Raw genomic sequence first — 72,089 nt, forward strand, 5'->3', positions numbered from 1 at the left:
CTCAATCTATATTTGATGAGTATTGAATTTGTTTAAATTTTTTATGATTAGAATTTTTAATTTGTTAAATCTTTTATCGTCAAAAATAATACTTTATTCTAAATCCAAGAGATTTTCAGCCAATCATTAATTGTTTTGACTGAAATATTTATATACCACTTCATTCTTATTATATAGAACAAAAATTCTATATACACATAGAAAATCAGCAATCAAATTAGTTATCATGTATTTGTGTATAAATATATATGTTATTTAGTTTATTTTAAAAATATATTTTGTATTTTAATATATATTCTATATGAATGATTAATTTAATTTGGTAGTTGATTTTTTGTGTATACATAGGAGAATAGTTATTTATTTATTGAAAAAAAAAATTCAGGACACCAAGCATTGGGGCAACCAAGCCTTGATTGGCCAACAAGATTAAAGATAGTGAAAGGCATAGCACAAGGTCTTGAATATCTACACAAAGAGATGCCAAGGCTAATAGCAGTATATCACCACATGGACATCTAAAATCATCAAATATTCTTCTAAATGAAAACTATGAACCAATCCTAACAGATTATGGTTTAGTGCCAGTGATTAATCAAGAGCTTGCATCAGACATTATGGTAATTTACAAGTCACCAGAGTATTTGCAACAAGGCAGAGTTACAAAGAAGACTGATGTGTAGAGCCTTTGGATCTTAATCTTGGAGATCCTAACTGGAAAATTCCAAGCAAATTTCTTGCAACAAGGGAGAGAGAGTGAGTTGAGCTTAGCAAATTGAGTTGATTCAGTTGTTCCTGAAGAGTGGAGTGTGAGGTTTTTGATAAAGAAATGGGTACAAGCAAAGAAAATGAGGTTGAGATGGCAAAGCTATTAAGGATTGCATTGGCTTGTTGTGAAACTGATGTTGAAAAGAGATTGGATGTCAAAGAAGCTGTGAATAGAATCCAAAAGGTGAAGGAGAGTGGTGAAATTGATCTTAGTTAATAATAATATATAATGGGGGAGATTAATTAATATATGAATTGATCTTCTTAGTTATGATATGAATATGACGAAGCTAACAACAAAGTCTTGTTTCAAAGGCTAAGTGAGATTAGATTATGATGATGATGATGATTTGGATCAGGATGTGTTGATGATGATTACAATTGGGTTTGAGAAAAAAAGTGTGCTAGGCATGAAAGAATTGGTTGGAATGGATCATCCATGTATTTAGTATGTATGATTATTGGGTTTTCCAAATTTGTTTATTCTTTCGAAACTTTTTCTTTTCTTTTCTTGGTGTGAGAAATATGCAAAATTATGAGGAACAGAGGGTCTACAACCAATAATGATGTAATGCCATAGGTTGAAGTTGCAATTGAAGAGTATTTTGGGCAATTAACATTTTTAGTTAAAAAATTAGAAAAATACAAGACAAATACAAGAGAAAAACATTAGTCGCCTAACATTTTGAAACTGAGACATTCTTTTATTTTTTGTTATTCTTTTTTAAAAGAATTCTTTTTTAGTTATTAAAAGTTTGTTGGGATTTAGATTGCTATATATATAGTTTACACATATTAGTTGTATCTAAATTTTTAAATTATAATTCCACTCTTTATCTACATTTGTTACTGATTATTTATAATTTTATATAGACACACAACCACACTCATTGGATTTTGACTCTTTACACAGGACTAACTAAGCAATTTAAAATAAGAAATTGATTAGACAATATTTAGTGAATTATTCTTATTTTATAATTAATTTATAATACAGGTTTTATTCTTCATTGTACATAATAAATTACGGAATATAAAAATGGGAAAAGGGTTAAAAACAGTTAACAATTATTTTCTTAAACTGCGAAAATGATAGATATTGAACTGAAAAAAAAAATGAATTGCAAGTATTATAAATTGAATGGAACATATATTTTCAGTGATCAACATGAAACAAATAAATTTTCGTTACGTAAATAACTAATTATATATCATACGGAAATTAGAGTGTTGAGTATGATGGATAGACCTTGGCTAACTGGGATCGAGAGATAGAAATTAAATTAAATTTTTATATTTTATTTAGTATAAAATATATAAATTTATTTAAATATTTTTATTAGTTAAAAAAATAAAAATAAAATAAACAGAACAAAAAAAATAAAGTAGAGACTTTTACATAGGTGAAAATAAGTTAGATGGCTTATCATGACCTGCAATCTGATTGTATTTAACCTAATCTAATCTGATTTGTCATAAATTTTAGTCTCAAATTTATTTAAAAATCTAATTATGTTAATAGATCCGGTCAGACTCACAAAATAGCCTAATAAACCTATTAGGACTTGTCTGAGTCTGTTAAAATATAAATAAATATAAAAATAAATTTTTATAATTAAAACAGTTATTAAAATTTTAAATTTATTATACTTTATTATAAATATTTGTTTATATTTTAAATACTTTAAAAATTTAGATATTATTATAAGGATTGAATTTAGTATATTGCATATAAATATTTTTTAAACATTTTTTATTTTTTTGTTTTAGTAAAAAATTATATATATCAGACCTTTTATTAGACTTCAGGCCAGATCAAGTTCAATAACAGGTCATATTTAGTATTTAAAATAAGAGAAATTCTCCACATACAAGCGTTTTTTTATACAAATCTTTACAAGTGCACCTTCTTCTTCTTCTTGCGCACGTTCTTCTTCCTCTTCCTCTTCTTCTTCTTTTCTTTCGTTGCTTACCTTCTCTTTCTCCTTCTTCAACCATTACTGCACGTTTTCACTGCACATTCTTCTTCTTGCTGCACGTTCTTCTTCCTCTTCCTCTTCTTCTTTTCTTTCGTTTCTTGCCTTCTCTTTCTCCTTCTTCAACCGTTACTGCACGTTTTCACTGCACCTTCTTCTTCTTCTTGCTGCATGTTCTTCTTCCTCTTCTTCTTCTTCTTCTTCTTCTTCTTTTCTTTCGTTTCTCGCCTTCTCTTTCTCCTTCTTCATTTACATGCTTTTCTCTCTGTTTTCTTTTTTCATTATTCTCGATTTCCATTATTTTTTGACATCAAGCTCTGAAATCGTTTTTGAAGAAGAAGAAGCAGCAAAAGATGAGGAGGAGAAAGAGAAAGAGTTCTGAATTATGCATAAGGTATACTTCAAGGAATTTTGGGTGTATTTCTTAAATCCTTTGGGTGTAGTTTTTGTAATCCTTTGGGTGTATTTCTGTAATCCTTTGGGTGTATTTCTATAATCGTTTGGGTGAATTTCTGTAACCGTTTGGGTGTATTTCTGTAATCGTTTGAGTGTATTTCTAAAGTTTCATTATCTTCAAATTTGGCAAGAGACTCGTTTTCATAGAGGAAGAAGAAGAAGAGTCGTTTATAATGCATGGTGAGTAGCGCGCTTTGGAAACAGGAAGTGGTTGAATAACGTGCGTTTATTTACTCTTGAATGTGGGAATGTAATGCGTGTTTTTTGTTGGGCTTGTACCAACTTGTAAAACTTGTAAGCCAAAAAGACTTGTATGTGTAGCAGGCCTCTTAAAATAAAGTATATAATAGACTACAGGTCAAGCTTGTAACACCTTACCACACAGAATTTTACGCCTAAGACGTATATCAAAGGTGGTAAGACGCTACGACCTCTAAAAATAATATATATATATATTGACGGACCCAAAAAATTTTAATAATGGAAGCAAAAACATACTAAAATAAATTTTATTAAATATTAATATTTATATTATGTAATAGAAAATTAGAGATATAAAAATAAAAAAAATACTTTTTATTATAAACAATTTTTAAAAAATATTTTTTTGGCTATAGTCTAAAATCTGAACTCAAAATCTTAGTGAAATTATAAACAACTTATTGTTCCATGTTCTCAATCAACTACAATTTTATTATTTTTATATATTTAATAAATAAAAGAGTTAATCAATAGGCACGTTAAGTTTATTAATATACTAGTATTTATAATTTGAAGTTTAAATCATATTTAAGTACCAAAAGATTTAACTATATAGATTATCTCTCACTCAATTAAAAAGTTCATTTATTTATTATAATATTTATGAAAAGAATACTTTTTTAAATAAAAATAACGGTACAAATAAGACTGTTTCAAAGTTAAAATATATAACATTAATTAATAGATAATAAATAAATAATGTTCTTTCTTATATCAAATAATTTTTGAAGATGAAAAAAGATATTGATAATTTTATGTGTATTTAAAAAATTAATTTTTTAGTTTAGTAATTAATTAATTGGTTAGTTTAAAAAAAAGTACCTTATCACTACTTATTAAATTTTTTTTATTGAGTTGATTCATTTATTTCTAGTTTTAATACTATATCAGATTTAATAAGATAAATATTGTTCTAAACTTAATAAAATATTTTTAAAAATAAATTCTAAAATAATTATCTATAATTTATTATGGGACAAAAACATCATAATAAAAATAAAAATATATAGATATATATAATTTTTAGTTTTTCTTCAAAAAATTTCAATAGGGGCAATTGTCCCCTCTCCTCCTAAGGTAGGTCCGTGCTTTTATTTATATATATATATAACTAGGAGTTTTGAAAAAAGAGGTACGATAAAAACAAAATCGAAAATGTATCGCTCACAAAAAATAATAAGGTGGAAAGCTTATGCAGAAAACCAAAAGACAGATATATATAGAGTTCTAATGGATAAATATAATTCAAGTCCTAAACTCGACCTGCGAAACAAAGGCCGACCAGAGTATAAATACATATATACATAACCCATAAAGTATAACCCAAAAATAAGCACATATTTCTCCAAATCAACCTCTAAGAGGGACAAAATACAACATATACAAGGCAGAATATATATATATATATATATATATATATATATATATATATATATATATATATATATAAACAAAATATAAACACTAAGTCCCACAATTGTTCTTCGCTTCCAAAGAGTTTCTAGAATGCTTAAGGAGGTGCCATCCGTCGTGCATCTGAAAACAACAACATATGTATAGAATGAGAATCGGAGGTTCTTAGTATGGTAAATGTGCCCACATAGATAATATATAAGATCTCAGAAAAGTCAGAGGCATTCCTAGAACTCCAACACTTAGAATTAAACTTAAGAAGTATACTAAACCAGAGATTTGGTAAGTTATATAAGGTATTCCAGTTCTAGATCTAACTTTAACCTAACACTTTACTTTCTGTCTTCTCCAACCTTTCAAATCATCGATGGAACTACCCTCAACGTCACCTCCGCCAGCATAAGGGATCTCTTATAAAACCCCGAATAAATGAAAATTAAATAAATAATAAATTAAATATGAGCGAATATGGTTAGAAAATTTAGCAATCGAAATTTAATAATTTAAATATGATATTTAGACTCAGTGGATTTTTCTGAGTTGAAAAACATAGTTTTCAGCGTAAAAATGCGAAGTAGCATTTTTGCCGGCAGTATTGGCTTACTCCCGTCCGGTACTGCGTCTGAGAAAATTAATTTTTGAGTAAAGACAGTAAGAAGATAAAGTTAATTTGGAAAAGTAAAAATATTTAAAGTATGAATTTAAACTCTAATTTTAAAGGTTTTGGTCCACAGTTGGGCCAACGGGCTAAGCAAATGGACCTGAGCCACAATTAGTCCCAAGGCCCACTCACTCAACCCATAAAAGCACCAACATTCAGCATTTCACCCCTCATTTGAGGTGAAACACGTTGAGAGAAAGAGAGAAAAGAAGATGAACACCAAACCCTAACTCACCAATATTCAAACCACCATAACTTGAGTTACGGAGTTTCGATTGACGAGCTGTTTGTGGCCACGCATTGCTCTTTTTCTCCTCTTCGATTCTATCTAAGTTTTGTGGTGAGTATTTTAAAACTCAAAGCCCAATTTTTTTTACCCTCTTTGGATTCAAATTTGGTTAAGTGTATGTTGAGATATTGTGATTTTGGTTGTTTAGGAGTGCTCTAATATGAGCTATTGATGAGTTTCATCAACCAATTCTATGATTTAAGGTAAGAAATTTTAATACCCTAGTGATTTATCAATTTCATGAATCCTAGGTTGATTATAAGTGTGAAAATTAGTAATGTTAGAGTATTAGGTGATTTTGGTGCACAATTGGGAGATTGATATTGCTTGTGGGAATTTGGTGAGGCTTGGAGCTAAAGTTTGGTAGAGATTTCCAAAGAAAAAGTTCAATTATTTTGGCTCCAAGAGGTACGGTTTAAGTTTCATTTAAGTACCGTGTGGTGTGATGTGAATTCCTAGGTTAGATGCCCCCTAGGGATAAGCTTGAATAGTATATTTGAATGTGTTGATATGTGTAGTGAATGTATGGATGAGATTAATTAGTATGGAGAGAATTGATATGGTATTTATGAATTGATGTTGGTATAGATGATATTGAGATTGGATAATCATTGTGCACTATGAGTAATATGTATATATTGAATTGATAAATATTGGGTCGGAGGCCGTGAAATTGGGCCGGAGGCTGGAAGAAGTAAGAAAGTTAAGTGATATTTATATCATATGATGATGTGTAATATGGAATAAAATTTTGATAATGATGAGTCATGAAGATGATAGTTGAGTATATGATTGTGAATTGAGTATGAACTTTGAAGTTTAGTTGATTTAATTGTGAGTTGGAAATATTAGGCTTATTGGAGTGGTGAGTTGGGGTATTATGAAATGAATTGGGCATTGAAATAGAATTGGTATGATTAGTTATTGTCAAAAAGCTTTGAGTTTTGGTATTGAGATATGAGATTGGTGAAAATAGAGGTTTGATAAACTTTGTTAAAAACTGAATTTTTGCCGAACTTCGGCGAGCCATAACTTGGCATTCGGACTCCTAAATTCTTTCAAACTTATCTCATATGAAAATTGGGTCCGTGAAGTTTACACCGTTTGAAGAACGGATAAAAAATATTTTAAAACGAAAAAGTTATGTGCGTCGAAAGTTCTGTGTACAAAATTAGAATTCTGCAGCACTTAGCATTTTTTACCCACTCAAAAGAACTCGTGTAGCGACCACCTACACGCGATGCAACCAACTCTTTCGGGTTTGGTATCTTGCGTACGCGAGCATGATCATGCGTATGCGAGCAAGAAAAACACGTCCACGCGTATGCGTGACCCCTGAAATCAGCAAAGTGAGTTTAGTGTTTTAAAATGTAATTTTGAACCACTAAACCTCTATTTTTTCTCTCTAAGACCCTATAATTGAGTTGTAATGGTAATGAAGGGGGTTGAACTAGGAAAGGATGGTGACTTAAAGGTGAAGAAAGGTTTTGAAGTGGGGGGTTTGAATTGAAAAGTGTGGATAAAGTGAGCAACTAAGTAATGAAGTGTTGGCAATGTTGAATGAGAAGTGACTGATGATGATGATAAATAATGAACTTGAGATTGAATTGAGATATGAATTGATGAAATGTGAGTGTACGAGAGAGGGTATAAGGGTGGTAATGATAAATAGTGAGTGAGATTGGAAAGCGTGATGGGAGATATATCTCAAAAGTGTGCTGGGCACTATATCCTTGGTAGACATTGAATGTGGCTATGATTGATTACTTGAGGAAGTTCTATATAATTGATGAATTCTTGGCCATAATGATATTGAATGAATGAATATGATAATGAAAATCTGATTGAGATTGTTGATGATGAGTATGTTGAGTTTTCTCTCTATTGTAAGGTGTGTCGGGCACTATATTCCATGAGTGTGATGAGCACTATATCCCGAGAGCGTGGCAGGCGCTATATCCCAAGAGTGTGGGAGCACCTTACCTTGGAAAGTGTGTCGGACACTATATCCCATGAGTGTGACGGGCACTATATCCCGAGAGCGTGGCGGGATCTATATCCCAAGAGTGTGGGAACACTTTGTCCCAGGAAATGCGACAGACACTATATCCCGAGAGTGTGACAGACACTATATCCCAAAAGTGTGACGGGCACTATATCCCAAAAGTGTGGAGGCATGTCAGAGAGATGATATTCGGGTTAGCTACCGGGTGTGTCGGGTTCTGGCAAGGTAACCGACATGTGAGTTCACGGCCAGTAGGATAGGCATACATCATATGCATATGTTTGAATTGTTTGGGTTTGCTTAATTGTTAGGTTTGTCTAATTGTACATGTTTCATGATTACTTGCTAATTGTCTTACTTGCCATACTTGCCTTACTTGTGCATTACTTATCTGTGTTGTTTGTGTTTGTGTAAAGTTGAATTACTTGAGGGATGCTTCGGGTCTTGCATTATTCGGTTGGAAGGTAGTGAAAGTATAAAGGGTATTGGGTTAGAATTAGAATCCCCTATCATAGTTGCCAAGTTATGGATTAGTGAGAACTTAGGATGGATATGTCGAGGTAAGAAGTTTAAGATGCTTAGTGAATTTATATTATAGTGCTTTGTTTTTATTTGGAACTTTTACCGTACTGGGAACCCATGGGTCGGGGGTTCTTATTCGGTATATATTCTTTGTTTTTCAGATACAGGTCCTGGTGCTTAGTAGTGAGCTGGATTCGTCTAGAAAGCGGCGAAGTTTATTTGATTCTGTTTTGTACTATTAGAATCTCTCATGTTTATTTTGAAAAACTTTTAATATGAAGTATGTAAATGTTTATTTTACAACTTGCCTATAGAGGTGTTGAACTTTAATTGAGAGAGATAGGAAATACTGTTGTAAAACTAGTTTTAAATTCTGTACCCTAGCTGGTCTAAACTTCGCAGGTCGCGACTAATTCTTTCATTTAAACACACACACACACACATACTTACTATTATTCCACCTTGGGTCGTACCACCGTAATATCGTTGACTTATGACTCGAGCATAAGGATCTGTATATTAGGGTATTATATCTCTCAGTTGTAAAGACATAGTAATATCGTTGACTTATAACTCAAGCATAAGGATCTGTATATTAGGGTGTTATATCTCTCAATTGCAAAGACATACAAGACAATCAAGAAAAATACAATTATGGATAACAAGTACAACAGATAGGACAAGTAGCAATTAATTACAGAAAAATAATTAGGCAAGCCGAGACAAAGCATTATCAAGCAAATCACACAAATGCACATGATGCATGTCATTCCTATGCCCGATGAGTCTCATTAGCGAACCTTAGACAGAACACCAAACTCGGAGAAAGTAGGACCCAACCGCAACCCTTCCATCTTACCTGCGTACCCGGAGTAAGGGGACAACCTCATCATTGCCTCTTACCCAGACGGTGTTACAATTTTCAACCCAGAGCAAGCAACGACAAAACTCAGCCCTTGCATCTTATCCGGAGTCTCGAACTCTTATCCGGAGTAAGTGAACAACGCCACTGCATCTTATCCGACTTCTTGACTCTTATCTAGAGCAAGTGGATAACACCACTGCATCTTACCCAGAGTCTCAATTTTTACCCGAAACAAGTGGATCACGCCACTACCTCTTAGCCGGTGACATATCACAATCAGATTCAATCTCATTTTTAATATCACTTTGATTCATTCATATTCATTAAAATTCATAATTAAACTCAGTTCTCATCATTCTTCTCCCGGAGCAAGTGGACAACGCTACTGTCTCTTACCCAGTCACATATAACTCAATCATAATCTGTCATCATCATCTCATAATATCACAACCATTCTCATCATATCTCATTCATCACGTTCAACATCTCATCGAATTAATTATTCACTTCTCAACTCTCTTTTGATACAAAAACTAGCCCCATCAACATTCTTAACCCTATTTCATAACCTAAAACCTAGCTATCGGACCTTAAACAAAGTTTTCAAGGTTTGGAAAACTTAAAAAAAAGGTTGATAGTTTAAAAATAGTGTATTTTCATCAAAACAGTGGTTTCGGAGGTTTACATGCTTGCCGAAAGTTCAACGAGTGATAAATAGAGTTTTAGTGTAAAACAAGGTACTGTGCGTACGCATCATGTATGCGTGCGTACACACCACCAAATTTGCTTGAAGTGTGCGTACGCACGCAACAGAGAGACCTTCCCAACATGTGTGTACGCATCATAGTGTGCATATGAACACTTGCAAAATCCTCAGGGTGTTCGTACGCATACCTCTTGTGCATACGCACGAGCTCAACCACACGCTCTGGTCCGTGCGTGCGCACGATAGCGTGCGTAAGCACGCACACCAAAATTTTAAGTTTTCTGCAACTTAGCCAAATTTAGTTTTTTGTACCCAACTTCCAATGTCCATAACTTCTTCTACCAAACTTTGATTTCCTCAATCTTTAAATCCTTTTAAAACTCTTAAAATTATCTTTAATTTGAAATAAATTTTATTCAAATCCAAAATCCGAGACTCAAGTTATAGTCTGCCGAAGTTGGTTAAAAATTAAGTTTTACCAAAAATCACTAAACCTTTATATTTCCAAAACCTCAATTCTTATACCGTTATTTTACATCCAAAACAACTCTAATGCTCCCAAAATCATATTCACCTATTTTTCAAACACTTCTCATCATCAGTACATATAATCTCAACATCTCAACACCTAAATTTATCAACCAAAGCCCAATTTCTGTTCATAATCACTACTAACATCAACATCAAATATCAACAATTGAGAGAGCGAGAGAGAGCGTGGGTGGAAAACACGGGGAGGGGTAGAGCTAGGGAACATGACAAAGATCCGAGAATTTAGAATCGAGAAGAGTATCGACGGCTAGAGCAAGAGTCTTTTTCCGTTTTCGTGGATAACCTTCCTCAAGACATCTCTAAGAGAGAATTATTTCAGTTGTTCAACTGGACTGGACACATAAATGACATATATTTATCGCGTAAACAAAAAGGCGATAATATATACATTTTTGCGTTCATACGATATACTACGAAGGGAGGAGCATTGAAGGCAATTAGAGAAATGAATCGGTTAAGGTTGAGAGGAAGAGTTGTATTTGTAGGGAAAGCGAAGTACCGAAGGATATCAGATGTGTATGATACGAAGAGGTCACAGAAAGGAGAAGACACCCGAAACAAGACGATTCGGGGACAACAAAATGAAGAGGCTCATGATGCGCATCTGAAAATAATGGAGGTCAGGAAGGATAAAAAAGAACAAGTCCTACATGAAAATGGGTGGACCAAAAAGATTGAAGTACCGGTGGCAAAAGATAACTTGGAGTGGCTGCAGAGAAGTTTAGTAGGAGGGACGACAAAGGCCATTGAATTTAGATCTATGGAAGATAAGATCGCGAAAATTCTGCCTCAAGTTGTCTAAATACGAGAACTCGGTGCGTATAAAGCTCTTCTGACGTTCAACTGCGTGCGAAGCGCAGAAGAAACCTACACATTTAAATTGAACAGTCTGCTACAACTCTTCCATAATGTTTGGAGATGGGAGGAGGCGGAGCGAAGTGAAACTAGGAGAGTATGGTTAGAATGTTATGGAGTTCCATTACATGCCTGGTCGGTGGACACTTTCAATATCATCGGGAGTCAATGGGGTGAAGTGGTGGGCTGTGATAATTTGACAGAATCATGCAATTCTTTTAGTGTCGGACGCGTGCAAATCGATACATGTGTATTAGATGCTATCAACGAATGGATACATCTTACAATTGGGCTCAGTGGTTTTGACGTGTTGGTAAAAGAGGTGGGTGAAGAGACATATAGTTCGGAGTGTAAGCCGGAAAAGATTAACGCTGGTGAAACAAGTAGCAAGAAACGAGATAATGATGCAACAAGCCACTCTCAAATTATGGCTATAGATCCAGCAAGTCAATCAAATGAGCCGGAATGCAGGGACAGGGCAGCGGAGTTGGCAACGATGGTGATGAGGGGAAGGGAAAATGACAAGGGCAGAATAGTAAATTCAGAAGAAATTTTGAATGAGTGGAATAATGCCAATTCAAAAATTAACTTATTGAAAATGGTAACGGCTGATTCGTATCAACAAGGAGTTAAAGACAAAGCTAATTTCATGGGATACGACATGATGAGTGATGGAGAGGATTCAGAAAGAACCAGGTCTGGGCTTTGTGGAAACAATGCAAGTGAGCTGGATGAGGGAGCCATAAGGGAAAAAATAACAAGAACAAATGACAAAAAAGATGAAGATTGGGCCAGATACACAAGTTACTATAATATGGGTTTGATCTTGCAATTGGGCCAGCAATCTTCATCAGGCCCGAACCAAGGTAGCGTTGGGAATGGAGGCAAGGTCCGGAAATCTGGGCCACACCAAACTGAACCGGGTTGGTGGATGCAGGGTTTCTGGGGGGAGAAGGTTCCCGATCCTTGCGCAGCTGCTTCGAAGAAACCACATGGCGATGAGCGCGCTGCCCTGCACGGTAGCCCGCAGACCTGGCGCAATGGAGAAGGGCGAGTGGCGAACGGCGAGGCCAGCGCGTGGAGGCTCCAGCTAGGCGTCTGTCTGCAACGATCAAATGCGACGGTGGACCCGGCTGAAGATGACGCGGTTGTGGTAGACGGAGGTGCTGGTGCGTCGATGCCAGGAAGCCATGAAGCCGGGACGAACATGGCAGTTTGGGATAAGTTGAACGCAAGGAAAGTGGTGGTGGAGAAACTTGGAGGAATGGTCACAAGGTGCTCTAGGGATGATGGTGAGGACGCCGATATGCTTAGAGGGGTTGGGAATGCTAGTGAAGAAGGGGATGATACTGGAAAAACAAGTACAGAGGGCGAAAATGACGCTGGTAGTGAAAATGGAAATACGACCTCGTCAAAGCACGGTGTAGATCATGAAAGTATTGGTCTTAAACATCGAGGTGATATGATAGGCAGGAAAGATTCGGAGAAGGGTAGGGACAAAGCTGGAACGTCTATAATGAATGGCTTGGATAGTGAACATGATAGTGGATCGGAGGATAACCAGTGTTCTAAAGCAGAGGAGAAAATGACAGAGAACAAAAGGACATGGGAATTGGCGGTGGAATCTGGTGCAATCTTGTACGACCAAGAAGAGGATATTATGGCGATACTCCAAACTCAGAACGAAGAAAATGCTCAGAAAAGAAGAATGGCTAAACAAAGGGCGAAAGCAAGACGATGCAGACCCAAAAACAAAAATAAGGTGTGTAATAATTTGTTAAAATGATTTTTAGCTCATGGAATGTTAGGGGGTTGAGGGGGGATGGGAAGGTGAGAATGATAAAGGATTTGAAGATGAAAAATAACTTGAATATGCTAGGACTGGTAGAGACTAAAAGGCATGTTGTAACTAGATTTGATGTAGTCCGTCTCTGGGGGTGCGATAGTGTGGGCTGGGAATATGTTGCGTCTGAGGGTGCATCGGGTGGGCTGCTCTTAATGTGGGATGAAAGTATGTTTAAAATGCATAACTGTTATAAAGGGGAGAGGTGGATGTGCATCGAAGGTGTGTTGTTGAAGAATAACTTTAATTGCGCGTTTTTCTTGGTTTATGGTGCTCATGCTAGAGACGAGAAAATGGTTGTATGGGAGGAGTTGAGCTATATTGCTGGATTATGTTAGGTTTTCTGTTGTTTTATGGGGGACTTTTATGGGAGACTTTAATGAGATTGTTCAGGTGGAGGAAAGAAAGGGGGCGGATAGATTAACAGGAGCTGCTGAAGAATTCAAGAACTGGATACAAGATATGCACTTAGTAGACTTGCCGCTCAATGATCGCAAGTATACCTGGTTTAGAGGGAGCTCATGTAGCCAGATTGATAGAGTAATGGTTAGCCTGGAATGGTTTGAGGAGTTTCCAGAGACTCGACTAAAAGGAGGACCAAGGGGTTTGTCAGATCACTGCCCGATGATTGTGGAAGACACAAGGATGCGAGGCGGCCCAAGACCGTTCAGAAGTCTTGACTCATGGTTTACCCATGAAGGTTTCCTAAGAATGGTCAAAGAGGAATGGAGGGATTTGGAGAGGTAGATTTTACAGATAAATTGAAGGCCTTGACAATTCCTTTGAGAAGATGGCACAAGGACAACTTTGGTGACATGGATAACAAAATCTTGTAGTTTGAGAATGAGATAAAGAAGATAGATGACATGGTAAGCAGTGGAACATATGATGGAACAGTGGAGGCAAGAAGAAAGGCGTTGGTGACTTGTTGTGAGAGATGGTATGTTAGAAAAGAGCTACACTGGAAACAAATGTCACGATCGAAGCATGCGAAGGATATGGACAAGAACACCAGGTATTTCCACCAAATAGCTTCTTCAAGAAGGAGGAATAACAGAATTGATGCTTTGGTTATTAATGGAAGACTGATTAGAAACTCAGCTAGAATAAAGATTTCTATCCGAGAGTTTTATAGGCAATTGTATCATCAGGAGAAGTCTGCTAGGGTGGGATTCAGAGATGGGCTAGTGGCAAGGATATCTGAAGAGGATGCTATAGCGTTAGAGGTATTACCGTCAGTGGAAGAGATTAGAGAGGCAGTTTGGGACTGTGAATCGTCTAAAGCACCAGGCAATGATGGGTACAATATGAATTTTATAAAGAGGTGCTGGGAAGAAATTGGGACTGAGTTTACAGCTGCTGTGATTGCTTTCTTTCAGACAGCTAGGTTACCTAAAGACTCTAATATCACATGGGTTGCGTTGGCTCCTAAGTTCAGCGGGGCTAAAGAAATCAAAGACTTCCGCCCGATTAGCATGGTTGGTTGTGTTTATAAGGTGATTTCAAAGGTGCTAGTTAGGAGGATGAGAGCAGTGATGCCAGAGCTGGTCGGGGAGACACAAAGTGCGTTTGTCAAGGGTCGTAAAATACATGACGGAGCACTTATAGCGTGTGAAACTGTGCAGTGGCTCAAATTAAGGAAGAAGGCAGCGGCAATCATCAAGCTAGATTTTCAGAAGGCTTATGATAGAGTAAAGTGGAGTTTCGTGGACATTGTGTTGCAGAAGATGGGATTTGGTCGAAGATGGAGGGAGTGGGTAATGGAGTGTGTCAGTACTTCTTCTATGTCTGTGTTGGTAAATGGTTCACCGACGAAGCCATTCATGATGGAAAGGGGTTTGAGGCAAGGCGACCCACTATCCCCCTTTTTATTTGTGCTTGTGGTGGATGTACTACATAGAATGGTCGGAGAGGCAGTTAGAAATGGTCGTATATCTCCTCTGTTGGTTCGGAGAGATAATATAGAGTTGTCGCACCTTCAGTTCGCCGACGACACTATATTGTTTTGTCCGCCGGAGGAAGAGACTGTGAAGAACTATCAGAGACTACTACGTTGCTTTGAACTAATGTCAGGGTTAAGCATCAATTTCGACAAATTCAGTTTAATACCAATCAATTGAGATCAACTGTGGGTGAGACGTATGTGCAGATTGTTAGAGTGTAAGGAAGCGGCTCTGCCAGTCAGGTACCTTGGAATCCCACTAGGAGCTAATCCGAAGTTAGTTAAGACTTGGAAGCCTATAATAGACAAGGTGGAGGAAAAACTAAGCTTATGGAAGTCGAAGGTGCTTAATAAAGCAGGAAAGTTGGTGCTCATCAAAGCTGTTTTAAATAGCTTGCCAATATATTATTTAAGCTTGTACAGGATGCTGAAAGCTGTTGCTGAAAAGTTGATTTCACTACAGAGAAAATTCTTGTGGAGTAGAGAAGATGGAAGGAATGGTTTGGCATTGGTTAGATGGGAAGTGGTTCAAGCGCCAAAAAGGCTAGGTGGGCTAGGTGTTGGAGACGCGATGATACGTAACACAGCGCTATTGTTTAAATGGTGGTAGAGGTTCTCAAAGGAGGATTGTCCGCTGTGGAAGAAGGTGGTGTGTTCGTGCAATAATCTCAATCCTAACAAGCTATTATCCACTCAGATATTGCCCACTAAAGGAGGTCCTTGGAAGGATATATGTCAGCTACAGATCAAGGAACAACATGTCAGAGAGAAGATGATAAATGGGTTGTCCATGGAGGTTGGAGATGGGAGAAGAACGCGTTTCTGGGAAGATGTCTGGCTATACTGTGGTCCCCTAAAGGATAGGTTTCCAAGGCTCTTCTCGATTTCAATGCAAAAAGGATGTGTCATTGGGGTCTGCGGGTTATGGGACGGGTTAGATTGGGTTTGGAACTTTCAATGGAGGCGTGAGCCGTTCCAGTGGGAATTGGAACTTCTAAATCAGTTACATGAAACTCTGAGAGTGGTTAATTTAGCGCCAAACAGTGAGGATAGGATTGTGTGGAAGTTTGATAAACAATGTGTGTTTTCTACTAACTCTTTTGTGCAGGTATTACAGGAGGATACGCTCCCGGAGGACATAACAAGTTATAGTTTTACCAATTCTATCTGGAAAGGATTAGTTCCGCCAAGAGTGGAGCTATTTATATGGTTTGTCTTGATAGGCAGAGTGAATACAAAGGACAGATTGTGCCGGTTTGGGATAGTTGGTCATGACAACAACATGTGTGTCCTATGTAGTAAGGATGCTGAAAATGTTTATCACTTGTTTATTAGGTGTGATTTTACTTGGCGGGTATGGTGCGCATGGCTGAATCACTTTGATAGGAAGTGGTCATTTCCTGGTACTGTAAAGGAACATTTTCACAGTTGGACAGGTGTAACTATGAGAAAGAAAGAGCGAAAGAAATGGCTAATTTGCTTCTTTGCTATTGTGTGGAACGTCTGGATGGAGAGGAATAGGAGGATTTTTCAAAATGCAGGAAAAAGTGTAGAAGATACCATTACCGCATCTGTTCAGAGTTTTGAGGAGTGGAGGCATCAGAATCCCTTTTGTTGTTGATGGCAATGCCGAAGATGACAGCGGGATATGGTTTTGCTTTGTGTGGTGCTATCTAGTTGTCTTTAATTTATGTCTGTTTTCTTATTTTGCTCCACTCTTGTGTTGAGCTCCTTTGTTTCAAAAAAAATGTACATACCACCTCTAAGCAATCTAACCAACCATTTCATATTCAGAATCAATACCAAATACCTCTAACCACTTCCTCATGTCACTCAATCATTCCATCACATATCAATATACAAACCCTTTTTGTTATTCACAAATCTCATGCATAATTTTCCACCAAACTCAACATTTATATTAACAATTTCCAATCATCATCAACTCATTATATTAACAATTCAATTTCACAATACTACTGCCAATGTCATACATACATATACAAATACTCATTTACTAACCACATTACTCAATCAACTCATACCGTTCAACCTATCTTACAAACAACTAGCCTAAGTTTTCACGCAACATTATATATTAACTATGAGAAACCAAAATCATACTTAGGCCGATTCTTCCCTAAGCTCAAAACACCGAACGTCAAGCTTCCAAGACTCCAAATCAATTCCAACAAGCTCCAATTTTCCAATTCAACACCAAATTTAACACAATTCAATATATTTCCATGAAATTCACCAAATTAATAAATAGGGTTCACATAATTGAACAAACCACAAGGGTTTAGAGTTTTCTTACCTTATCCATGGATTAATTAGACAAAATTCAACAATTATCCACCACTAAGTATTCCTAAACAAACAAAATCACAGAATCTCTCAATACCAAAATCCAAATTTGCGAAATACAAAGAAGGAAAAACTAGGCACATAATTTACATTTCCTTACCACAATGTTTCATTAGAATTGAAGAGGACTCTGAGATGAACGCGTGGCCACTGACGACTCGTCAATCGAAACTCTGAATTGAAAGTTACATGAAATTGAAGTTGAGGAAGGAATGAAGGCTAGGGTTCCACGTTTTCCCTCTTCTCCTCAGCGTGATTTCAATGAATGAATGGGGAAGAAGACCAAGTGTGACTTCTTTATGTTGGGCCTTGGGTCCGGTTTAAGTGTCCAACCAAAACTTTAGACCAAATTTTTTTAAATTAGAATAGAAATTCGTGTGTTAATTATTTTTACTCTTCTAACTTATCATATTTAATTTTCTAATATCTTTGAATAATAATTAATTTATTATCTAATTATTCACTAATTTCTCAGAATTTACAAAGCTAGCCAGTTAAATACGTTACAAGCCTAGTCTGCTAAGAGTGAAGTCTAATCTGATATAATCTATTTCCACCCCTACTTCTACCCCTCTTCAACTAATCCAATCCTATTATCACTATCTTCTTTTAACGTCTTGAACAATAGCACCACTATCATCACTGCCTTTATGAACACCACTAAAAATAACAACTGAATTATCTTTCCACAACAACAATGAGCACCCCCAACAATTTCAAGAGGTTAAATTTTGGATCTTTGATTGATGGAATATGAATGAGTGTGAAAATTTTACTAACAATTAGATGATAGAAACACAATTTTTATGTGCCCACTGAGAGGTTGTGCATCAATCTCATAAATCTCAAATAATAATTGATACCAGTCAGTCAAATTCAAATAAAATTTAAAATAGAAAAAAAATTGAAACTTTTGGAATCTAAAGGAGAAAAAGAAAAGGAAAAAGGCAATGAAGGTGTAATAGAAAGAGCAACAACTATGGTGACGGAGGCAGCAGTAGTTCCACACATTGTCGTATTTTCCTTTTCCTTCATCATCTTCTTCTAACCCTTCATTCCTTCCTTAGCCCAAATTTTCTTCTTCTCCTTCAATCTTTGTTCTCTCTTTATCTCTCTCCTTACACCACAACCGCGACGCTGACGGTGGCAGCGGTGGCTTTCCATGTCGTCGCCTCTTCTTTCTGTATTTTCGAAAAAAGATATAACTAAAGTTTTAGTTTCCACTTCCTGTGTCTTCAGAAATATTTAAAGCTATGTTTGGAAAGGAGATGATAATGAAAGATTGAGATTGGGAGAAGAGATTGCGAGATAGAAATTATATTGTATTTGGTGTAAAATGTATTAAATTGAGTTATATCTCAATATCAACGTTCTGAAAATCGGTTTGAACTGGCCGGTCGAACCGGTTGAACCGTAAACCGACACAAAAAACGAATCGGTCAGATGCTAAAATCGTAGATTTTAAAAACTGTCTTTGAACCGTTGAACCGGTCAGGAACCGGTCGGTCGAACCGAACCGTAACCCGACCGGTTTTTTTAATTTTGCTGAAACGCTGTCGTTTTTATGGAGAGGAATCCAGAACCCTAACTTCAGAGTTCAGCCCTAAGCAAAACATGTTCTTTGCCTCTCTCACACTTAGCCAGAGCTTCTCTCATCGACCTACTGCTCTTCCCTCACTCCCTCACTTCCGTCCAACCACCGCCAGCTACCGTCGCCATCGCAACTTCCAACTTCGAACAGCCACCGTCGCAAACTTCCAACTTTGAACAGCCACCGCCTGCACCCTCACTTCCCTTCCATCGCGCAGCAAACGTCGCAAACTTCCTTCCCTCCATCGCGCCGCCACCGTTCGAACGTCAAAGCCACCATCGCGCAGCCACTGTCCCGCCACGCCAGCTCTGTTCCACCGCGCTCCTGTCCCTTCAACTCCTGTCCCTTCAGCGGCGTCAGCTCTGTTCCATGGCGCAGCCCTTCCCTCGAAGGTATTTTTTATTTTTGTAACTGTAATTGTGATTTTAGTTTGTTAGTTAATCAGTTAATTTGTGATTTGTTTCTGATATTTTTTATTCCAACCTTGCTACTATTAATTTTTTTTTATTGTGTATCAATGTGCTAATTATCTATGAGATTAATGGATTGCTTTAAGCCTGTAATATTGTTATTGGAAACATTGCAAACATTGAAACCATTGCTGACGGGCAACATCATGTGCAAACATTGTATGAACCGATCGGTGTTGCTGGTCAGATTATTCCCTGGAATTTTTCTCTTCTCATGTTTGCTTGGAAGGTTAGTGGCTCTGGTTACTGGCTCTTCTTTTTAATTTTGCTTTGGTTACTGATTCTGTTTAATTTCTGAATACTTGGTTCTTCTTCCTTTTAATTTCTGAAAATTTTGTTCAAAATTTCATTTAATGTTTTGTGATTTTTTGTAATTGCTCTGGTTCATAATGTACCAATATTCTGTTTTATAATTGCTGGTTGCTGGTTAATCTTTGGTGAAAGGTTTAGTGTGATTACTGCTGAATGGCGAATGCTTGTGTTTGAAATAATAACCTGTAATACAAAAATAATAACCTGAATTGCTGGTTAATCTTTGGTTAATGTACCAATGTTTTAGTGTTTACTTGATTAAGTTAGTTTGTGTTTGAAATAATAATCTGTAATACAAAAATTTAAGACTAGCTCTTGAAAATGGTTTTTTCCCCTAAAATTTAAGGTGAAAAAAAATATTTTTAGGGTGTTCAAACTAAGCTAGTGTATATATGATGGTAGATGATCTCATAATAACTGTTGAATCAATTTGATCATACTCTCAGTGAAACCACTACTGCAGACCCTGCTTATGCTGTGTTGACTTTTAGTTTAAAGGAGATGGTAATTTATTGGTAGGGTTTGTCCATTTTGGCCTTAAGTTTAATTTGGTGGTGAAGTGATGGCTTTCTTTGTGTTTGTTGTCTCCTTCGATTTATTGCAGGTATCAAGGGATAAAATGAAGGGAAAAACTGCTCCATGGGAAATTGCTCCAATAATTTTATTTAATCATGTATCTTATATTGAACCTATTTTCTACTTTTATGAATTATTTTTCACCATTGTTAGAGCAATGCAGGTAGTTTGGCTTCTGCTTTACATCTTAATTAGCATGCTCAGTTAAAAAAAATAATAAAGTACATACATATATTACTATTTTGAGTTGATGACATTTTATGTAATGTTTTAAATTTGGAAGATATTTTAAGATTTATATTAAACTATAATTATATTTTAGGATGTTTTTATAATTTATTTATTATATTATTCTAAAACGGTTTTTTTGGTTGGATCACGGTTGAACCTGTTGGACCAATAAACCAGTAAATCAGTGACTAGAGCGGTTCGATGACCGGTTCGTTTCTCAGAACCTTGCTCAATATATATTATGTTTAGTTTAAGATAAATCTGAAAATTGAGAGGTAGATTTAGTGCAGCACTAGAAAAATAAAAAAAATTTCGAGAAATTACAATTTACATCTTTTTTAAAAAAAAAAATTTTTCTTAAAAAAAAGTTATTTTTCACATAAAAAATGAACAAAAAAGTACTTTTATCTTATTTTACCCAAATATAATTGATAGATGAAAAGATCTTTTTTATATGAGATATCCAAACATAAAATCACTTTTACTTTTGTAAAAGATCTTTTAAAAAATATCTTTTTTGAAAATTGCATCCAAACAAGCTCTTAGAGTTTGAAAAGTTAAATAATGGTATTTTTAAGAAAAAAATGTTATTAAAGTTTTAGTATTCATTTTGAAAAATTTCAGTCTCTTGTGTTCCTATTTTTTAGAGATACTAAAAAAATTAAAATTTTGTATTTCAAGACTAAAATTTTAGTTTTATATCTCAATCCCAAATTATGATTTTGGAAACAAAAGTAGCCTATGTGTAGAGGAGAGATGGCACCTGTTCCCACAAAAATTTTGGAGAAAAAGTTATATATTGTTAGAGTTAAGCTCCAATATGGTTCTTGAGATTTTTTGAAATTTTAATTGTACCAATTACGTCTCTAAAATTAGTAAAAGTGCATCATGTTAGTCCCTGATCTATTTTTCATTAACGGCATGCTGATGTGGCTTGATGACGTGAATCATTAGTGACACGTGACATGCTGGCGTGGTCAGGTATATCACGTGCCAAAATACTATTTGGCCATTTGTTAGCTTATGCCCCATGTGCAACATTATTGTCCACATGTTATCCACTATGTCGCGTTGTTGATGCATCATATTGGTCCCTGACTTTGCATTAGTGACTTATTATAGTCCTTAAAATTGAATATCATACACAAAATTAGTCCTTTCACAAGTTTTTTCTTTTATTTTTTTAGTTCAAAATTCTCAATATCTTTAGATACACTAATTTTAATTCTATTTTTTCACATGTCATTTAAATATAAATACTTTTTTAAAATATTTTTAAGATGTTAGTTTTAATTATTTATTTTTTTATAATAATTTAACATTAATAAATTTTGTAATATGTATGTATGTATGTATGTATGTATGTATGTATGTATGTATGTATGTATGTATGTATGTATGTATGTATGTATGTATGTATGTATGTATGTATGTATGTATGTATGTATGTATGCTTAAATACATTTTTTTTATTTTCGTAAAAAAACACGTGTATTTTTAACAAGAAATCAAGAATCAAAATATACTCTTTTTTTAACTTAAAAAATTATGTTTTTTAAATCAATCATATAATTATTGTTACGAGGCGTACTTTAAACTAGTTGTGTGTAAATGAGCTAAATGAAACAGGCCGAAGATGATAGTTAGAGTCAGGGGCGGAGCTAGATGAAATATTAGAAGGGGGTTAAAAATATTTACACAATAAAATAAGACTAAAATAAAAATTTAAGGGAGGTTAAACTGAAATTTACATATAATTTACAAGTAGAAAATTAAAATTAAGGGCCTGGCCCCCCTTTTCTACTGTGTGGCTCCGCCATTGGTAAGATGCTTGAAGTACCTTCATGTCAACTCCAAGACAATAGTTGGAGGTATCTATAAGAGACTCCAATACCTAAATCAGCAAGAGTTTAAGTTGATTTATGTGAGAATTGAGTTGAGAAATACCTTAATTTGTTGGGATATTTATAGAAAGAGATGATAACTTAGTCATTTGATTAATGATCTTATCTCAAGAGGAGTATGTAGTTTCTTCGTTATTGCATAAGAAGTTAACAAATTATTTCAAGTGGCGTAGCTATTAGTATTAAATTATTGAAAAAAATTGTATGATAAAAACTAAAATCTTAATAATATTTATCAACATTATTTGTATTTAAAAAATATGTAAAAAAATTATAATTAAAATTAGTGCATTCAAAAATATTGAGAATTTTGAATTCATAAGAAAGAGAAAAAAAATTATTGAAGGGACTAATTTGGAGAATAACATTCAATTTCAAGAACTAAAATAAGTCACTTAGGCCCAATTTGGGTAACTAACTTAATTAAGTTCCTTTTGATAAAATAACTTAAATAATAAATGACTCTGTTAAAAGTAACTTATAAATAAGTTATTTTGTATTTGGATTTTTAACTCTAAAAGTGTTTATTTTAAAGAAATGTAATGAAAAGTAGAAGTATTATGAGAGAAGTCATTTTTTTTAATTTCTCTATAAGCTCCAAAATAGCTTCTTAGAAAGTTGCAATTTGGTTTTGAAAATTGCACCCGACATTAATACTACTACTTTTCATAAGTCAAAACTTAAAAAAGCTACTTCTAGAGTTTCCCAAACGGGCTCTTAATGCAAAGTCACGAACCAATTTGATGCATCTACAATAATGACATAGTGAATAACATATGGATGATTAATGTTGTGACACATAATTGAATAGTATTATGACACGTGACACATCCATCCACGCTAGCATGCCACATGTCACTGTTTGACCCATCATCATATCATTACATGTGGTCAAATTATGAAGTGACACGTGTCATTAATAATCCACGTCATCAAACCACGTCAGAGAGTCTACTAGATAGACAACAGAAGTTGCGAACAACGTAAATACACCCAAACCCACTAAAACAAAAAAGACATCACATCCCATTTATCCACCATAACCCTAGCCTTTCACCTTCTACCTTTTTCTCTTTTTACCGCAACCACTTCACACCCCCTTCCCTGTTGCGTCGTCACCAACGCACCTCACCGCCGCCACTGCACCTTCTTCTCCCATGTATCGCGCCGCTCCCGTTCCCCTGCCACCACATCGCGCCGTCGCATCTTCTCCTTTTCCAACTGGAAGCATGGTCCCGTGCCGTTGTTGCTCCTCGCAAGCTCCATTCCACGCGTCCTTGGCAACGCTGCGTCGACCCAGCTGCAGGCGTACTCGCTAACGCCGACCGACCCCTCGCCACCTCAACCTAGTTCCACACGTCGTCGCTGTCGACGCCTCAACACAAGTTCTGAGCGACGTCCCTGTCCAGCATGGTCTCTGCACCGGCCTCGAACCAGCGTCGATTGTCCTCCCTGCCACGCGTCTTCAACGGCCAAGCTCGACCCCGGTCTCTCACTGTGCTGCCACTCTCTCCACGGTGAGTCCTCTGTCCTGGCTTTTTCGCGTTTGTATCTGTTTTTTTTTTTTCCGAATCATATACTGGAGAGAGAAAAAATTGGGGTTCTTTTTTAATTGTGTTTTTATCTAATAATAATAATAATAATAATAATAATAATAAGATATGTTATAAAAAGATAATTTATCCTTTATTTTAGAGAAGATTGAGTAGAATTTATCTAAAATTTATATATAAAAACTCACAGAATAAAATATTTAATTATTATATAAAAATAATGGCATATTAATAATATATTTAAATCGTGAGATTCAAATAATTAATTTTGAAAATAACGGCAATAAATGGGGAAAATAGTCACAAGCGAACAAAAAACGTGCCATATATGGCATGAGTCAGGGCTAAAAGGATCATTCGAAAGAGTCAGAGAGGCCTTATGGAAAGGGGCTGGAGATTAATGATCGTTTTGCATTACAAGGTTTTCGCTCTTTTGCCGACGTGTTTCTTTTTTTTATTTGGGATGACATATATTTCTCACAAAAAGGATTTTTTTGGTAGTTTTTCCAAAATTTAAAGTGGCCGGTACACTTGACCAAAGAAAAAAAAAAAAGTGGCCGGTAGAAGCTCTTTTGTGAGTTGTGACATTTTTCCCTTTTAAAATTATATTATACTGGAAAGTAACATTTATTTTTGTAATTTTTAAATTTTTTATATAGTTATAAATATATCATTACGTTATCTATGACACCATACTTTAATTTAAAATTATATTTTCGATCATCACAGGTTGTTGTTACTTGTTATACTATATTCTATGTGACATTTCTTTAAGAATAAATATATTTTTATCTTTAAAATTTAGTAAAAATTTTAAAAATATCTCTAAGTTTTATTTTGTTTTAATTTTATTCAAAAAAAATTTATTTTGCATCAAATATATTTTTGGCAACTAATTTTTTAAAAAATTTAAAATAAATTTAACAACAATTTCATAAGAACAACCCTCAACACAAACAAATCAAACATAATTTTCATGTATTATTTTTAAATTTGTCTTAAATTTTTTAAAAATTTAACTATTAGAAATATATTTGATACAAATCAAAAACTTTTGAGACAAAATTAAAACAAAACAATTTAAATATATTTTAAAAATTTTTAACAAAATTCAAGAACAAAGAATATATTTTAACCTTTTTTATAATATTTTCAACTCCCCGCGTTCTCACCTACGGTAACGTGATTAACTCATGTACGTAGGGGCGGAGCTTCTTTAGGGCAATGGGGTCCCCAAATATTTTATAAAAGCATTAGTAGTATGTAGACAAAAAGTGAAATTAGATTCTGAACTCTGACAAAATGTTCTTATCCTATATTTAGTTTACTCTATTTATTTAACATTGCAATATTCCACAAGTCAGCTCTTTGTTTAGCTCACTACCAAACTAATTTAGTCATGAAGTATTCAATAAAGGAATAATGGAAACAAGTAAGATCTAAAACTGAAACAATTCAGACAGCATCCAAATGGAGAAAGATTAACGAGCCTGCAACACATTACATCGGTATTCGCCCAATGCCCAGATAGGGAATATGTTTCTGTACGCAGCATAAGTGATCATGCAATTCCTGTTGAACACCCCCATGATTTCCTAACAGGAGAGAAAAGAAATATTGATTTAGTTGATTTCTTTTGGCATTTTAACAATTTAAATGATATACAGAATGCAAGATATGGGATTTTGAAATCAATACCTCTTGTGGATAGTCACCATTGTCCATCTGGGAATTTATCAGATATGCGGCTGCACGGTGCAATGGTTTTGAATCTCTTTTGGCCTGTTCATACATATACATTCCACGTGAAATATAAAATTATATGATAAGACAAATGCAGGATAACATGAACTTACAAAGCATTGCCATGGGTTTTATATAATACATGTATCAACACAGGTGGGATATGTATAAGCTATTTAAGTTTTTTAAAAACTGTCAAAGTGATAAATTATCCTACCTCAATGAAGAATGGATTTGGTGTAATAATAAACTAATCAGTTCAAAACCATGGCAGCAGCACAAAAGTAGCAAATATTTTGCTGTATATACCTGTCCAGCAGCAATGAGAGCCAGCAAGGCCCACGATGTGTTTACGAGATGAGCCCTGTTGTTTTCAAGATTTGAATACACCTGAAAAACAGACATTGGGAGAAACATAACTATAACTCTCATCCTTTGGATTCCTGAAAGTAATAGAGTATTCTAACTGAATGTTACTTAAAAACAAAATGCAATACGTTATATCGAAATTGTATCAGTTTCATCAAATTCTTCGTCTTATACTCTCCTTTCCTTCCCACACACTTCCCAGAAAGTTATAATCTCGACAACTATCAGTTTCATCAAATTCTTCGTCTTATACTCTCCTTTCCTTCCCACACACTTCCCAGAAAGTTATAATCTCGACAACTTCTTTATCGTGTTCATGCATGCACTACTCGAAAAAGACTCTCCCACAAGAAAATGCTTAGTAGTTTTAGGGATTTCTAAGAAGAAAAATAAATGATATTGGCATTTAGAAATAATAAATTTAACCTTGTTTTGACAAGACAAATAACTCTCTCCCCAGCCACCATTTGAAAGCTGCTTAGACAGCAGAAATTCACAAGCTTTACGGATGGCTGCGGAATCACTGTAACTCTTTCCAGCAGCAATCAACCCATTTATCCCAAACCATGTGGCATAGGTGAAGCAAACTCCCCATGAACCATACCTGTTAAGCAAATTTGAGTGGTTTAGAGGTCTACTAAACTAACAAAGTTCCATTCATGCTAAAAGCAAGAGAGCAAAACTACAACATGCATAAATCAACTATCAAATCAATAGGAAAAAGTTGAAAATAGTGGTTTCCAAAAAGGAAGTAGCAAACCATGAACCATCCAAAGCTTGAACGCTTTCAATATATGCAGTGGCTTTTTTAATACAGCGGCTTATTTCTTCTGAGCGATGCATGGGATATAATTTCCGAAATGATGCCAATGCTTGCAGAGAGGCTGATGTACATTCCACATAACTATAGCACATAGCAAATAAAAATATTAAAAGATTCAAATGATGGGTTAAGGGATAGGAAGAGGAATGCAAAAACTTATACTGAACAAGTATTTGACAGCTTACCAATAATCAATAACTATATCGCCAAAAGTTTCTGCTGGATTTATTATCTGACAAAAGAGAAAGCATTCATCTAAGTGTGTATCTAATCTTAATCCAAAATCAACTTCCTAAATTTTCAAGATCAACTCGTCATCTGTAATTCCAAAATCTAGAGGAAAGGCCAAAAAATTTTGTTCACAAACAATAATTTCAAAGTTCTAGCTTTTGTGGTATAACTTCAAATTCATGTGCTTGACGAATTGAGAAATAAGTTTTGGGGGAAGATGGCAGAGGGAGCATTGACTACATTGTAACAGATTTTCATACTTTATTATTCACATGGTGTAATTCAAGTAGGCTAATTTCTAATTATTCATAAAAGAAAGTTACCTCCAACCATCTATATGATCGTGTGAGTTCATATGTTGCAAAGCCACCATCGTTATTCTGAAGAGTTGGGAAAATTCATAAATGAATAAATACATCTCTCGATAATAGTGTTGATTCTTCAAAGAGATTCAACAAATTTTAAAGAAGCTATTTGCTCATACACTGTAGATCACAGTTAGACACACAAGATATTTAAAATAAATAAATAAATAAAAATTGATAAAAAAAATGAACAAATTAATGAGAAAGAAAAGGTTAAATAGAGAGAGGACATGGTATCTTTACAAGAAAGAAAAAGATAAAATGAAAATCTTCTTCCACCAATCTATCAATGATTTATTTGCTCAAACTACTCAGATAATCTAGCTTCAGCCATGACAAGTCTATTACCTGCAATGAGAGCACGATATTAACAGCATCATATAGCCTCTCTGCTTCGATTGGCTCACCAGCAATCTTTGGTGAAATTTTGGAAAGTAATAGAGCAGCCTAAAAAGTAGCATATTTATTAAAGTGGCAGAATAAATTAAACAAGTACAATTTCTTCTACTTTTTTCAATCAATAATTACTTTTAGTCCTTCAGATGTGCAGTCAGATATTGGCCATCCATGATCTCTAGTTGAAAAAGGCCAAGCACCTTTGGAAATGTGACGGTACCAATAATTAAGATCACCTGGACAATCTTCTAAAACCTTTTACAAGAAAAAGAAGAGAAATGTTGATCAACAAGGGTGAACCGATGCAACAATAGTAATAAAAGTGTGAAAGTTACCTGTGATTTCTTAATAAACGAATGAGCTTTTTTAATAGTTTGGCCATATTCTTCAATGAGGTTAGATGAAATAATTGCTTGGACAGCAAATGCAGCATCCCATAGTTGACTTCCATTGTATCCCTGCAACAAAAATTGGTTACAAGTAAATTTTGTGATATAAGCTTGAGCAAACACTATTATGACCTTAAGAAAAACCCAATAATGCTGCAACAATAGTTTCACATATTATTTTGCACTATATAAATATCAATTTTAAGCCCATATCATTCCTAATCATCCGTGACTATGTCCAATTATATCAAAAACATCTTCTGATCACTCTGATAAGAGAATAAGTTGACTAATATGTGGACCTGCATTTTCATGCCATCTTCAGCAATCCACAAATAATCATTAAGCCTTGGAAGATGCAACTTGAAGGCCTCTGAATTTGGATCTTCTATCCAACAGCAGAGCATATTCAACACCTGATTGAGAATCGGGCAAAATAACATTAACAAGATAATTAGTATTTCATTTTTATCCCCAAAAATAAATGAATAAAAATTGTCAGTATTTTTGCTAATCAAGTCCCCAGTTAGCTGGAAATATATATATAACGGGAACAACGAAGAGGTGCTCAGGCATCCACAAAAAATACAATCAACAGTTTAACACTAAATGAAAATAACACAGTAAAAATAAATCAATATGTAACCAAAGCCTAACAATTATTTTGGTCATTAGAAAAGCAAGTTATCCAAAGATGAATAGAAGGAGATTTCTAATACCCCAATGCAAAGGGAGGGAAGTTAAGAAACAATGAATAGTTGAAGAGAAACCTTGTGACTCCTGTCCCCTCTCAAGAATTACCTTGTTTACAGGACCTATGCAAATATACCGAGTATTCTCATCTTCATAGTGTATATGCTTCATTACAGTTGTTAGAGCCCTTTCTCTCAACTTGTTTCCAGGCCAATGCATCATAACAGGCTCAACGACCTTGTGTAGAGTGGCCCAAAGAACATCCTGAATAAAAGGATGAGGATAGTACAAGTCTTCCTGCATGAAAACAAAGACAATCCTCTTGTAACGTTATCTTTAGCACAATTAAATTGGTAGTTAACAATTTTAGAGAAATCAAATGCTGATGACAAAGTTCCCAATAGTCTGACACTTTCTACCTACATTCTTCCACACAAAGTTTAATTTCATCACAAAAGGAATGAGCCTCTGCATTGCTCAAGCTTCAAGCCAAGGGAATTTCAAATTCAAACAACAGAGGACATTAAATATATAAAAACCTTTATTGCATTATCACCTATCAGTTGAAGCTTTTGGAAGAATCAATGCTTTGAAATGAAAATAACATGTTATAATGATAGTTTACAATGGCATTATTCTAAGGACAATAATAAGCATATAAGAAGTATCCTAGTAATTACTTGGTTGATAACGGGGTGGCAAACAAAGTAACCACTAATAATAGTGACATGATGGTTGCCATTGTAGTTTGTAGATTGGTATTATGTGGGCATAAACAATAGTAACTGGTTTTGCATGGATATAAGTTCTGGTATCAATTCAACAGGATAATTAACATATGATTTTGACGAGAAAAAGAAGCCAATACGAGGAACAAAGTGCAAATTCTATTTCCATGCAATTGTTAACTACAAGAGAAAATTTCAAGTGTGGAGGCTCAAAATGTTTTCAAAACTTACAAGCATCACTAACCTTAGCACACAAATTGCGAGCTTTATCCCAATCTATATCATGATATGGTGTGTTATAGAGCTCTTTTCTCAAAGATAACACTGTTGGTGTGATTGGACCAACAAACCTCTTGCCATATAAGTAGGACATGGGCAAATAGACCATCCGGCAATGACACCACATCCTTCCTGTACAGTACAAAAAATATAACTCAAAATGAAAAATACATATAACATTAAACAGTGTTTAAGATAATTCACCCAAAAACAAATTACAATAAACATAGACAACTAATTTTAAAATGATTCTTTGTACAAGTAATCAACAATAGAAGTCATTCTTAAGGAATAAGGACTGCATACGCCGCATGAACTCATGAACACATACAACAATGCCAGCCTTTTATCCAGTAACGATGATATAGAGTACTTAATCACAACACAAAGGTTCCTAGATGAACAACAAATAAATTCCAGCACAAACTTTACATCAAAAGTCTTTTGTACAATTTGAAGTCATATTGTTCAACCTAAAATAATATATGTATCTCTCCAGCAACAAGATCAGGTTTCGTGTAAGGTTGAAAGAAATTCTCACTATCATAGTGCAATTTGCTCTATTCCTGGAGTAAAAAGTCCAACTAATATACAAAAGCTGATCATATAAAGAAACTTGATGCATTTGTAAACATCCTATCATGAAACACTCAACTGTGAAGCATGAAAGAAAAATGAACTCTTGGAAACAATCTATCATTTATGTAACAGCTCATTAACATCGATAACCACTTAAGTGGATAGTTGTTCCTAAACTGAATATTTTTACACATCTATTAGTTCATGTATTCTCTCTGAGAAGATTGATTGATAAACAACTAGAATAAAACACAATAACCTGGATGAAATGGGAGCAAGTATGGAAGTAGCCATATCTCAGGGGGCATGGGATTATTTCCTGACCATTCATGTGCCCCGAGCACCTATAATCAGAAAGTAGAAAATAAACAAATATACCATATACATTAGTAAAATCATTAAAAATATCTTAATATTCATATGATGAAAATTTAAAATAAAAAATAGACTCAAAGATAGGCTAAGATTTTAACTGAAAGCCACATTTTTCCCCATGATGTTATGTAAGTAGCACCACCATGTGATTGAATCCAGTTACGTGCTTTCTCCATGTCCCCTCCTCCATCATTAGGTCCCTCACCAAGCAATCTCAGAACAACATAATTTAAGACAGAGCCAAACATGGTGCTTGGACCTTCAATATGCAAACCCCATCCACCATCCTTGTTCTGTAGTTACAGTTCACTAATGAGAATAATTTCTGGGACAAGTCCAAAGATTAGGGTGAAGGATGGGACAAAGCTCTTACCTGATGATTATAGAGATATCGGCATATTTCCTTTTTATGTTCTTCTGTTAAGACTGCATTCAGTCCTCTAGTGACAGAAAGAGCAATTATCTGTTTGATTGGATATCCCAAACAGTATTAGATATCCACAGCTATCAAGTCAGAGGAAAGACAATGTCAAACATAATTTTGAAGGAAAAAGTTGCAATATTGTCAAAAACAATGTATTTTAAGGCCAGAATATGCATAATATAACAATTAACCCAAACATTATTTGAGTTCCACATTTATCATTTGGGAGGGAAGACAATTTCAAACACAAATTTGAAAGCTGAAGTTTCAATATTGTCAAAAAACATGCGTTTCAAGGTCAGAATATGTGGAATATAACAATTAACAGAGAAAAAATTTCACAAAGGAGAAAAGATCAAGTGTTCAAAATAAAACTTACCAAGCCAGGCATAAGAAACATGGGACCTCCATAATCTCCAGGCCAGTGTCCATCGTCACTCTGGAGGGTTGAATGGAAAGTAATGGCCCTTTTCAATGTTCTTGTCACAGTCTCTTCAGTAACATCTTCAATATCTTTTACTCTAACTTTGGGTAAGACTTCACTAATTGGGTTCTCTTTTGCAAACTGCAATGTTTTTTAAGAAACATCATTGAACTTAAAAGGATTGAATTTCTGATATCAGAAACTTATAGCTTTGATACCATAACAACGCACAAAATATAATATACAACCTCCCAGTATAACAATATGATAAAATGATTTTCTAAAATGTCCTCATTTTAAAGATTTAAAAAACACTTCCGAATTGATTTCCACGTTCGAAGAAGGAACAAGTATCAAACAAGTACACAGTATAATAATAATTGCTTTTTCTAAGAAATTAATGAACTAGGTCAGTGTCTGATTGATTAACAGCAAATAAAACCACAACTAAAAGCAGAATTTCTATAAGAGGGGATTATTATGCCAATAGCAACCAACTTTGTAGACAAGGCTAAAGAAAACACCTGCACAAGGATTAGTTCCGCACCCAAATGTAGCAGAAAACAATTCATGATCTTACTGCCCTAGACCCACCTATTCAAACTTAACATATGTTGTCACTTCTCCTCTACATAAAGTATGAATCATTGATAACTCTAATCCTTAAAATTTTTTAAATAGGGACCACTAATCAAATCAAATGCTCTTGTAACTTTTGATACTTTATTTAAAAATAAAAAAAAATGAAAAAATAAAAAGAAATTTTTATAGTATAAATTGTAAGTAAATAAAACAAATTTACTTAAATGGAAAAAGAAAAACTATCAAAACTTGAATGGAAATTAGCCTCAGAGAAAAAGAGTACCTGAATGCGCATGAGGAGATCAGCGCTATGCTTGTGTTCAAAGCGATTCTCGCGGAAACTCTTGCGAGTGGCTTCAATCTGAGCGAGCTCTTCCGGCGATCCGAGATTAGGATCGAACTCCCAAATCTGCCGGCCAATGTGATCATTAAGTGTCCGAAGCCATGGGCTTCCACCGTCGGAAACCTTGAGCCTCCACATTCTCTTCGGTCTAAACCAAACGAGAACGAAAAGAAGTTTGAAAGTGACAGAGATGAAATGCAAATGCAACTGCGAAAGTGAAAATGGAAATGAAAATGGATGTGAAGGAAGGTATGTAGAAATAAGAGTAAGTAGATGTCATTGGGTTTAAGAAGAATCCACACGAAGTTGTAGAACCTGATAGGGGTGCACATGGTTTGGTTAATCCAAAAACCAAACCTGTTTTTTTGTTAACAAAAAATTTAATCTTGGTTAATTAACCAAATTGATTTTATATGATAAAACCGGTTATTAACCGGTTAAAAAATTTAAAACCGATTTTTAACCAGTTATAAAAATAACAACCCATTTTAAAAAAATAACTAGTTTTTGGGGGAAAAAACGGTTTTTACATAAAAAAAAAAAAAAACCTTTTTCTTAAATTGAATTTTTAATCTAAAATATTGAAATTAGAATTGTTCAAATTTGGTTTTGGTTTTGATTAACCAGTTAGAAACCGATTTTGTTTAATTTGGTTTTGGTTAACCTATTTTAAAAAATATGAATAAAATTTTTAAAATTTTGTTAAATTGGTTAACCAAAATGTGGTTATGGATTTTAACCAGTTAACCACATTTTGGTTTTTTTTATGTATACCCCTAGAAGCTGACCTGGTTCTGATGGTGGTTGGTTGCTGTTGATACCTCTTATGCAATAATTATATGAATATCATACACTGAAAATGTGAATCACTATAAGTCTATGATGCCATCAATGCTCGTATTAAATACTCGGTTTAACTAATGCTTTGAAAAAAATTTTAAGTTTTAATCAAGGTTCTGAAAACTGGATCGATTATCGAACCGCTTTAGTCACTGATTTACTAGTTTACTGGTCCAACCATGGTTTAATCGAAAAAACTGTTTTATAATAAAATAATTTTAAAATTATAAATACACCCTAAAAAATACAAACATCAAAATATTATTCAAACTTTAATGGCATTATGTATAACTTTTGATGACTAAGATTAAATTATTATTGTATAATGACATGATACTCATAATTTATATGGAAAAATAAGATAGTAAATCAAAAACAAAATTTTTCACCATATCACTATTTAAAAACTCATATATCCACCTTAAACTAAGAAAAAATAAATTAATCTGAGAATTAAGACTTTCATAATGCAACATAATTTGTGAAGCTATACACAAAGGTCAGTCTTAAGATCCAAATAAAAGGGTGCTTATAGAATATAATTCATATTTCCTAGTACTAGTATAAACATCCTAAAATATAGCAACATAGCAGAATAACCATCCTATATAAAAATCACAACACAAAATAGCAACATAGCAGAACAATCAATCCTAATCAATAATCAATTAATCATTCAATTTAAGCACAATTAACTCACAAAACACAAAACAACAGCACATCACTATATATGAAAATACAAAACACAAAACAGCAACACAGCAAAACAGCCATGGCTAATCAATTAATCATTCAATCTAAGCACAATTAAGTCATTAAGACAGTCACAATCTAAGCATAATCGAGTCACAACACAAAACAAAACACAGCAGCACAATTTTAATGAAGATTAACAAGATTAAACAGTGAACTAAATCAACTGAATCAGCACAATTTTAACAAAGATTAACCAGAAAAATAAATCAACTAATCATTCAATGATTCAATCCAAAACAAGAAAACAGAGTATAATATAGCTAAATTCAAATTTCAATCAAGCATTAGCAGAATCCAAAAAAAAAAAACAATGTTCTGAGTAAAGAATGAAGAACAGAGAACAAAAATTAAAAAAAAAATGAAGCTATTGCCTTCGTTGTGAGCGGTCTGAGCAGAGGGGCAGAAGCACCACAGAGACGGAGACTAAGCGACGAGCAGGACGACGGAAGGTGCAAAAGCGCGGCGGAGCAAACGAAGAACAAGCACTAGCAGTGAGCACTGACCTTCGAAGGACGATTGCGAGCAGACGACGTCGACAGTAGAAAACGAAGACTGAGAGCCAACAGGGATTCTTCTTTGGAGGACACTGACGGAATAAAGAGAGGAGCCCCTGACTGAGATGGACAGCGTGGGTGGCTCACTCCTTGCGGCGATGAGGCTAGGGTTTCCATTTTTGTTTGGGGAGAAAGAAGGAAGGAGATAATAGAAACCGGAGAAGGGGCTCTAGGGTTGGGAGGAGAGGCTTCTGTGCTTCACACGTTCCCCTAACTGCGACAGACGGCAGCGGTGGCTCACTTCTTGTGGCTTGCGGCAGTGAGACTAGGGTTTCCGTTTCTTTGGAGAGGAGGAAGGAGATGGGGAGAATGGGAGAATTGGAGAAAAGGTTGGTTCTTGTGGCTTCACCAAGGTTCTGAAAACCAAACCGGTCATCGAACTGCTTTAGCTACTGATTCACTGGTTTACTGGTTCGACCGTGGTTCAACCGAAAAAATCATTTTATAATAAAATAATAAATAAAATATAAATAAACACACTAGAACATAATTATAGTTTAATATAAACTTTAAAATATCATCCAAATTAAAAGTACTACATAAACCACAATGTTATAATCTCATTCAAATATAAACTCAAGTCAAATAACAAAAAAAATATTGACAATATGTCACAGCTGTGTTTAATATCTCATTTCTTGAGTGGATCATGGCAGTAGTGTGATTCAAACAGAAGCATTCTGAAGACAAGAATTAAACGCACCAGAATGAACAGCATTTAAGGTTTCCCATTACCATTGCATACAATTATTCTTTAGTTTGAACAGTAAACACACCTACTTTTCAACAAGCTAAGAATTTACATAATGACACATCCTATATAATATATTTTCATATGGCAGTAGTAAGTAGTTTACCATCAATTCCCATCTACTACTACTACTATAATAGAGTGTGAAAGTACTACTACTACTACTATAGTATATAGTGTGAAAGTCTTGAGAACAATGTAGGTACTAAGCTTAATAACAAGAGTATGTTCATACAAAAATTGAACAATCAAATGAGCAAATCAGTAGTATTGTGTTCTCACAAAAATTGCGCTATAACAAAAGACGGATCATAATGAACAAATAGAATCCTGAAAAACTTTTAACAAAATTTACAGCATAATTTTAATAAAGATTAACAAGATTTTCAGCTGATCACAATTTTAGCAAAATTTTATCACAATTTTAACAAAGATTAACAATTTTTTTCCAAAAATTAACCAAAAAAAATCCAAACAGTAAACTAATCATTCAATGATTCAATCAACACCAAGAAATAGGGGTGGGCATGGTTTGGATTTTCAAAAATCCAAACTGCATCCACTTTAGAACCAGTTTTGTGGTTGATGAAACCAAACTGGAACCGGATTAAAAAGAAAAACCGGTTCTAAACCGGTTTGAAAAAATAAAAACCGGTTTTAATATTTAAATCCAGTTTTATATAAAAACTGGTTTTAAATCCGGTTTTTAAATATCCAATCCGATTTTTTTTAGAAAATCCAGTTTTAAAACCAGTTTTAAAAATCCAATTTCCAAAACCAGACTTTTTAACAAAAAACCCAGTTTTAAAACCAGTTTTTAGAAATCTAATTTTCAAACCATAATTTTTTTAAAAGTAAAATTAATACTAAAGTCTTTTTAAACTATATAGGTTCATTACAACTAGAATTTGGTTCTTTATAAATCTAATGACAATATCTAATTTATGTAACATTTAATCATTCTCAAAACATCAAAAGAACACCACTGAAAAATCTCCCTAAAACAACCAACCCAAAATATCAAAAGATGCTAACAAAATCATCAAACAACCACAACCTTGGAGAAAAATATATCTGCATATAAAGCAAGGTACATCACTCAAACATAGTCTTCTATATGAGGCACTCTGCATCACAAAAAATAGAAAATAAGATTAAAAATGAATAACATAACCGAAAAGAAAAAAGAAGGGAAAAAATGCAAGAAAAGTAATGCTTAAAAATAATTGCAGCTTAATATTAGTACTTGGTAGACTCAAATGTAATCCGAATTCAGTCAAATGAACAAACTAAGATCCAAAGCCAAGGAACACAAACAAGGCATCACTTATTTGGAGAAACAAAGTTAATAAAACAAAGTTAATGTATGACTATGACCCCAACGCCTTTGTCATTTTGTTAAGTGCAAAGCCAAAAATTTGTGAACTATGAAACACTCCCAAGGACATAAAAGGGTGATCTCAGCAATGCAAATAAATCTGGGGTTGAAAAAAATTAAATTAAAAAGGAAAAAGCCAAAAAAAGGTGGGTGCCCAAATAAATTAATTAAGAAAAGAAGTTGAGATCTTTATTGTGAGATATGATTGCTTGATGATTACATTTGAAGGGGAATGTTGCAAGTCAAAGATGGGTCTCCAAGAGAAGATTGTGACAATGTTAGTACTCCTCACTGTCAAAACACAACCTCAACAACCTTAAAAACATGTATTTAACCTATATCATACCCAAGATCCCCTACAAACCATAAATGACACTTATATAGAACCATCACCTTTCTAACCAAATCCTAAAATCCTAACCCACCATACTCTCATTTTACCACAAAATATCATAAACTACCCTACCAAAACGGCCTTATCTATCTCACATACTAAAATTTGGTGCTAATTGCTATTAACAGTAGAACAGAAATAATTCAAAGTAAAAAACTAGAAACAGCAATACTGCTAACAGCAGAACAGAAACAAAAGCCAATGCAAATCTCCAAAAACCTTTTTGCATTTGCGCAATTTCAGTCTCAAATACCACACAGGGCAATTTCAATCTCAAATACCACACAGTTACAGGGAAATTTCAAAGTGCATTGCATTCTAGATTCATAGAATTCATCAAGAGGCAGAAATCAATGTACATTTTAGTTTCACAAATCAAGTTCATATTAACAGTGAATGCGTGAATTGAAGCTCATTTGTTGGATAGTTACGTATCATCAAAGATTAACTATCGCCAAATGGCTTCTTTTACATCAGATTCTTTCCTGTGAGAATCAATCAATCAATCAAATATGTATGAGATTATTTACCAGCACCAATCAACTTATTAAGTAATTATCAACTAATTGTAAAGCAATTATCAACTGATTAAAAAAATTAAATATGAAAAAAGCAAGAGCAGAGGCAAATGGTACTAACCCTGGGACCCAGAGGCAATAAGCACGAGCAGAGGCGAATGGAAAGCAAAAGAACCGGAAGCCCGCACCTGTGACGGCGAGTCGGTGACGGTGAAACCAAAGGATGACGATGGCAAACGAGAAAGGAGGACCAAAGGCAGAAGAAGAGAAATAGAGGTGAGGCCGTTGAACGGTTGAAGGAGACAACACGGTGCCGATGCCAGTTGCCTGCTCCGGTGCCAGCTGCGGCGGAGACTACACGGTTGAAGGAGAAGAACCGAAGGAGAAGAGGACTGGATTTGTGCGTGCAAAGTGTCAACTATGAACTGGTTCTGTGGTTCACCAAATCAGATTTAGGGTTTTTTTAAATTTGGATCTGGATCCAGATTTAAAACTGTTTAAATGGTTTGGATTAAAAAACCAAACTATAAAATCAATCCAATTTGGTTTGGATTTTTTTTATTTAAAACTGAATTTTTTTAATGGTTTGGTTTGGATTTAGTTTAAAATCCAAAATCTGGATTTTTTTGCACACCCCTACCAAGAATACAGAATATAGAGTACAGAACAGTACTGGAGGTCTGGAGCATAGCTAATCATTCAATGATTCAAGTTATGGGAGGGAAAGCTCTAAGATGGTTCAATCATAGCCAAGGTTCTGAAAACCAGACCGGTCATCAAACCGCTTTAGTCACTGCTTCACTGATTTACTAGTCCAACCGGTCTAACTGTAGTTCAACCAGAAAAACCGTTCCATGATAAAATAATAAATAAATTATAAATAAACATCCTAAATATCTTTCAAATTTAAAACCCACATAAAATATCACCAACTAAATGTAATTAATCATCAAAATATGCAATATCTTGCTGCAAATTTGTTGACAATTAACATAATTATACTTCCATTAAAAATAGCTAGATTGAATTACAATGCACAAGTTAAAGGTAGAGCCTGAAACAAGAAGAATGAAAACAGAATTTTGTTTATATAACAAAACAATCAAAACATGAATCATACAATCACTAATTGCAAATTTTTTCTTCATAAGAACAGAACAATGAAAACATGAAGCATATAATAAATCAAAAGATCACCAATTGCAAATTTCTTAATAAGAACAGAAGTTAGAACAGTGAAAAATGAAGAAAGATTAGCAGTTTGCATCCCAATTTTAACAAAGCTCATCACAATGATTAACAAAAAAAAAAAGCAATGAAGGAACAGTGAATCAGTAACATAGGCAGTGCAAATTCAAGAAACTTTAATAAAATTTAACTACGGAAACAGACAGTAAAGCAGTAATAGAGTTATCAATTTAAAATTTATCATCAAATACAATCAGTGAGCAAAACCAATCAACCAAGTACTGACTGGGCATTCGGGGAAAAAAAAAAAAAGAACCAAGAGAACATTTAAATCACAGCAAAAACACAACAACAATAGGAACATTTAAAACAAAGCAACCCAAAAAAAAAAATCTAAAAATCACCATTGCTGAAAACAATGATTTGATCCGTGTATGCTCAAAGAATTAAAAGCTAAGCTTACAGGAAAGTGAAGAATGCCAAAACCAAAGAACCTTCAATCACAGCTTAAATCAAGAACAGAAAATCACAACAAAAACAAAAAAATTTACCAGAAAAATACTAATGCAAGTGGAATCATCATGCTAATATGTTTTCTGCAAAGATGCTATTTGTGCAGCTAAAATTTCCTAATTACTAAGATCCAATTATTCTAATTTCACATGCAATCAACTTACTAAGTTTCTAAAAGTTAGAAATTATAAAACCAACCAGAAATATGGTTAAAGCATTTCATCAAACATGTTGAGTGCGGTAAAATTAAGATGAAATAAGAGAATTCAAAGCTTAATATCAATGTGACAGAGAAGAGAACATAACTATTATAACTTTAATTCAGTCTATGAAATAATCCAAACCACTACCAAATCAAATAGTTACTTATTGTAATAGAAATCAGAAGTTGCAGAGTTTGAAGCGAGTATTGGTGTTGTGTGAGTGTATTGTCTGGTGGCGGGTTTAGGGAACTCACGGCGGTGACAAAAGAGAACAGTTTGACTGCTAGGTGGAGCGCGCGGGTTGGTCGCAGAGTTTGAAGCAGAGCAACGTGGCTTCCAGACGAACACAAATGCGAACTCGAACGGTGAACGGCGAGTGAATGCGAACAGTAAACGCCGAGCGAACGTGAACGGCGAAGAACGCGAACAAAGACGACAGCTGAACGAAGACGCTAACGTGAACGGCAAACAAACGGCGACGGAAGCGCGGCTGAGCAGACAAAGACGACGGACGCGGAGCTCGAGGAAGCAGCCGCGATCGGTGACAGCAAACAAGGGTTTAAGACTTGGAGCACGAGGGAAGCTAGATAGACGGACGGATGGCGAACTTTGCGTGCGACGGACGCGGCGTATGCCACTCCTTGCGGCGGGGGTGTAGGCTTACAATGCTAGGGTTTTTTGGCTGGGGTGGTGTGATTTCTTTCTGAAAAGGAAGGGGGAAAGAGAGAAAGAAACGAAGGAGCTTCCGTTTTTGTGTGAACCGGGTGGGTTTTGGTTCGGTCCGACCGGCCGGTTTCAGAATTTCTTTTTTTTTTTTGTTCCAGCATTTCTAAATGAGGTATAAAAGGGTGGCAAAGCGGGCCAGCCTGCCCCAATCTGTCCCGTCCCGCGCCTAGGCCCGTCTTATAAACGGAACCGCCAACTAAGAGGGTTCAAAATGCCAGTCCGTCACGCTTTATGACAGATTAGCAGGTCGGCGGGCTAGCTCGCTTGACTTTTTTTTTTTTTTGAAAAATAAAGAATTCATTAAAATTAACCAAAAAAATAATAATTAAAAAATCAAATACAAATAAAAAATAGCCAAATTATAATATAATTTATTTTTTATTTTTAACTTCAATAAAATTGTTCAAAATAATATTTGTCAATAGAACCATCTTTATTTTAAAAAATAAGTCGCATAATTTGAACAAATATACGAAATTGTAAAATAAAATAAATAAAGTTAATAACTAAAAGAAAAATAAAAACAAAAACAAAAACAAAAGTGTTTGAAAATTCTATAATTATTAGTTTTATAATAATAATCACTCTTTTATTTAATAAAAAAAATAATAAAAATCTTTGACCCGTGCGGACCGGCCTACCCCGCCCCGCCAAAATCTGCCAAATTGACGGTGTTGGTTTGGCAGATTTTTTTAATTAGGCGGACTCGAAATCCTAGCCCAACCCGCCATTTTTAGCGGGTTTAGTGGGTCAGCTCGATGGGTTCAACCCGTTTTGCCATCCCTACTATGCCTGACCGGACCGTTAATGTTGCCGGTTTGCAGTTGAACTGGTCTGACCGGTCAATCTGATCCGGTTTTTAGAACATTGATCATAGCTAACAACCAACAATTCAACAATTATCAACCATAATTTCATATCTAAACTCAGTAACAACAGAAATTATATGATAGCAAATTAGTAATTACAATGAAGCAGCAACACAAATTCAGCATCAATAGAACCAACTGCAACAACTAAAAAACTTCATGCCAAAATTCAAAAATTAGAGATGTAGTAGAAGAAGTAATAGAACAGCACATTGAGGTAGCGTTTGTTTTGAGGTACTAGGACAGAGACTGGAAGACTGGGACTCAGTATCATGTTTGTTGGCTCAGAGACTGGTACTAAAATTTCTGTCTCTGTCCCCAAAATTTTAGTATTTCAATACCTCTAAAAAGTTGGGACACAGGGAATTGAAATTTTTAGAGATGAAGACTGAAAGTTTAATAACATTTTATACCTGAAATACCCTTATTTCAATTAATTAATTCTAATTTTACCCTTTGTAGAAATTAAATTAGAGCTTCATTCTTGTTTCAATTTCTGTCTTCCACTTTATACCAAACAAAATACTGAAATTTATTTCAGTCTCTGTCTCTGAGTCTTTGTCTCTCAGTCTCAGTCTTTCAGTCTCTATCTCTCTACCAAACGCTACCTGAGAATTTAGATCTAAGAAATTCAATTGAGAAAAATGCGACCTCACTCACTGTGGATCCGTTGTCACACGACGGAGCAAAGCAATGGCACCGAGGTCGTTGGTGAACGACGAAGGAGAAGATACCGCGATTGAAGGCAGCGACAAGGTGCTAAATGGTAACGAGGACGGTGGTGCAATGAACGGTGGTGGCGTGATGAACGAGACTGGCGATAGTGGTTCTGCGGGTGTGCTTCACTGCAACCTCGCGAACAAGCACAGCGGAGCTGTCGCGACACAAAAAAGAGACAACGGGAGCATTGAGCATTGACCTTTGACGACCAGACGAAGACGACGTCGACCAGAGGGCAGACGAGGACAATGGCGACCAAAAGGCAGACAAAGACAAAAGTGACCAGAGGGCAGATGAAGATGATATCTACCACAACGAAGCTGCTCGACAAAGACGACGACGGTGGTGGAGGCTAGGGTTGCCGTTTGAGCCTTTGGAGTTTGGAAGCTATGGTTGGTTGGGTTGCTTTCTGATTCAGGAAGGGGGCTAGAAGGAGGAGTGAGTGAGTGAGTGAGTGAGGTTGTGAGGGTGTTGTAGTTTAGTTAGGGTCTCTTTGGTTTGAAACAAAGCGGCGCTGTTTGGGAAAATTTTTGAAAACCGGCTGGATTTCGATTTGGTTCGACTGATCGGTTCTCGACAGGTTTAGCAGTTCAACAGCTGTTTTTAAATCTGGCGGTTATAGTTTCTACCTGAACCGCAAATCTCGTCGGTTCACAATTTGACCAGTTCGACCAAACAATTTGAACTAGTTTTCGGAACCTTGGGCTTCATGCGTGCTTCCATTTTGTTTTCGTTTAACGTGAAATGGCATTGTTTCATGAAAAGTGGTCGGGTCCCAATCTGGTCCTACTGACCGATTCTTGACCGGTTCAGTTATTTAAATTTGATTTTTGGATTAGCGGTTTTGAATGACAAATTGAACTGTTTAAGTTGACGATTCACAGTTGAATTGGTCGAATCGGCCGTTGCAGTCCGGTTTTCAAAACCATGGCTTTAATATATTTATTAGAGGAATGTTAGTTGTTAAACCCTTCTTGATCCAGCCAGTTCGACCGAAAACTCGGTCACCTGGCCAGGCCAAGACACTCGTCGAACCAGACAAGTATTGGACCCGGCGAAAACTGGTTCGACCTGGAGGTTTTTAGTAAAACCGATGACCCAACTGGTTAATTTTACCCGATTTTCAGGCCGTGCTTTTTTTTTTAAACCTGAAAACGACATCGTTTCAGGTATTCCTCTCCCCCCTTCCCCCTTCTGTATGTTGATGAAACCATATGCCTAACCTGAATGGTGAATGGTGAACCCCTAACCCTCATCTCTCCCCTCACCTCGTCAGTCCGTTCAGTCGTCACTCTTAGTCTCTCACGGTCTCACCTCGTCACTCACTCGGTCTCATCTTGTCTGAGATTGAATCTCGTCGTCACAATCTCGTGCCCTTGCATTCGCGGTGTAACACCCTACCACACAGAGTCTTATGCTTAAGTCATAAAACAGAGGTGGCAAGGTAATACGACCTCTAAAAGTAAAATTTAGTATATATAGTAGTGTGAAGAATGTTTGTAACTAGGAGCCTTTAGAGAAAAAGGGGTAAATCAAAACCGTTAAATTTAAAAGCGCAACACTCCGATCGATAACATAAACGAAGCAGATAAGGTAAGTTAACGTGAGCATATATACAAGAGAGTGCCAAAAGTACAGATATCAAAGCTCAAGACTCAGTTTGCGAAGATAACCGGTCCAAGCATAGAAGTATACATACATATATATAAAGTAGGAAAACCCAAAAAAAACCCAAAAGATAAGTTATATATATATATATAATGTCTTTTAACAACTGGAGCGTCAAAGAACTTTTGTTTGAAGAGTTACCTAAGCCTCGACTTCGACTTGAGAAAACTCATGCGCTTGTCAATTAATTCTTGGTGCAAAACCTGAGGCGGATACCTGAGAAGTGGAGTTCCCTTATTTCATGCCTAGAAGGCCCTATCTATGCTACTAAAGTTTTCTTTCTACCCCGAGCTTCTATCTATTCTATCTATAATGTCTTCAACAAGCTAGCGAAGATGGAAGAGCAGACTTCTGAGGAGACTGGAAGGCAGGTCTTTCTTTAGAACAGATTCATTCCAGAACAGAAAACCTAATTTAGAATCAGAATCGCGCTTGGAGCCTATCGCTAGAACGAACAACACACCTGCGACCAGACTTGCTACGCTAGTAGGGCTTGTGGGCAAAGCAAGAGATCTTATTTTATCCTTAAGGATAGGGAAGTCTACCTCAACCTCGGGGGGAAAAAGTATTCTCCCACGGAGGAGCAACTGAAAGAACGGACTAAAGCGAGGAGTTTATTAGCCATACGGACGGCCATCTCAAGGCGCATCACGACCTACAGGCAAGACCGGCGAGACCTGGGAAGGCACAAAACATAATTCTGCAGCAAGCCTCAGCGAGAAGCCTCACGTCCTGCATCTGAAAATCACAAAATCCACATGGGTGAGAACCGAAGGTTCTCAGCATTGTAACAATGCCCAAATATCTAACATAATGTCTTGGGAAAGCCGAAGGCAATCCTAGAACTCCCAATTCATAATCAAAGCATATAAATATAACTAAACCATGAGAAACAAAAATAAGCAACTATCTACGGATCTTCAGTCTAACTAAAACTCCCCTTTCCAAATCCTTCGAACCTCCCAACCGCCACAGGTAATTTCATACGCAAACACAATTATATCAAACAAAGAAATGCACAAATAGGAAGCAGATACGGCAATTAGACAATTAGCAAGTAATTATGCAATCAATTAGGCATTCCAAACAAATCACATATAATGCATATGATATATGCATGTCCTAGTGGCAGATGAGTCTCATCTGTCGGTTATAAAGCCAACCCGACAAGTCCTGGTAGCTAACCATTGGCCTGTCCTTCTGTCGCACATTCCCAACACAAGTTATTCACAACATAATCATAATTCACATACAACACCCTCACTCGTGTTTATTCACAGGGGCGAGCTCATCCGGAACTTTCAGTGTCCGGCCACACTTACGACATAGGGTTAGCAGAGTATTGAGTCTCAACCTGGAGCACGTGGTGGCTAGCCACAGCTTTCATCCAGGAAAACTCTTATCTCAGATAGATGGAGTGCAACAATCACAATATCAATAAATCAGCATATATGCATTCATTCTCAGCCATAAATCAACATTCATCTCAGCCATCCAGCTTAAAATCATAATTCATTACCAGCCAAAATCCATTATCACATCCAGCCATTCGGCTCATATCATACACAGCACTCCCACCATCCTCCTCAACAACTCATACAATCATCATTGCTCATAATACCTCAATATTTCCATTTTCTTCATCCGCAAGTTACCCCCTTCCCTAGCTTCTTCTTAATTACTAGGCATTCTATATTGATTTAGGACTTAAAGGATGAAAATGGGGGTTTAGAAGCTTGAAACAGAGTCTTGGAAGATTACAAGCTTGTTGGGAAGGTGAAACATTTAAAAACAAGGTTTTTATAAGAAAATAGGGCAGTGTGCGTGCGCACGCCTAGAAAAATTTTCAAGATGTGTGCATACGCATAGAGGTGTGCATATACACAGGTGTAAAATTTTTCCAATTTTGTTCGCTCGCACAAGGCGTGCGAACGCCCTCAGCAGAATACACTTCCCAATGTGTGTGTGCGCACAGCTTGCAAAACTTCGTTGGTTGTGTGTGCGCACAGAGCGTGCTAATGCTCCCATCAGTAACCATGTCCCCATGTGTGTGTGCACACAAGGCTATGTGTATGCACAGTTTCAAAAACCCACGGGCTGTGCGTGCGCACACAAACCAGAAATCACAAATTCTGCAGCATTCATAGAATTCAGATTTCAAGCTCCAACTTTCAACAATCATATCTCTTTCCACAGAATTTAGTTTTCTACAAAATTTAAACCATTTTAAAGCTTGTTAAATTATCTTTCATTTGATATAAAATTCATTAAATTTCAAAAACGGTAGCTTAAGATATGATCCATTAAAGTTCATCAAAATTTCCTTTTTTACAAAAGTGCACTAAATTCTCAATTTCCAATTTTCGAAACATACACTTCCAAATCCTTTTAAAACCAACCAAGACTTACCAAAAATCAACCTCAAGAGTCCTCAACTCATATTTTAACATTTTTATTAAATTCACAATCCACCAATCCACCATTTTGACCAATCTCAATCAAATAACTCAATTTCAAACAAAATATCATATCATATATCTTTCCTCATCCCAAATTCCAACAATACCAATTCCATCAACCATCAATACATACAATCAATATCATCCTCACCTTTAACATGGTTTCACCCACAATCCAATTTTAACCAATCATTAAACATATATCAAAACATGCATATCTCCCATACATCATACCATTAAAACATCCAAAATCCACTAATCACATACATAACAACACAATTCATCTCAACCAATCAACAACATCAATAGTTCAAATCCTGTCTTAGGGTCTCTACCTAAGTTTTCACACCACATTATATTTTAGATATAGGAAACTAAAACCATACCTTGGCCGATTCCTGTTCGACCCGGAGCACTTTCAAATTCAACTTTCAAGGTCCCAAAACTTTACCAACAGATTTTCAAGCTTATTGATCCACTCCAAAGCTTTCCAAAACCATCAATCAAGTTCTAATGTACACACATACATTGCCTAATACACATAATATACACCCACACATACAACTCAATCACTAAATCACAAAATTCCAAGTGTTTAGCTTAGAGTTAAAAATCTTACCTTATTGAAAGATCAAAGAGACAAGATTAAGCCTTTCTCTCAAGCTAATTGGCTCCTATAACATCAAAAATCTCAAAATCTCAACACTTTTTACCCAAAATTTTCGAAATTAAGGGCTGGAAATTCAGAGAGAAAATTGTAGCTTACCTCAAGAATAAAGTAGTGGGTTTTGTAGAGCTCGACGCTGCGATCGCGTGGCCACAAACGGTACAACAATCGGAGCTCCGGATCAAAAGTTATGATCAATTGAAGATTGAAGTGAATTTGGAAAAAGGGTTTCATGCTTTCCCCCTCTTCCTTGCTGTGTTCAGCGTGGAATGAGTGCCAAAAGGGGGAGAAGAGTGCTTCTTTGTTTAATTGGGCTGAGTTGGGTTGGGCTTTGGGCCCATTTTGCGCCCGGTTCGCCTGGTTTAGCTCGTTCGGCCCAATTTTGGGCCGATTTCTTTAAAATTGGTGTCAAAATTATCGTTTTAATTTTCTCTATCATATTAAACCATAAAAATCACGTTTCTAATTTTCTAGAATAAATTTTAATTTATGGTTTAATTAGTCATTAATTAACCGGGTTTTACTTTCTACCCATCTAAATGGGAATTTTAGCCACAAAATTCGAATTTAGTTACCTGAGAATAGGTGCGGGCAGTCTATTCGCATTTCCGAGTCAAGTTCCCAAGTGTGCTCCTCAATACCGGCCCGACTCCATGCCACTTTGACTAATGAAACCTCTTTTTCGTGCAACCGTTTAATACTCGTGTCATCAATTCTGACCGGAGTCACCAGCATAGTCAAATCTTCCTTTAACTGGACCGATTCAGGTTCTAACGCATGGCTAGCATCAAGAGTATACTTCCGAAGCTGCGACACATGAAATATGTTGTGCAGGTTCGAAAGGTGAGGCGGTAGAGCCATCCATATGCCACCGGTCCCACCCTCTCGAGAATCTGAAACGGACCGATGTATTGAAGATTCAGCTTCTTTGTCTTAATCGCTCTACCTACTCCTGTTGTTGGAGTGACCTTAAGGAAAGCATGGTCTCCTTCCTCAAACTCAAAGGCTTCTACCTCTGATCGGTATAACTCTTTTGACGGCTCTGAGCAGTGAGCATCTTATCTCGGATTTTCTTGACTTGTTCAGTAGTTTCAGCTATCATTTCAGGCCCCAACAAGCTCTTCTCCCCAACTTCATACCAGCATAGCAAAGATTGGCACTTCCTCCCATGCAGAGTCTCATACAGAGCCATTCCAATCCTTACATGGTAGCTGTTATTGTACGCAAACTCCACTAGCGGCATATACCGATCCCAGCTCGCCGGCTAATCCAAAACACAAGCCCTCAACATATCTTCTAGGGTTTGGATCGTCCTCTCAGATTGACCATCTGTTTGAGGATGGTACGCTATGCTCAAGCTCAAACAGGTTCCAAAAGCTCTCTGAAATGCATCCCAGAACCTTGAAGTGAACGGGAATCTCTGTCAGAAATTATAGTAGTAGGCACACCATGAAGTCCAAACAAATGGCACGTCCTTGAGGGTTAACCTTGTCAATGGTAAAGCTATTTGCGAAAAGCCTTTGATGAATCTTCGATAGTAGCCAGCTAAGCCTAGAAAACTCCTTACCTCAGTTACTGAGGTCGGTCGCCCCCACTCCATTACTGCTTCCACCTTAGAATGATCTACTGCTATCCCCTATTTACTCACTATATGGCCAAGAAACTTCACTTCGTCCTTCCAAAATTCACATTTGGACAATTTTCATAGAGTTTCTTTTCCTTTAGTATCTGCAACACGATCCTCAAGTGTTCCACATGTTCTTCTTTAGTCTTAAAATAAATTAGTATATCATCAATAAAGACGTCAATGAACTTATCTAAAAACGGGCGGAAGATTCTATTCATATAATCCATAAACACTGCAGGAGCGTTCGTCAACCCAAAAGACATTACAGTGCACTCATAAATGACCATAACGAGTCCTGAAAGCGGTCTTAGGGATGTCCTCATCTCTCACCCTTATCTGGTGATAACCGGATCACAAATCAATCTTGGAGAAAACCCCGGCTCCCTGTAACTGATCCATGAGATTGTCAATCCTCAGCAGCGGGTACTTATTCTTTACTGTGACCTTATTCAGTTGTTTGTAATCCACACAGAGCTGCATACTCCCGCCTTTCTTCTTCACCAGTAACACCGGCGCTCCCCACGAAGAAACACTAGGGCGGATAAAGTGTTTACTCATTAAGTCTTCCAACTGAGCCTTGAGTTTGGTCATTTCTAAAGGCGACATTCTATAAGGGGCAATCGAAATTAGCCCCGTTCTTGGTACCAACTCAATTGTAAATTCAACCTCTCGGCTAGGAGGGAATTCCTCAATGTCATCCAGAAACACCTCAGAAAATTCACAAACAACTGGGATTTGCTCTAAATTTTGTTCTTTACCTGACACACTCGCAGCTAATAGCATCACGCCCTGACACTCCTGTCACGTAGTTCAAATAACAGCCATTCACCACAACCGGCCCTTCTGATCCTTCTGGTATGAAATGTAATGATTTCTCAAAACAGTTCAGCAAAACATGGTTTTTTGACAACCAGTCCAATCCCAAGATAAGATCAAGACCGGTCATCGACAAGCAAATTAAATTGTGGACAAAATCACGCTGCTTGACCCTAAATGAAACTTGTAGACATCCTAACCTAGTCACCATGGCTTCGTGAGTGGCATTATACACCTTCATATTGTAGCCGAAAACCGTAATCTTCAATCCTAACTCACTAGCCTTTTCAAATGCAATGAATGAATGTGTTGCTCTCGAATCAAATAAAGCATTTAAGGTTTGACCAGCCATATTACATTTACCTCGGATAAGTGTATCAGACCCTTCGGCACCTACAGCTGAGGTAGTGAACACCTGACCAGGCTGTTGTGCTCTCCTAGTACCCTGTCTTTGCTTCTCCAGACAGTTTGAGGCTTTATGTCCCGGCTTACCACATGAGTAACATAAACCTCAACCGACTTTATACGGAACACCAAGATGGTGACTTCCATATCTAGCACAAGCTTGCTCATTCAGAGGCTACTTCCCAAATATTCTTCCCAGGAAATTGTTGTTGTTAGGCCTTCTGAAGCTATTCTGACCCTGAGTCTGCTGTGCTACAAAGCCTCCCCGCTTGAAAGGCGGACCTCTAGGAGCAAAGCTCTTCCCTCGATTCTGTGGAAATGGTCCCCTATGGCTTCCTTTCTCTGTAGCTGCCCATTTCACACAATCTTCAGCCACTCTGCTCTTATTCACCAACTCAGAGAAAGTTCTGATTTCCATAGCCCCTACTGAATTGAAGATGTCACTGCGGAGCCCTCCTTCATACTCGATGCACTTCCACTCCTCAAAGCTTTCAGGAGCTCCCTGACAAATACAAGAAAAGCAGCATAGTTCTTCAAATTTGTGTGTATACTCGGATACGGACATAGCACCCTGCTTCAGCTGCAGTAACTCAAGTTCCTTTGCTGTCGGGTGAAATTTGGAAAGTACTTCTTATAAAACTCCACTTGAAAAGCATCCCATGAAATAGGGTCATCACCTTGCTGTAGGAGACGTTTGGTTCCTTGCCACCAATGTGATGCTTCTCCAGTAAGCTGATACGTAGCAAACTCGACACACTGCTCTTTAGGCACCAACTGTGCTTGCAATGCTCGCTCCATGGCCTGAAACCAGCTATCGGCTTCAGTCAGATTGGTGGTTCCCTTGAACTTTGGTGGATTAACTTTTAAGAAGGTTGCTAGCATCATCGGGTCCTGAGCTCCATTTCTGCCATTGCCATTATTATTTATCTGTTACCTAAGTGCCTCCGTAGTGACCTGCATAGCAGCAGTCATGTTCTCCAACGTCCCCATAAAGTTTATCGAGTCATTCGGGTTGGTTTCCGGTCCTTGAGTACCAGTACAACCTCTCCCATGGCCTCGACTGCGTCCACGAGGTGCCATCTGGTTCCTATACACACCAAACAATCAATATCAAGTTGATCAGTCTCAATATCGGAAGTCTAGTGCTTCAATGTCCCAAATGCATGCTCATGAATGTTTATGCCAGTTATATCAGTCAGATATCCTAATAGCACATAAACACATACACAGAGAATGCACAGAAGCATAATCAGTCCGTCCCTCAGGCTCTATAGAAATGAACTGCTCTGATACCATAATGTAACACCCTACCACACAGAGTCTTATACTTAAGTCATAAAACAGAGGTGGCGAGGTATTACGACCTCTAAAAGTAAAATTTAGTATATATAGTAGTGTGAAGAATGTTTATAACTATGAGCCTTTAGAGAAAAAGGGGTAAATCAAAACCGTTAAATTGAAAAGCACAACACTCCGATCGATAATATAAACGAAGCAGATAAGGTAAGCTAACGTGAGCATATATACAAGAGAGTGCCAAAAATACAGATATCAAAGCTCAAGACTCGATTTGTGAAGATAACCGGTCCGAGCATAGAAGTATACATACATATATATAAAGTAGGAAACCCCAAAAGAAACCCGAAAGACAATTTACAGAACCTCTTTCTCCAAAATAACCTCTAAGACGAGTAAATACAGTATATATATACATATATACACAATGGAGATAATAAGTATCTAAGTAAGTACATAAAACCAAAATAAAGTCTCGAGAGCCAAGGATCTTCGCTAAAACAGAAGTCTCCAGCATGCCTCAGCAAAGAGCCTCACGTCTTGCATCTGAAAACCACAAAATTCGCATGGGTGAGAATCGGAGGTTCTCAGCATGGTAACAGTGCCCAAATATCTAACATATAATGTCTTGGGAAAGCTAAATGCAATCCTAGAACTCCCAATTCATAATCAAAGCGTATAAATATAACTAAACCATGGGAAACGAAAATAGGCAACTATCTACGGATCTTCAGTCTAACTAAAACTCCCCTTTTCAAATCCTTCAAACCTCCCAACCGCCACCGGTAATTTCATATGCAAACACAATTATATCAAATAAAGAAATGCACAAATAGGAAGCAGATACGACAATCAGACAATTAGCAAGTAATTATGCAGTCAATTAGGCATTCCAAACAAATCACATATAATGCATATGATGTACGTATGTCCTAGTGGCTGATGAGTTTCATCTGTCGGTTATAAATCCAACCCAACAAGCCCTGGTAGCTAACCATTAGACTATCCCTCTGTCGCGCATCCCCAACTCGAGTTATTCACAACATAATCATATTTCACATACAACACCCTCACTGGTGCTTATTCACGAAGGCGAGCTCATCCGGAACTTTCACAGTGTCCGGCCACACTTACGACATAGGTCAGTAGAGTATCGAGTCTCAACCTAGAGCACGTGGTCGCTAGCCACTGCTTTCATTTAGGGAAACTCGTATCTCAGATAGGTGGAGTGCAACAATCACAATATCAATAAATTAGCATATATGCATTCATTCTCAGCCATAAATCAACATTCATCTCAGCCATCCAGCTTAAAATCGTAATTCATTACCAGCCCAAATCTATTATCACATCCAGCCATTCACCTCATATTATACACAGCACTCCCACCATCCTCCTCAACAACTAATACAATTATCATTGGTCATAATACCTCAATATTTCCATTTTCTTCATCCGCAAGTTACCCCCTTCCCTAGCTTCTTCTTAATTACTAGGCATTCTATATTGATTTAGGACTAATCAATTTACATGCTCATATATTCATTCCTATCTTAGAGTCAACTAGCCTAAGTCTTCATAGAATGTTATATATTACATACCTGAAACCTAAACTATACCTTGGCCGATTTTCATGTATTATTCCAAGCAACCGTCTTAGGCAAAAAGGCAAAGCTCCAACACCACGATGCAGCTCTAACACCCACCAAGTTTCCGATCAAGTTCCCAATGGCTCAAAATCATGCATACATACACACCTAACACATATATACATACATACACCCAAAAACTCTATACCCAACTTACCCAAAACAAGAAATGGCTAGGGTTTAGGATCCTTACTGTATCCACGGACCAAACGAACTAAAACCAACAAGTTCCGCAAGCTAAATTGAACCTATAACATCAAAGCCAACAAATTCTCAACATGTCTACTCAAGGTTTTCAAAAATCAAAGGGGTAGAGCAACTGGAGCGAGAATGAGGCTTACCTACAAAATTGTTCCGATAGATTTGTAGAGCTCAACGCAGTGGTCGTGTGGCCGCAAAGGGTGCGGCGATCAGAGCTCGAATGGAGAAGCTACGGTGGTTTAAAGTGGAAGTTAGGGTTTGGAAGCTCCTCTCTTCCCTAAATGTGTTTCCCAGCGTTTTGTGCTTCTAGAAAGGGAAGAGAGCTGAAGACTTTTGAGAGTTATGAGACTTGGGTTGGGCCTTGGGCCTAATTCGCCCAGTTCGGCCCAATCTTGAGCTAGATTCTTTGAAATTAGTGTCAAAATTCTTATTTTAATTAGCTCTATCCTATTTTACTATAAAATTTATATTTCTAATTTCCTTCATTAAAATTTAATTTATTATTTAATTATTCGCTAATTTTTCGGGGTTTACAACAATCATGGAAAGCCTGTTAAAAAAACCTCCATTGAATGATATGTTGACTTAAGTTTTCGGTATAGATGACCATAACTATGAAGGCAAAGATGATGAGCCCTTTGCTTCAAAAACTGATTCTGTTCCAATGCCACCAGTATATGACACTAATGATGATTCAATGAAAATTAGAGAGTTGCTGAAGGATGGGAATCGTAAATTATACCCCAGGTGTGCAAAATATAGCAAGTTATTATTTATTGTTGAGTTGTATCATATCAAAGTATTGTGTAGTGCTACTGACAAGAAATTTTCCATGATAGTTAGCATTTTAAAGAATGCTTTTCCCTATGCTAACCTGCCCATTTCTTTTTATGAAGCCAAAAAAATGATTAAATTGTTAGGTTTAGGATACGAGAAAATTCGTGCATGTACAAATAACTGTATGCTCTTTTCGGGAAAGGACAATGAGGAAAAAAATAAATGTATGTGTGGTTTATAATGCATCTCAATATAAAGTAGAAGAGAACACCGGCAACAATATAGAATTTATGGGAACAAGTAAAGATCAAAAGAAGAGGATACCATCAAAAGTGTTATACATGTCCTCTAAGACAACAAGACTAATGCGCTAGCATTCAGATTTCCTACTCAGGTGGAAAGTTAAAGCATCCTAGAGATAGCAAAACATGGAAAGACTTTGATTTGTTACATCCAGAATTTGCTAAAGATCCTCGTAACATAAGGCTTGCTTTAGCAACTGATGGCTTCAATCTATTTGGGACTCTCAGTTCAAACTTCTCTTATAATGTCTATGATAATTCCTGGTCCAAAGATGCCTGGAAATAATATTGATATTTTTTTACAACCACTTATTAGTGAGTTGAAAGAATTATGGAGAGGTGTTGACGTCTATGATTCTGTTGATGGTAAAATGTTTCATATGCATACTGCATTATTTTGGACTATTAATGATTTTCCAGGTCTTGATAATCTCTCTGGGTGGAATAAACATATGAGCCTTTCTTGTCCATCATGTAACTTTGATACAGTCTCCAGAAGCTTGAAGTTTGGCATGAAGTATTACATTATGGGACATCGTCGATGGTTACCCAATGACCACGAGTATAGGCACAATAACACTCTTTTGATGGCCTTACAGAACTAAGAGGCCCACCTCCAACATTATCAGGCAGAAGGATTTTGTTCCACATCGAAGGTAGTCAAAAAAGACCTTAGGATGTGCTCGATGATGGCAACAACCCCCTACAATGGAAAAAGATGAGTATTTTTTGGGATTTACCATATTGGAAAGATAGTCTTATTCGTCATTGCCTTGACATGATGCACATAGAGAAAAATGTTTGTGATAATGTGCTTTTACTGTTCTTGATGACAAAGAAAGGACAAAAGACAACTTGCAAGCTCGTAAGGACTTGCAGTTAATGGGAATCAGAGAGCAACTTCATTCGTACCCTAATTCTTCCAAGTACCCTGCCTCGTGCTTTAAAATGACAAATGCTGACAAGGATATTTTTCTGGGTATTTTAAAAAGTGTATCTTTTCCAGATGGTTACTCTTCAAATATTTCTAGATGTGTTGATATTAAAAAAATGAAAGGTGATCGGTCTAAAGAGCCATGATTCACATATTCTTATGGAACATATTTTTCCAATTTCTCTTAGAAGATCCTTGCCTAAGGAGGTTACATCCGTGCTCATTGAGCTATGCAACTATTTCAGAGAAGTCTCAGACAAATCACTATCCCTTGAGAATTTAGATAGACTATGATAGCGAATTGTTTTGACACTCTGTCACATGGAAATGATATTTCCTCCAGTATTTTTTACTATTATGGTTCATCTAATTATTCATCTCGTAGAGGAAGCAATGGTTGCGGGTCTAGTACAATACATATGGATGTATCCTGTTGAAAGGTAAATTTTGGCACTCTAACAAGTTTTAATTGAATATATTTATTTTGTCTACTTTTTATGGTTAACTAATTTTCTCTTCTTGTTATTAGAGCCTTAGGACATTCAAAATCTTATGTCCATAACAAGGCTGTGTAACATCCTCACTATCAGAATATCACGCTTTCGGCTGCGCCACTCTGATAGCAAGAAGTATTATGACGACTTCATATACTTAATAATAAAATAGGAGCCTTTGACTCGAAATAGTATCGTTGTCTCATTTTTAATAAAAATGAAAATACTTTTTAACTGAAAATAAACAAGCATATACATACATACAAGAGTTCTTACAGAAGTAACTTATGAATATAATATACTTACAAAACATACAACTCATATCCCTCTTACAAAATATAATATTGATGGCGAGGGATAAATAAATAATAACTAAAACAACAACATCGAATAAGCAAAATGCAATAAAACTCTTCATGAGCCTCATCATCCATATCCTCAAAAGATAAAGTTGTAGGGGGTTGAGAACTGTAACACCACCTGGGTAAGAGGCAGGGTGAAGTTGTCCCTTGCTCCGGGTATGCGGGTAAGATGCAAGGGTTGCGACGCGTTTGAAACAGGATGGTCATTCATACTGCTAGGAAACTTTTAAGATTCTTTTATAAGAAAAGTGAGTTTTAGATTTCTGGATACTTAACTGATTTCTTTTAAAAAGGCTTTGAATTTTTGAGTGGTTAAACCGTCGGTTTCTAAAAAATTCACAAGACATCGATAATCACTGAGTTTAAAAATATATTTCTCTTTAAATATTTTCTTATGACAATTCTGAAACTCCGTGGTGAGACCGTGTGGTTAGGTTCTCAACCCCCTATAACTTTATCTTTTCAAGAGACGGATGAATAGGCTCACGAAGAGTTTTATTGTGTTTTGCTTATTTGATGTTGTTGTTTTAGTTATTATTTATTTATCCCTCGCCATCAATATTATATTTTGTAAGAGAGATATGAGTTAAATGTTTTGTAAGTATATTATATTCATAAGTTACTTCTGTAAGAACTCTTATATGTATGTATATGCTTGTTTATTTTCAGTTAAAAAGTATTTCCGTTTTTATTAAAAATGAGACAACGATACTGTTTTGAGTCAAAGGCTCCTATTTTATTATTAAGTATATGAAATGGTCATAATACTTCTTGCTATCAGAGTGGCACAGCCGGAAGCATGACATTTTGATAGTGAGGGTGTTACAGGCTACGCTGGAAAGGTTCATAGCTAAAGGTTACATAATTGAGGAATGTCTAACTTTCTGCTCTAGATATTTAGAGGATGACAACATTGAGACAAGGTTCAACCTATCAAGGCAATGAAGACCAAAATGACAACACTCCTATTAGTTGCTCTCCTGTCTTTTCTAAGATTTTTCCAGCCTTAGGTATATCTCGTGGAGCTCACAAGATCTGTTCGTTAACACTAACTAAGAAATTACAAGCCCATCGTTATGTGTTGATAAATTGTTCAGTGGTGGACAAATTCCACGAATGTGTTTTTTGTTATTTCTAACTTAGATTTCAATTATTTTCTATAATTATTACATAACCTTAGTTTACTTTACCAGAAAGTGTAGATGTGAGATTGCCAGAATATACCGTGGTAGAAAAAATACAACCAAACTAGTTGTAGACTACATCCACGCCAAATTCCATGAGTGGTTTAGGGATTATGTGAGTTATTTATATTTAGTAAAACTTGTTCCTTCCTAAATAGAATTTAGGATCACGTTTTGGAATCTATCTAACACATGTAGGTCGCAAAAAACAATGATCCAAATGTCACTCCTAAAATCAAGTGGCTTGCAGAAGAGCCTAATAATATTGTGAAGAGGTTTGAGGAGTATAACGTTCATGGGTTCAAGTTTTGTACAATGAAAAAAGATCAAGGACTTAAAACTCAAAATAGTGGCGTGGTTATTGATAAACCCCTATTTTATGATTCATCTTGTGCTCAATTGAGTGTTTTTATCAATTCTTCACTCACTTATTCATATGAAATGCATGGCTTTACATTCTCCTTCCTGATTTTGTGCTATGATTGAAAACATGCTTCTTTGGCCTTATATTTGCTAATATTAATCCTCTTTTATTACCATTAGATGCCGTGATCTGTGTGTTAAGTATTTTTAGGGATTATAGGGTAGGAATGGCTTAGAGGATGGAAAGGAAGATGCAAAAGTGGAAGGAATACAAGAAACTGAAGGAACTGCTAAAGCTGTCCAGCCTGACCTTCTGGTACTAAATCGACCATAACTTGAGCTACAAAGATCCAAAAGAAGCGGTTCTAGTTGCGTTGGAAAGCTAACATTTGGAGCTTCGCAATGATATATAATTTTTCATAGCTTCATCAAAGCCAGGCAACGCACACGCGTGGATCACGCGAACGCGTGACCTGGCAAAAACTCAATCCGCGTGACTTTGCAGCAACCTGGACGTACTGGGCTGTTTTTGACCCAGTTTTCGGCCCACAAAACACAGATTAGAGGCTATAAAGTGGGGGAATCCATCCATTCATTCAACAATTCATACAACTTTCAAATTCACAATTTTAGGTTTTAGATGTAGTTTTTAGAGAGAGAGGCTCTCTCCTCTCTCTTACGTTTTAGGATTTAGGATTTCTCTTAATTTTAGGATTGCTTCTTCTCAATTCCAGGTTCAATATTCCTTTAATTTATGTTTCTCTTCTACTTTTATTTACTCTAATGCTTTTACTTGTTAATTACTCATGTTGCCAAATTGGCTTATGAACTTTTCCATGTTAGATTTGAATATTCTATTTAATATAATTTGAGGTATTTCAGAATTAAGATTGCTTTGTTTTATTTATGTTATGGATATTTTCAATTTAATTTAGATTTCTTCTTCTTTTGGCTTTAGTTAAGTAATTGGTGACACTTGAGTTATCAAACTCAGCAGTTGATCGAAAATTGGAATTGCTGATTAATTTTGATCCCTCTAAAGCTAGTCTTTCCATAGGAGTTGACTAGGACTTGAGGAATCAGGTTAATTAGTCCACTTGACTTTTCTTTATTTAGTAAGGGTTAACTAAGTGGGAGCAAAATCCAATTCTCATCACACCTGATAAGGATAACTAGGATAGGATTTCCAGTTCTCATACCTTGCCAACAGATTTTCTAATTATTAATTTATTTTTCTCGTCATTTAAATTACCTGTTTCTTATTTCAAAAACCCAAAAATATACTATTTTTCATAACCAATAATAAATCATACTTCCCTGCAATTCCTTGAGAAGACGACCCGAGGTTTAAATACTTCGGTTATAAATTTTATTGGGTTTTGTTACTTGTGACAACCAAACTTTTGTACGAAAGGATTCTCTGTTGGTTTAGAAACTATACTTATAACGCGATTATATTTGTGAAAATTCTTTACTAGCAGGAATCCGATCGTCAAAATGGCGCCGTTGCCGGGGAATTGCAACTGTGTGCCTTATTATTAGTTATTGTAAATATTTTATTTTTGCTTGTTTATTTGCTTTTATTTTTGTTTTTAATTTTTATTAGCTACTATGAACTCTCACCCCTGTTGCTTTAAGTTTGATTCTAATGTTGTTGAAAGGAATGGAAGCTATAACAGGAACATGCATCAAGGTCGAAACAATCACAGATGGAAGGAGCCACAAGAATCTGATCAACCCTTTAGGCAACAACACCCTCCAAGATACCATAGACAACGACCATCTTACAATGCATGCCAAGACAATAGTTATGGTGGACCTTTTCGTGACAACCAACCTCCACCAAATTACTAAGGTCAAGAGCCATTCCGAGGTGCATACCAAGATGATAGATATGGTAGAATCCCTTGTAGTTACCAACAAGCCCCACCCTATGCTTATGAACCACCTCCTCAACATAGCTTTCAACAACCATACTCACAAGCCACCTACAACCATTCACCTCCATATGACCCACACCCTTATCCACCCCAATTCCAATCCAATTACTCCCAAGAACCACCACTTTCATATGCACCATGTCCATATCCATCGACCCAAGAATCACAGGCTCGCCTCAATAAAGCAGTAGATCAATTTCATGCAACCCTTCATCAACTGGAGCAAGCGATAAATCGATTACCTTCCAGACGTTCGGACACTCAAGAAACCCCCATGGCTTCATGTGGAGAATCTAATGAAGAACGTAGCATGAAGGAGACACTAGAAACTCTGGTGGACAGTGAGCAGCATGACTTTGTATTGGAACAATTGGAGGAAGCCGTAATCATTGAAGAGGAAGAAGTGGTCGAAGACTTAGGAGATGCAGAACGTCCATGGGAAAGCCCAGTCATAGAGCCCCCTTCTAAGGAGTTTGAACTTGTTATTGAGGAGGGTGTACAACCTCCAAGGCATATCATGGTTGGAGACTTTGAAGGGAATGATCAAGAGATGGATTCAATCATTGATAAATTCTTATCTACATTTGAATCCTCTCCCATTGGACTTGACATGGAGATTAAAGAAGAAGAAGCACAACCTCCCATGCCCTTGGTGAACAATGAAGAAGAGATCAAATTGGAAGAAAGCTACCAAGAGGAAGAGGTTGGAATTGAAGAAGCTTGCAAAGAGGTGGAATTTGTCAAAGAAGAGCACAAGGGAGTGGAGCTTGAAATCACCTTGCCAAAGCTGTTGGAGATCTCTCCCCCAAAGCCATTACCATCCAATACAACATTCAAGTGGGTAAAATTCATATCCCTTAGCTTTCTCATCCCACTTGAATATGGTTTACTTGAGACAGATGGTCAACTTAGAGCTCTTTGTGGCATTAAGAGTAAAAGGGAGATGGGTAGTGGTTGGCAACACCATCCTAGGTTCGTTATGGTTGGAAGCTCAAGGCCTGATTGCAAGGGTTGGCATAATTCTCAATTAATTGGGTCTAGGATGATGTTTGGGTGCCTAAATGAGAATTCTAAGGCTGAACCACCCGGATGGAATCATCATGATCCACTTGAACACGGGTGTAGAAACAAGATTTGGGATCCGGGAATATATGAGGATCAAATTTGGGAGCTCAAAGCTTGTGAAGAACTCCATCAAAGCTTGAGAAATTTACTTGGTATTGATAGAGCTTATTGGAAGTCCAAGCACTGGTGGAAGTTTCAAGACGAGTTCAAGCACAAGCCACCATGACAAGGAGCTCACCAAATGTCCAACTTAAGGACTTTAACTAAAAGTGCTAGGTGGGAGACAACCCACCATGGTATGATCGTTCTTTTTCAGTCTTAGTTTTATTTTATTTCGTTTTATTCTTAATTTTATTTTATTCTATTTTTCTTAGTGTTCATTTATAATATCTGCATATAGCCTGCATTTGCATTTGCATTCTACATAAAAAAAAAGCGCATCCCACGCGTGCGCGTGAACCACGCGCACGCGTCACATGCAACGCTAAACCTTAGAGAGAGTTGCGCGGGAGCGTGGCTGGAGGCGTGCCTCAGGCACAAACACGCCCATGCGAACGTGTCCCTGACGCGTCTGCGTCAATTGCAAAATCAGCCTTCCACGCGTACGTGTCACCCACGAGTATGCATGACCCTACAAATCGGCGTAAAGAGGTGTCAGGCCAAAAGTTGTGCTGGCCTGGTGCGGGCACTGTGCCCAATGCACAAAATCACCCACGCGTACGCGTCCCTGACGCGTGCGCGCTATTTTTAAATTCTGACCACCCACGCGTACGCGTGGGCGATGCTTACGCGTCACATGGTTAATGCAATTTTCACGCGCACGCGTGCCCTGCGCGCACGTGTCGCGCCCCGTTTCTAAATTCTTAACTTCTTTCTTCCTTCCTTTCTACTTCTTTCTTCCCTCTTTTTTTACTTTCTTCTTCTTCTTCATCTTTTTAACCTCCATTATATTTTATTTAATTTATTTGCATACTTTCATACATTGCATTTTAATTTTGTGCATATTTTTATTTTTTTCTAAATTTATTATTTTTCCATTGGTGTTAAAATTTTCTTCTTCAACTGTTGCATCTTTTCTTGAATTATTCTGGTGCTTCATGACTTGTTTTACTCTGACTGGGTATTATTCTTTATAAGTCAATGCTACTCCTTCATGATACTTATATTATCTTGAGTTGACATGAACTTACAGTATCTTGCATTACCCACACTCTCTCCCCATTGTTGCAACTTTTGCACCACTGGTATGCCATGTGCTTCTATTATTTTCCCACTTGCATGTTGTAGCTACCATGTAATTGAGACCCTTATTATTTGGCATTAACACCCATACTTTATTTATTTCCTATCTTTATTTCTGGGTTACTTTTCTTCTTTTCCTCTTCTTTCAGGATGGCCACCAAAGAAGGGAAAGGGAAAGCTTCTAAATGGGGAGACAAACAAGTTCCATCTGCACAATCTTTGGAGAAAAGCATCAGTATAGCAACCCGTCCACTTGCACATCTCAGCATGCACCGAGGACTGTGCAATCTTTAAGTATGGGGAGGTCGATACCGATCTCCATGGGTTAGTTATTTTCTTCTCAATACCAATATTTTACTTTATTTGTTAATTCATTGTTGCATTTACATGTTTAATTGCATGTTTGTTTGATTTTATGCATTTAGTTACTACTTGGTTGAAGTAATATTCTCTTTTTCAAGAAACTTTTTATAATATTTCACTAATTTGAATAAAATTTTTTGTTAAACTTATTTGAAGAAATATTATTTTGGAATATGGTTTAGAGCTCGAACACATAAAACCAGTGAGATTTTGAGCCTATTTGATTGGTTGCATTTTATCAACCAATATTCTATTTTAGTGTATGTTATTCTCTCTAAAATTGTGATCTTTGTCTTACTTAATTCTATATTTCCATGGTTTGATGTATGCATGCACTTATATGATTGAGGCCTTTGTTTCACTAAGCTTACATACCCATATGGCCTTACCCTTTCATTATCCTTTGCAAACCAATTTAAGCCTATTTTACCCATTTTATTCTTTACTTTAGCACATCATTAACTCTAAGCAAAAAACAATAATGTCCTTAATTTGAATCCTTGGTTAGCTTAGACTAGTGAGAGTGCTTATGATTTAAGTATGGGAAAATTGGATTTGAAAATATTTGGTTTGAGAATTGGGTGTTGTGTAATGTGTATTCTTGAATAAGAATGTTAAGAACATGTTTATGCATTCAATACCTTAATCATATGCATTGAAAAAAATAAAATAAAAAAAATTTAGTAAGAAAAGAAAAATAAAAAAAAAGAGAAAAAGAAAAGAAAAAGAGCAAATAAGTAAAAGGGGACAAAATGCCCGAAAGTAAATAGTGAAAGCAATGCATATGAGTTGTACTCAAATTTGGATGCATGAATATATGAAAAACATGGTTAATGGATAGTTAGATTTTGTATTTTGATTACATGGATCGTCTTAAGTTAGGTGGAAAGTTTAAGTTAATTAAGGATTCAGATTTTAGTCCACTTGGCCAAATACAATCCTACCTTGACCCTAACCCCATTACAACCCTTAAAAGACCTCTTGATATGTGTATTTTGTGCATTAAATTTTTGTTGATTGTTAGATGAAGAGCAAGCCTTAGAAAGCAAGGTTAGTAGAGAATTGAGAGAATCGAACCTTAAACACATGAGTGATTAGAGTGTATACACTTCCAGTGAGGGTTCGATGCTCGATTCCTTGTTCCTGGCTTTCATGAGCTATCTTCTTCTTGCAAGTCTATTTGTACTTCGTTTTTATGATTTGAATTAGTGAAATCCAGTTCATGTATGTTCTTGAAAGATTTATTTACTTTTAACTAAGTAGGTAAAAGCATTTCACATGTAGTTGCATCCATATAGATAGGTTGCATTTCATACATTCTACCATTCCTCTTCACTCCTTTATAGCTTCTTTTGAGCTTAGCATGAGGACATGCTAATGTTTAAATGTGGAGAGGTTGATAAACCCCTATTTTATGATTCATCTTGTGTTCAATTGAGTATTTTTATCAATTCTTCACCCACTTATTCATATGAAATGCATGGCTTTACATTCTCCTTCCTGATTTTGTGCTATGATTGAAAACATGCTTCTTTGGCCTTATATTTGCTAACATTAATCCTCTCTTATTACCATTAGATGCCGTGATCTATGTGTTAAGCATTTTCAGGGATTATAGGGTAGGAATGGCTTAGAGGATGGAAAGGAAGCATGCAAAAGTGGAAGGAATACAAGAAACTGAAGGAACTGCTAAAGTTGTCCAGCCTGACCTTCTGATACTAAATCGACCATAACTTGAGCTACAGAAGTCCAAATGATACGGTTCTAGTTGAGTTGGAAAGCTAACATCCGGAGCTTCGCAACGATATATAATTTGCTATAGCTACCATGAAGGCAGATGACGCGCACGCGTGGATCACGCGGACGCGTGACCTGGCAAAAACTCAATCCGCGTGAACGCGTGGACGACGCTTCTGCGTGACTTTACAGTGATTTCTGGCCTATTTTTGACCCAGTTTTCGGCTCAGAAAACATAGATTAGAGGCTATAAAGTGGGAGAATCCATTCATTCATTCAACAATTCATACAACTTTCAAATTCACAATTTTAGGTTTTAGATGTAGTTTTTAGAGAGAGAGGCTCTCTCCTCTCTCTTAAGTTTTAGGATTTAGGATTTCTCTTAATTTTAGGATTGCTTCTTCTCAATTCCAGGTTCAATGTTCCTTTAATTTATGTTTCTCTTCTACTTTTATTTACTCTAATGCTTTTACTTGTTAATTACTCATGTTGCCAAATTGGCTTATGAACTTTTCCATGTTAGATTTGAATATTCTATTTAATATAATTTGAGGTATTTCAGAATTAAGATTGCTTTGTTTTATTTATGTTATGGATATTTTCAATTTAATTTAGATTTCTTCTTCTTTTGGCTTTAGTTAAGTAATTGGTGACACTTGAGTTATCAAACTCAGCAGTTGATCAGAAATTGGAATTGCTGATTAATTTTGATCCCTCTAAAGCTAGTCTTTCCAAAGGAGTTGACTAGGACTTGAGGAATCAGGTTAATTAGTCCACTTGACTTTCCTTTATTTAGTAAGGGTTAACTAAGTGGGAGCAAAATCCAATTCTCATCACACCTAATAAGAATAACAAGGATAGGATTTCCAGTTCTCATACCTTGCCAACAGATTTTCTAATTATTAATTTATTTTTCTCGTCATTTAAATTACTTGTTCCTTATTTCAAAAACCCAAAAATATACTGTTTTCCATAACCAATAATAAATCATACTTCCCTGCAATTCCTTGAGAAGACGACCCGATGTTTAAATACTTCGGTTATAAATTTTATTGGGTTTTGTTACTTGTGATAACCAAACTTTTGTATGAAAGGATTCTCTGTTGGTTTAGAAACTATACTTACAACACGATTATATTTGTGAAAATTTTTTACTAGCAGGAATCCGATTGTCAGTTATATCTGCTATTACAAATAGTATTTCAAATAGTATTTCAAATGGCAGGAATCCTGTTATAGTAGCAAGCGACAATACATACTACGGTAAAGTGGTAGATATGATAGAGTTAGACTACTTTGGCAAGTTAAGGGTTGTGCTGTTCAAATGTATTTATGTTGATACCACACTTAACAAGGGAATCAAGATAGATGAATTTGGAAGCACAAGTGTACATTTTTCTAAGTTGATACACAATGGTGATAATCAGTGACGGACCCAGAAAAATTTAGTAGTAGGGGCAAAAATATAATAAAATTTAGGAGTTTGAGTTTAATTTAAGAGTTTGCAATTGAACGGCAATGAGTTGCTACACATATGAGACAGAATTTAATCTCTCAATACTTACTTAAGCTGACGACTCACTTGACCAATCTAAATTTGTTTAGATATATTTAAAATTTTAAATTAGAACTATCTATACATATTGATAAGAACTAAAAATATATACACAATCACTTATTATAATATTTAAAATAATAAAAATATAATTTCATACACACAGTATAATATTCAAAATAACAAAAAAATAATTTATAATGACTTTCTTTTTATTTTTAACATTACTAAATATTATTTTTCTAAATATGTTCTTAAACAATTATTTTACTTTTTATTATCTCAAATTTAATTGTCAAATATACTTATTATAGTCTTTATGATATAAATAAATTTTTTAACCAAAATAATTACAGTATATTAACATATAGATATTATGTTTTTTATCTTAAATAATTTTTAAAAAATTATTAATAATTTAAGTTGTATTTAATTAAAAAACTAAGTTTTAATTTAATTATCAATTAATTAACTAATATAATGAAATTAGTTATCACTGTTTTTTGAGTTTATTTATTTATTATTTATACTAAATCAAATTTAACAATATAATTATTATTATGCATTAAGTTTAACAAAATATTTTTTTAATATAAAACACAAAAGAATTATTTATATTTTATTTTGGGACAAACATAATATAACAAGTGATATATATATATATATATATATATAAGTATTTGTTTTTTTAAAAAATTTTATGGGGGTGAATTCCCCCTCTTCCTTGAGTGTGGATCCGTTCCTCGTGATAATGAAACAGATGAGCCATTTATTCTTGTAACGGATGCAAGAATGGTTTACTATGTTGATGATCCAGTTGACGAAGGTTGGTGTTCTGTTTGTCATACGAAACCTAGAGATTTATATGATATGGGAGAATTAAATGAGGAGGAGTTAATTGAATATTTGGTGGAGGACATACCATTTTGTGAGCAATAAGTAGATAACCTTGAAGAGTTTCAATTAGCGAGGGACTAGGTTAACGAAGCAGAACAAGATGAAATGCATGTTGACGAAAACGATGATAATAACTGGGATGGTGATCATGAAATATGTAACACCCTAATTACCCTAAGCCTTACCTCGCGTCGTAAAGCAAAGGTTAATCAAAGGTTACGATAAGTCTAAAGCTTATACATATCATATAAAGAAGAAGTAATATATTCTAGAAGCCCGATGAAAGATACAGCTCAAAAATAGGATTCAACATGCACACACGAAGCTACTAACTTAACGCGCAAGAAAAAGATATAATATAACAAAATATCAGAGTATAATAGTATAAATATCTAGTCACGGCTCGCAGAGTTTAAGCTGGCTAGCTATATACAGACCAACCTATCCTCCATGCGATTCCATTGCCACCACCTTCCAAACCTCCTCAATCCCAGTAGAATACACAGATAATATCAACGCAAGTAAAACACAAGTATATGCATATATAGCAAATAATTCAAGTAGGAAATTAGGCATGTTATACAATTAGGCAAGCAATTATAAGTCGGCAAAGCAAACAGACAGATAGAAGATGCACATGATGAATGCCTGTCCTATTGGCTGTGATATCACATTGTCGGTTCAACTGCCAACCCGACACATCTCCATGGAGATGTCGCCCTTCGGAATCATGATTGGGAACCCCGAGATATGGTGCTCGGAACACCGTCCAGGATTTTGTGCCTGCACACTCCAGTGATCCGAAGAGATACGAGCGGGATACTCTTACCTCAGACCTCACATCTCAACATAAGCGGGATTCAACACCGTCCTTACGCTGCCGCCGCCGCGACCTCAACAGGCGGGATTAACCACCGTCCCTACCAGGCGCATAGCGTCTCATAATTCTCAATATAAAACAGTGATACAATGGTTTTCAGAAAACATTTTCAATATATCAATGATTCATCATTGCAACTTCGAGTCATCGACTCATCTCAACCACTGCCAATTTAACATTTTCTTTCCGAACTCATCAGTTCATCAGTTTCTCAGTTCATATACCATTTTTCCTTCTCACTCAACCAAACCCATCCTCAGTACACTAGAAACCTAAACTTTCATTCTCTAACTTTTCAATGTATTACCAAATTAAATCTCCTAAGATCTCTCCCATGTTTTGATACCCGAAAATTAGCCCAAGAGTCTTAAAATGGTGTCACAGAAGTTTACAAACTTGTTGGAAAGGTGAAGCAGTTAAAAACAAGAACTTAGTTTGAAAAACAGGGCATGTGCGTACGCACAAGGGTGTGCGTGCAGACGCCCAGGAGATTTTTAAAAGTGTGCGTATGCACAAGTGCAAAAATTTACAATTCTGTTCACTTGCACAAGGCGTGCTAGCGCCCTCAACAGAATGCACCTTCCAATGTGTGCGTGCGCACAGGTTGTAAAAATTCGTTGGTATGTGCGTGCACAGGGCGAGCTAGCACTCCCATCAGTAGCCCTTTCCCCGTGTGTGCGTGCGCACAAGGCTGTGCGTGCGTACAAGGCTGTGCGTGCGCACAAGTTTAAAAATTCACGGGGTATGCGAGCGCACACAAACCAGAAATCATAAATTCTGCAGCTTTCACAGAATTCAGATTTTGACACCAAACTTTGAATGATCATAACTTCCTCTACAAAAATCCATTTCTTACAAACTTTATATCAATTTGAAGATTTTTCAATAAACTTTAATTCCAAGAAAATTTCAACAAATTTTGAAAATTGAGGCACAAGTTATGACCTATCAAAGTTCACAAAAAACTAGTTTTTACCAAATTTTACAAGATTATCAATTTTTCCAATTTTCACAACTCAAACTAACCAAAATCACATTAACTCCATCCCACATCAGATTTTACCATTTGCCATACCTCAATTCACCACTCCACCTTATGAGATCATCAACTCTCATTATCAAATACATAATAATACACTCATATTTCCACCAACACATTAATCAATTATCATTTCACCCTTACCAACAATCATTATAATCAATTTCAATCTCAATCTCCAATATCATGCTACCAACATCAACATTGCAATTCATCAACAACCCAAATCATCAAATCATCATACATTATCATACAACAACAATTCCAACAACCAATTTAATTCAATCCTATCCTATGAGTCACTAGCCTAAGTATCCAGAAATATTATATACTACATAGAAGAAACCGAAATCATACCTTGGCCGATTTTCAATATATACCAAAACCTCAATTGAGCACAAGTTAAGCCTCCAACCACAATTCAGGCCACCAATCAACTCCAACAAGTATCAACAATCACTCCAAAGCTCCAATCAATTGCCAACAATCACAATCTCAATCTATATACACATAATTTGCAACAATTCATCCTAGGGTTAATCAAATCCACAAAACCACAAGATATTTGTAGAGATCTTCGCAAGAATCGCGTGGCCACAAACGGTGCGGCGATCGGAGCTCTGTAGCTCAAGTTATGAGCTTAGGAAGATGAGGATGAATAGTGTTAATGGGGGTTTCTTCTCTCTTCTCTTCTCAGCTGTGTGGTGTTGTGTTTTATTGTTGATGAGGCTGAATGGGTCCATTAATGAACCTATATATATGTTGGGCTTAGGCCCAACTTGGGCCTGGTCCAACCCGTTAGCGTTTTTAGCCTGTTTGGCCCAACTTTGGGCCAAACTTTTAAAATTAACGTCCGGTTTTTTACTTTAAATATTTTCCTAAGGTTTTCTACTGCTTTTAATTTTTCTCGCATAGTATCGGACAGATTTAAACTGGTTTGACCAGTTCAGCGGCCGGTTCGTAGTTTTTTTCGCAGAAAATACTTTTTCTGACTCAGAAAAATCTACTGAGTCCAAAAATCATATTTTGATCCTCAAATTCTCATTCTAAATTTTTGAATCCTATTTTGGACAATATTAATCATTTAATTAGACAGTTAATTAGTCTCGATTCTTACATTCTCCCCACCAAATAAGAAATTTTTTCCCCAAAATTTATGATTACCTGAAAATAGCTCGGGGTAATCCTTTCGCATCTCAGACTCCAATTCCCAAGTATGCTCTTCAACTCCTGCTCGCTTCTATGCAACTTTAACCAAGGAAACTTCCTTTCCCCTCAGCTTCTTCACACTAGTGTCGTCGATACGCACCGGTGTTACTTGAAATGTCAAGTTCTCCCTCAACTCAATCGACTCGGGCTCTAACGCATGAGCCACATCCGACGTGTACTTACAGAGCTGTGACATGTGGAATACGTCATGCAAGTTAGACAAGTGAGGTGGCAAAGCTACTTGATATGCCACCGGCTCAAATCGCCTCAAAATCTCAAACAGTCTAATGAACCTCAGATTCAGTTTCTAGGTTTTAATCGCTCTTCCAATCCCGGTTGTCGATGTAACCCTCAGGAATACATGCTCTCCCACTTCAAATTCCAACGGTTTCGTTCTCTGATCCGCATAAGTCTTCTGTCGACTCTGTGCCGTTAGAATTCTCTCCCGAATCTTCTTAATCTTCCCAGTAGTCTCTGCTACCAAATCAGAACCTAAAACACTTACTTCACCAGTCTCATACCAACAAAGTGGAGATTGTCACTTCCGTCCATACAAGGCCTCATACAGAGCCATCCCAATGCTCGCATGAAAACTATTGTTGTACGCAAACTCCACCAATGGCATGTAATGGTACCAACTTCCAGGTTGATCCAAAACACACGCCCTTAGCATATCTTCCAATGTCTGAATAGTCCTTTCCAACTGTCCATCCGTTTGTGGATGATACGCTGTGCTGAGACATAGTCTCGTACCGAAGGCTTTTTGGAAAGCTCCCCAAAACCTTGATGTAAATCAGGGATTACGGTCTGACACTATGCTCGATGGCACACCATGCAACCTTACGATTTCCTTAAAGTACAATCTCGCCAACTTCTCCATAGAATAGTTTACTCGGATAGGCAGAAAATGAGCGGATTTGGTCAAGCGATCCACGATCACCCAAACCGCATCAAATCCCGACCTAGTCCTCGGTAAACTGGTCACAAAGTCCATCGCAATTCCTTCCCACTTCCACTAAGGAATCTCAAGTGGATGTAGCATTCCCGATGGTTTCTGATGCTCTATCTTTACCTTCTGACACGTCAGGCACTTGGATACCAATGTAGCTACGTCGTTCTTTATCCCAGGCCACCATAACATCTTCTTTAAGTCATAATACATCTTTGTACTTCCGGGATGAATAGAAAACCCACTGTTGTGAGCTTCCGTCAACAAGTCTTGTCTCAAACTCCCGACATCCAGCACACAAAAGTCTCCCTTTATATCTCCACAACCCTTCATCATCCTTACTGAATTCTCCATGCCTCTTCTTGCCAACTGGTTGAAATAACTGCTGAAACTTTTGCTCATCTTGCTGAGCCCTCTGAATCTCCATTTTAAACATACTTAAAATCTGCAACTGATTCAAACAAGCTCTTCCGGCAACTTCACCGATATCCAACTTAAGATCCACAAACATATCCACTAACTCCTCTTCCTTGATTCTCATCCAAGCTATTGTTAAATACTTTCGACTCAACGCATCTGCTACCACATTCGCCTTTCCAAGGTGATAACTTTGTTCAAAATCATAATCCTTTAGCAACTCTATCCACCTCCTCTGACGCATATTAAGCTCTTTCTGATCAAAGATATACTTGAGACTCTTATGATCAGAAAAGATGCTAAACCTCACTCCGTACAAGTGGTACCTCTAAATCTTCAATGCAAACACAATCGCTGCTAATTTCAAGACATGAGTTGGGTAATTTACCTCATGCGGTCTCAGCTAACGCGATGCGTATGCCACCACATTCCGGTGTTGCATCAACACGCAACCCAAACCTTTCAGTGGCGCATCACAATACACTTCAAATGGTTTGTGCGGTTTCGGTAAAATCAAAACCGGCGCTGAAGTTAACTTTTGCTTCAAAGTCTGAAAACTTTCTTCACACTCTAACATCCACACAAATGGTATATCTTTCCTTGTCAACTTAGTCATCGATAGTGCAATCCGAGAAAATCCTTCAATAAATCTCCGGTAATATCCGGCCAAGCCCAAAAAACTTCTGACTTCCATCACCGTCGTTGGTTTTTCCCATTCCATCACCGCTTTTACCTTAGAAGGATCCACTGCTATTCCTCCTTTGCTCACCACGTGACCTAAGAACTTCACTTCCTCCTTCCAGAACTCGCATTTGGACAACATAGCATACAATTTCTGCTCCTTTAAGATTTGCAATATAATCCTCAAGTGTTCCTCATGCTCCTTCACCGTCTTAGAATAAACTAAGATGTCGTCTATGAAAACCATCATGAATTGGTCTAAAAAGGGACGAAATACTTTGTTCATGTAATCCATGAACACAGAAGGTGCATTCGTTAACCCAAAGGACATCACCACAAACTCGTAGTGTCCAAAGCGTGTCCTAAACGCAGTTTTCAAAATATCCTCCTCTTTCACCCTTATCTGATAGTAACCGGATCTCAAATCAATCTTAGAAAACACTCCAGATCCTTGCAGTTAATCCATCAAGTCATCTATCCTTGGCAGCAGGTACTTGTTCTTCACAGTCACTTTATTCAACTATCGATAATCCACGCAAAGTCACATTCCTCCATCATTCTTCTTCACCAATAAAACTGGCGCTCCCCACGGTGATACATTCGGTTGAATGAACCTCTTGTTCAGAAGCTCCTCCAACTG

General features: G+C 36.2%; 1 protein-coding gene and 1 pseudogene across 17 annotated transcripts; one reads left to right on the plus strand and one right to left on the minus strand.

Moving 5' to 3' along the window:
* The window catches only part of LOC112785674 (pollen receptor-like kinase 2), a 9,147-nt pseudogene extending 8,093 nt beyond the window's left edge, over nt 1-1,054 (plus strand).
* A 24,357-nt stretch (nt 1,055-25,411) lies between these two features.
* Nucleotides 25,412-40,683, minus strand: LOC112783770 (cycloartenol synthase). 17 transcript variants are annotated; one of them, XM_072231564.1, is made up of 22 exons: nt 40,211-40,661; nt 38,174-38,879; nt 36,820-36,889; nt 33,650-33,714; nt 32,802-33,009; nt 31,892-32,077; nt 31,462-31,551; nt 31,187-31,381; nt 30,973-31,057; nt 30,100-30,266; nt 29,236-29,424; nt 28,737-28,850; nt 28,381-28,503; nt 28,178-28,300; nt 27,998-28,096; nt 27,608-27,664; nt 27,239-27,285; nt 26,991-27,134; nt 26,657-26,834; nt 26,171-26,251; nt 25,817-25,900; nt 25,412-25,713 (listed from the first exon to the last, which is right to left on the minus strand). In XM_072231564.1, the coding sequence occupies exons 5-22, from the start codon at nt 32,997-32,999 to the stop codon at nt 25,600-25,602; spliced, it is 2,274 nt and encodes a 757-aa protein (XP_072087665.1). In that variant the 5' UTR covers nt 33,000-33,009; nt 33,650-33,714; nt 36,820-36,889; nt 38,174-38,879; nt 40,211-40,661; the 3' UTR covers nt 25,412-25,599. The 17 variants fall into 17 exon arrangements, with proteins under 17 accessions (XP_072087665.1, XP_025682620.1, XP_072087661.1 ...); XM_025826835.3 differs by lacking the exon at nt 36,820-36,889 and having other exon boundaries at nt 38,174-38,483; nt 38,726-38,879; nt 40,211-40,650; XM_072231560.1 differs by lacking the exon at nt 33,650-33,714 and adding an exon at nt 34,829-35,367 and having other exon boundaries at nt 40,211-40,650.
* Between the last annotated feature and the right edge of the window lie 31,406 nt (nt 40,684-72,089).

Source organism: Arachis hypogaea, chromosome 20, assembly GCF_003086295.3.
Source record: "Arachis hypogaea cultivar Tifrunner chromosome 20, arahy.Tifrunner.gnm2.J5K5, whole genome shotgun sequence".
NCBI lineage: Eukaryota > Viridiplantae > Streptophyta > Magnoliopsida > Fabales > Fabaceae > Arachis > Arachis hypogaea.

Excerpts from the sequence above, each read along its gene's own strand:
- LOC112783770 (XM_072231559.1), bottom strand. The coding sequence starts at position 36,858 with ATGTACCTTGCTTTATATGCAGATATATTTTTCTCCAAG. Across the intron at positions 32,078-32,801 it reads ATCTCCTCATGCGCATTCAG|TTTGCAAAAGAGAACCCAAT; the intron begins GTACTCTTTTTC and ends AAAACATTGCAG. Across the intron at positions 31,552-31,891 it reads TGTTTCTTATGCCTGGCTTG|ATAATTGCTCTTTCTGTCAC; the intron begins GTAAGTTTTATT and ends CCAATCAAACAG.